At 33.8% G+C, this 72,089-nt stretch overlaps 6 protein-coding genes across 8 annotated transcripts; 5 read left to right on the plus strand and 1 right to left on the minus strand.

Moving 5' to 3' along the window:
- Positions 1-21,436: 21,436 nt before the first annotated feature.
- LOC145015338 (auxin transporter-like protein 4) lies at positions 21,437-25,150 on the plus strand. Its single transcript, XM_078973804.1, has 8 exons — positions 21,437-21,565; positions 21,681-21,866; positions 22,592-22,704; positions 22,831-23,014; positions 23,806-23,903; positions 24,005-24,212; positions 24,291-24,548; positions 24,920-25,150. Exons 1-8 carry the CDS (start codon positions 21,455-21,457, stop codon positions 25,148-25,150), a joined length of 1,389 nt encoding a protein of 462 aa, XP_078829930.1. The 5' UTR covers positions 21,437-21,454.
- A 2,126-nt stretch (positions 25,151-27,276) lies between these two features.
- On the plus strand, positions 27,277-37,954 carry LOC145015723 (thylakoid lumenal 17.4 kDa protein, chloroplastic-like). 2 transcript variants are annotated; one of them, XM_078974196.1, is made up of 4 exons: positions 27,277-27,363; positions 37,081-37,218; positions 37,312-37,558; positions 37,644-37,954. In XM_078974196.1, exons 1-4 carry the CDS (start codon positions 27,313-27,315, stop codon positions 37,868-37,870), a joined length of 663 nt encoding a protein of 220 aa, XP_078830322.1. In that variant the 5' UTR covers positions 27,277-27,312; the 3' UTR covers positions 37,871-37,954. The 2 variants fall into 2 exon arrangements, with proteins under 2 accessions (XP_078830322.1, XP_078830323.1); XM_078974197.1 differs by having other exon boundaries at positions 27,277-27,358; positions 37,088-37,218.
- A 3,546-nt stretch (positions 37,955-41,500) lies between these two features.
- On the plus strand, positions 41,501-47,311 carry LOC145014134 (thylakoid lumenal 17.4 kDa protein, chloroplastic-like). 2 transcript variants are annotated; one of them, XM_078972509.1, is made up of 8 exons: positions 41,501-41,722; positions 41,808-41,872; positions 43,844-44,084; positions 44,155-44,219; positions 44,384-44,476; positions 46,354-46,491; positions 46,584-46,830; positions 46,905-47,311. In XM_078972509.1, exons 1-8 carry the CDS (start codon positions 41,581-41,583, stop codon positions 47,129-47,131), a joined length of 1,218 nt encoding a protein of 405 aa, XP_078828635.1. In that variant the 5' UTR covers positions 41,501-41,580; the 3' UTR covers positions 47,132-47,311. The 2 variants fall into 2 exon arrangements, with proteins under 2 accessions (XP_078828635.1, XP_078828636.1); XM_078972510.1 differs by lacking the exon at positions 43,844-44,084 and having other exon boundaries at positions 41,502-41,722; positions 44,384-44,471.
- Positions 47,312-51,776: 4,465 nt separating this feature from the next.
- PSRP4 (plastid-specific ribosomal protein 4) lies at positions 51,777-52,560 on the plus strand. The gene is made up of 3 exons (XM_078972412.1): positions 51,777-52,002; positions 52,088-52,152; positions 52,313-52,560. Exons 1-3 carry the CDS (start codon positions 51,861-51,863, stop codon positions 52,445-52,447), a joined length of 342 nt encoding a protein of 113 aa, XP_078828538.1. The 5' UTR covers positions 51,777-51,860; the 3' UTR covers positions 52,448-52,560.
- A 1,409-nt stretch (positions 52,561-53,969) lies between these two features.
- LOC145016979 (glucan endo-1,3-beta-glucosidase 12-like) lies at positions 53,970-56,630 on the plus strand. Its single transcript, XM_078975112.1, has one exon. It carries the CDS (start codon positions 55,107-55,109, stop codon positions 56,241-56,243), a length of 1,137 nt encoding a protein of 378 aa, XP_078831238.1. The 5' UTR covers positions 53,970-55,106; the 3' UTR covers positions 56,244-56,630.
- Positions 56,631-56,728: 98 nt separating this feature from the next.
- LOC145016977 (ARM repeat superfamily protein) lies at positions 56,729-58,829 on the minus strand. The gene is made up of 8 exons (XM_078975111.1): positions 58,723-58,829; positions 58,172-58,637; positions 57,987-58,073; positions 57,703-57,893; positions 57,416-57,611; positions 57,255-57,319; positions 57,064-57,165; positions 56,729-56,967 (listed from the first exon to the last, which is right to left on the minus strand). The coding sequence occupies exons 1-8, from the start codon at positions 58,761-58,763 to the stop codon at positions 56,850-56,852; spliced, it is 1,266 nt and encodes a 421-aa protein (XP_078831237.1). The 5' UTR covers positions 58,764-58,829; the 3' UTR covers positions 56,729-56,849.
- Between the last annotated feature and the right edge of the window lie 13,260 nt (positions 58,830-72,089).

Below are 72,089 nucleotides of genomic sequence, written 5' to 3' on the forward strand. Positions count from 1 at the left end.
GGGTATCACCAGTTACGGGTACTAGAGGAGGATGTTCCAAAGACAGCCTTCCAAACTCGTTACGGACACTACGAGTTCGTGGTGATGCCATTCGGATTGACCAATGCGCCAACAGTTTTCATGGACCTGATGAACAAAGTATGCCGACCTTACTTGGATCAGTTCGTCATCATTTTCATTGACGACATCCTGATCTACTCCCGAAGTAAGGAAGAGCATGGCGATCACCTACGACAAGTTTTAGGAACTTTACGAACGGAGAAACTTTATGCGAAGTTCTCGAAATGTGAATTTTGGATCCGAAGAGTCGAATTCTTAGGACACGTGGTAAGCGAAGAGGGAATCCACGTGGACCCGTCCAAAATTAAAGCCATTGAGAACTGGTCAACACCCAAGACGCCGACAAAAATTCGTCAATTTCTAGGTCTCGCTGGCTACTACCGCAGATTCATCCAGAACTTCTCCCGAATAGCGAAACCTCTTACAACCCTGACCCAGAAAGGCGTAGACTTTGACTGGGAAGAGAAACAAGAGAGAGCGTTCCAAACGCTCAAGCGAGCCTTGTGCACCGCGCCAATACTATCTCTCCCCGAAGGGATAGAAGACTTCGTAGTCTATTGTGATGCATCGAACCAAGGGCTCGGGTGTGTTTTGATGCAGCGAGGTAAGGTCATCGCCTACGCCTCCAGACAGTTGAAGACACACGAAGTTAACTATACGACCCACGATCTTGAACTAGGAGCAGTGGTGTTTGCTCTGAAGATCTGGAGACATTACTTGTATGGAACGAAAAGCACTATCTTTACCGACCACAAGAGTTTACAACACATATTCGATCAGAAGGAGCTTAACATGAGATAACGACGGTGGGTCGAGCTACTCAGTGATTATGAATGCGATATTCGTTATCATCCGGGTAAAGCCAATGTAGTAGCAGACGCCCTAAGTCGGAAGGAATATTCTGGTTGCAGAGTCAAGTCATTGTCAATAACCATCCATTCACACTTGTCTAATCAAATTTAGGCGGCCCAACTTGAAGCCATGAAACCTGAAAATGTGACGAGTGAATCCCTTAGAGGAATGGATAAGAATTTAGAAGCCAAGGGTGACGGAGCCTTATACTTCATGGACCGGATCTGGACACCGAAACACGGTGGTTTCCGAGACTTGGTCATGACCAAGGCGCACAACACTCGGTATTCCGTCCACCCAGGTTCAAATAAGATGTATATGGATCTTAGAAAGCTATACTGGTGGCCTAATATGAAAGCAGAGATTGCTACCTTCGTAAGTAAATGCCTTACTTGCGCAAAGCTTAAGGTCGAGTACCAGAAGCCCTCCGGTTTACTGCAGCAACCAGAGATTCCAGAATGGAAGTGGGAGCGAATTACTATGGATTTCATAACCAAGTTTTCCAAGACAACGGGTGGACTTGATACCATATGGGTCATCGTTGATAGATTGACCAAGTCTGCACACTTCCTGCCTATCAAAGAAACCGACAAGATGGAGAAACTTACGAGAACATACATTAGGGAAATCGTACGGCTACATGGTGTGCCTATATCCATTATCTCCGATAGAGATAGTAGGTTCACCTCAAGATTCTGGCAATCTGTGCAACATTCCCGAGGAACAAGGCTGGACATGAGCACAGCCTACCATCCACAGACCGACGGACAGAGTGAGAGGACGATCTAGACTTTAGAAGATATGTTGCGTGCTTGTGTAATTGACTTTGGAAAAGCGTGGGATACCCATTTACCCCTCGTCGAATTTTCTAACAACAACAATTATCACACGAGCATAAAGGCAGCACCGTTTGAAGCCCTCTACGGCCGAAAGTGCAGATCCCCTCTGTGTTGGGCTGAGGTGGGTGATACCCAATTAGCTAGGGGGCAAGCTTCTGACAGTACTCTCACCGGTCCGAAAATCATTCGGGAAACGACAGAGAAGATCGTTCAGATCCGTGAACGATTGAAGGCCTCTAGAGACCGAAAAAAGAGCTACGCTGATAAACGAAGAAAACCTTTGGATTTTCAGGTAGGAGACCGAGTCCTTCTCAAAGTCTCACCCTGGAAGGGCTTGATACGCTTCGGTAAGCGTGGGAAGCTTAATCCTAGGTACATAGGGCCTTTCGAGATTCTCGCAAGAGTCGGCCCCGTAACTTACAAACTCGATCTACCTGATACACTTCGTAACGTACATTCTACATTCCACATATCTAACTTGAAAAAGTGTCTGTCCGACGAGACTCTCGTAATCCCACTCGACGAGATCGAGATCAACGAGAGCCTCAACTTCGTGGAAGAACCTGTAGAGATCATAGACCGTGAGGTCAAGCAGACGAAACAAAGCCATATCCCTATCGTGAAGGTTCGCTGGAACGCCAAGCGAGGACCAGAATTCACTTGGGAACGCGAGGATCAGATGAAACTGAAATATCCTCATCTTTTCGCTTAGTTATTTGTAACTTCTTATTTGCTTAAATTCTAATTTCGGGACGAAATTCCTTCTAACGGGGGGATGATGTGACAACCCGAAATTTCCATTTGTACGAACATTATCTATTCAATAGAAGCTAGTTCAGTTTCAGTGATCTTCAGACTTGTCCGAACAAGTTTGTGTACATTAAGGTTTACGTTTCTGGATATATCAGGAGAGTGGATACTCCTGTATTTGTGAAACTTGAACATTCCAAGTTTCATAATGTTATAGTCCAACTTCCGGAATAAAAATATTTTCTGTCAAAATATTTCAGGACTATAAATAGATTTCTGAATTTAGTTAATTCATTATTCACAATTCCAACTAGAGAAAAGTCATTTGTCTCTAACGAATCTTCGGGTTTTCATCCCGGATTGCGAGTCTACTTTCCTAAATGTGTTTTAATGCTTGTTATATGCTTTATAACATTGTTTACATGTCTAAAATACAAGATCCGGGAGCTTACGGCCCAAGAACGTTCTCGGGGTGTAAACTCCGAAACGGAGCCTAAAGGCTTCCTAGTCCCGATTCCTTGTTAGACAACTTGTTTAGGACTTATTGTATGATCTCTTGAGGCTAGAAATCCTCCAAGATCATAAGACTTTTGGAGTTTACGGCCCAAGAGTTTCTTGGACCGTAAACACCATTTCCAAGGGCCAAAGTGTGCCCTAATCACCCCTAAAACTTAAGGACCTTTACCCTCTAATGTTTGTAGTTAATTTGGACACCAAAACACTTCAAAATCATAGGGTTTTAGGAGTTGACGGCCAAGGAAAGATCTTGGGCCGTAAACCCCTTTTTCAAAGGCAAAGTGTGCCCTAAACACCCTTAAAGCCTTAAGACCATTACCCTTTAAATACTTGGGACTTGAATGGGGAACAAACTACATCAAAATCACCCCTTAAAGGGAGTTTACGGCCAAGGAACATCTCTTGGGCCGTAAAGTCCAAGTAAAGGCACAAATGTGTGCCTAATGTCCCCTTTAGCCTTAGACAAAAACATGGAAGCTATCCTACATGTGCAAGTGACTTAAAAGAATTAAAACCAACACCCCATAGGAGTTTACGGCTGTAAACTCTAGGGGATATGGTCCTTTGGCCGTAAACTCCCCAAAGGAGCATTCCAAGGCCTTAAACTACTTCAAGGATTATTCTAACAAGGCTAGGCTTATTCTAGGATCAAAATAGCACTTCAAAACACCCAAAACCACCAAGTGAGGAGTTCACGGCCGTAAACTCATGGGTTCACGGCCGTAAACTCCAAAGTGTGGGGTTTTTTGGGTGGTGAACTCATATACAAGGTCATTGGTGCATTAAACCCCTTTTGCCTTGTCTCGTATCAACTTAGATGCAACCATTAGGACCTATAACACTTATATAAAGTGTTTACATGTTCCTAAGTGTCTCAACTTACTTTGTTAAGTTATTATATGGCTAATTAGTTATATATATGCTCATTATATGATAACTAGGCTCGAACGTGTGAACAAGTCTCCGTTTGCCACCTAGCACGGTACCCGATACATCAATCCAATCTACTCACCACAAGTGAGTTTCATACCCCTTTAATCAACCTTTGAAATACTTTTAAATGTTTTAAATACTTTATGGGGGGATACAAGTTAAATACTTATAGTTATTACATCAATCACATGTGATTGCATTAATCACATGTGATTAATAACTAGAAAACCAATGATTTCATCACTGTTCAAACTGTTTATCAAACTGTTTTACTTCAAAATGTTTTACAAACGCTTTTACATATCAAATACTTTTATTAAACTTTGTTTTACTTCTTATAAATTGCATGCCCATATATGTATAGATATATAAGTAATGTTTAAAGGGCTTAGGAAGACCATCCGCCCTATTTCCTTTTCGCGCATTGAGATGTGGTCTGGTGGGACTTCAGGTGACCATCCGAGGGTCGTTTTAATATTAGTTATATATCATATATACATGTATAGACATAAAAGTACTTCCATATTCATACTTATCAGTACATCAATAGCTAGTTACCATCAGGGTAACACAGTACATATATAACTATACTAGAAACAGTACATATACAACTATACTAGAAACAGTACATATACAACTATACTAGAAACAGTACATATACAACTATACTAGAAATAGTACATATACAACTATACTAGAAACGGCACATATACAACTATACTAGAAACAGTACATATAAAACTATACTAGAACGAGAAACATTACATATACATGAACACGTTAACAATTGTGATCCACTGTGTCGGAGCATGCCTTAAATGTCATGGCCCGAGTTGTAGCCAAAATTCTCCTGGAGGGAGAGCGTGAGTTTGCGTATAGATCTATACTGGATTGACTATCCTACACCTTGCTGCTAGCTACAGCCGGACCTGCAGGTCTGCAGGTGCCAAACGTCATTCCGTTATTACGACCATTCATTATGTCGTTGTTACCAGTCGATAGCGTGGTGCAATTTATCACATTATACCTTAATATAAATCCGGATTAAGGTAGTTAGTACAGCAGTAGTTCTTATAATACAAAACTACAGTACTACAATGATTTACCCATTACATATTTTAGTGATAACCTCACTTAAACGTTAATGTATAAACTATATTTTGTTAAATGATAGTTACACTTGGGAAATTTCACACTTTTACATCAAACGAGCATACAGAACAGTTAAGCCTTGGTAGAAGGTTACTTTAATAGAAAATATAGGTTTTTCTGAGAGATTCAAACTTTTACAAACACTTTCAAACACTTACTTACATTTTTACAAACTTATACATTGAGACAAGTTCAAACGTTTTGACAACAAACATTGACACTAAAATACTTATGAACTCACCAGCTTAATGCTGATAAACTCTTTCAAAATAACTTGTATTCTCAGGTCATCAGTAGACAGGTACCGAGGCCAGCTTTTGAGAAGATGGAGCGCATTCAAGACTCATCTTATTATTTTGAGATACATTATTTTTGGTGTCTATACTGTACAGAACACACTTGTATTAAAATTATATATTTAATGCAATGGATGATGTTGTTTGCTTATTTACATTTACTGTGTTGTGATACTTTACATGACGTCGTCCGCCCCAGAACGTTTCCGCCGTTCTTGGTTTTGGGGTGTGACATCGTATCGTCCAACCAACTAACACCCATGGCAATCTTAAATTTCAATACTCACTCCCGAGATTACGCCCAACTGTAGAGTTTTGAACATAATTAAACATTTTGTAAGTGGGTTCAAAACATGAAAAACTGAAACGTAGTAATATATAACACATATTTGATAACAATAAATGCTCTTTATTAAGTCTCTACGAAATAAACATCAAACGGTTACAAATCGTACTGTTGTACATCCATATCCATATTCTAATAAAAGAATAAGTTTAATCAATACTCACTCTTAAATTTCAATACTCACTCCCGAGAGTACGTCCAACTGTAGAGTTTTGAACATAATTAAACATTTTGTAAGTGGATTCAAAACATGAAAAAGTGAAACGTAATAGTATACAACACATTTGATAACAATAAATGCTCTTTATTAAGTCTCTATGAAATAAACATCAAACGATTACAATTCGTACTGTTATACATCCATATCCATATTCTAATAAAAGAACAAGTGTCATACAATTATAACTACTCGTTAATGTTATATATCACCTATCATACCACTTTTCAATCTATTAACTCTCCATTTCAAATTTTATATTTTTAAATTTCCACTGTAATTACATTAAATTAATAATTGATTCCTCATTTTAAATTTCAAAATTTTAATTTTCTCACTTTAATTATATTAAATTAATAACATTAGATTGAAAAATAAAATAAAATTAATATAGATTATAAGGTGATATAACTTCACATGTTTATTCAAATCATTAGTTATAATTCCCTTTATATAACTAAAAAATATTTCTTAAGTAATAATTTATTTAAAATAATTGATTAATAAATTTAATTTTTTAATATAAAATTTTAATTAGTTTTATAATAGTGGTTCTCAGGGGTTATAAACTAGTTTTTTAATTGAGTTAAACAAATGCAAGTGTGTCCAAGCCAATTAACTTGTAGATCAAATGTCTCAAGACTTTGTCTAACTAACAAACTTAGTCGGTGACATTGGCTTAGTGAATGGATCAACAAGATTATCTTTCGATATGATCCTATTAAACATACTTGTTTTTTATTTGATGATTCTTTCCGAATTTGATTTGATCAGACTTGTCATGCTCGAGGTATAAAAGTCATCACGTCTACTACAATCCATAACATGCATGATCGACCCTATAAGTAGAATCATGTGCGATATGACTCATTTCTTCTAACTCAATAGCAAAACTAGTACATTATCATTGCTCAATGTCATGCCATACTTAATATGCATGAACTCTCTTGGAGTTCAATATCTCGAGTTTCCACGAGATTCATTTTTTGTCTTGATCTAACGAATCAATTAGATCTTACTTCATAGATCCTAACATTCATATGTGTGTTGTTCTCTTATATGATTGAAGGAAAGATAATTCCCAATCTAAGTCAAGTTATTACACTCGCTAAGTTGGAACATTGTTTACTACAAATTTTATATTATCCAAATATATTACAAAAGGTAAAAATAGTACTCCCACTAGCACTCATATGCCTCATCTTTGTTTCTCGAGATTCAAACCTTTTGATTACTCTTATTGAGACAAGGATTCCAATTACTCTCACTGTCTTTGGCATATGTATGGTCCACTTTTGTTTCTCGAAATTCAAAACCCCTTGAATTATGTCATTAAAACAAGGATTCCATTATGTGAGATGCTTGACTTAATTCATAAATGAACTTAATAAGATTACACATTCTTCGCAACATGTCTTGGTTTGAATATGCGTCCGTTTCACATCCATATTTGTCACTTTTTGAAGATCCACACACATTTAATAATTAAGTCTAACTGATTGATCAACTAAGTTTCAAACCTATATGGATTGAATCTCGCACTCCATGTCATTCTTCGATCATGCAGTCTTTTAGGGTCCGTCATGGCTTCCAAAATATTGTCCAACTAGATCTTTGGTAATGCAATCCTTATTCAAGAAGATGATTTAACATTATTACACCGTATTCAAGTATTTAAATTTGGTTTTGAATCATTGTTCCTATACTAGATTCATAGATTTCATGACTTTTCCTTTTAAATAGAAAACATATAAAATGTTCTATATATAATCAAGTCAGAACAATCTTATAAAATTTGTATAAACAATTTCAATCATAAACCATAGACTTAAACATTTGGGAGAATGATTGTCTTTTGATCCCATGAATAGTAGCAAAGGCTCGATATTCATGATCAAACTTTATTCTTTATATTTTAGTCCATTTACTTTCATTCACTGCACACTCTTGCGAATGTTAGTACTTTATCCTTGGTATAATACTCAAGGACTGGAATTAATGTTCCAATAGTATTATGAATTTGCATATCTGATTATAAACTAAACATTCATGAGAACTAGATGTCGCTTGATCATATGGATAATAGCATGGGCTCGTAATTCATGATAAAAATGATTGTTTATGTTTTAGTCTTATTTATCAGACATATTGGACATTTATGCTTTATTGGTCCTTCTTATTTTGGAAATGATTATCTTATCATAACATGTCTTAGAACAAGCCTTCATATTGTCTTTGGCGTTTGGGCCTAGATTAGGTGTATCATCACTAATCGCCTTATACCTATGGATAACTGACTATTTTGCTTTTTGACATTTCAATCCATGATAACGGATGTAGCTGTCTTTAAATTTGGAGCTTCTATTATTGTCCATGTTAGCTCCAAAGGACACTCAATCATGACATGCAACTCCGTTATGGACATTTAAAGGTTCTTCATATCAAAATCATAATAAACTGATTATATGTACATGTCAGCTAGTTGATCATGATGACCATAATCAACTTCTAATTAAATGAAATTTCATTTATCTTCAAAAATATGTTTGATAACTATGCATATAGTTTTCTTATGGAGTGGGGGAATCTTCAGGATGAGATTTATTATGGGAAATCTTCAAAAAAATCCCAATATTTACGGAAAAGTTACACTTTAGTCCCAATATTTTTTTTTGAACGAAAAAGTCCTGAAAACCATCAAAAATTTACAGTTTGACCCTTTTTGACCGGTTGAAACCGGTACCAAATTAATTTGGGACTATTTGATAACTAATCCAAAATATTGGGACTTTTCTGTAAACAAAAAATATTAGGACTTTTCTATAAACAAAAATATTAGGACTTTTCTACAAACAAAACCCTTATTATTATTATTATTATTATTATTATTATTATTATTATTATTATTATTATTATTATTATTATTATTAAAGATACGAATATTGATTTCTAGAAGTCCAGCTGAGTTTGAAAAGCCTAGATAAAGTTATTATTATAAGCTCTTAAATTGTTTTGACACATATGAGAGCTATCTAAGGAAAGGTGTATGAGTTTGAAAAACCTAGATAAAGTCTTATCAAAGCATCTCATGTTAGAAATCTGAACTTTGGTAATGAAAGTCAATGAAATATTAATTTATAGAAGTCCAGCTGATTTCTGAGTACATGTCAATGCTAGTGGGAGCATAAGTATTATGCTAGTAAGATAATAATTATCATGTTAATGGGAGCATAATCAATTATGGTATATATTGCAAGTTAACAATGTTAATTATAGAAAACAAAAGTTTTAACTTGCAAGTTGCAAAGTTGGAATAATTGTTTTGCTATAATTAAGGAGAGAAAATTATACTTCATTTCAATTCTAAAAGCTTAGATTGAGATTTTAATCACATTTAGTCATATATATATATATATATATATATATATATATATATATATATATATATATATATATATATATATATATATATATATGAATGTTATGTTGGAATGGTTCAACATAAGGAAATTATGAATATTGAAATGTTAATTGCATTCTTAAAATTTGATTATGATTATGACATCCCTCTTCATAATCAAAATTATGAGAACATGGCAAATAGAAATATTATAGCAAAAGACTGATCAAGTATCATGTCTTTATGTTTGACATTATAAATCGTGTCTCATATGCTTCGGGTATAGGATTGATTGTATGTGCTATAATATTCTCGTGTTTTAAATTTTCCAAATGCCTAGGGCATTAAGACAGTAAAAAGGACTAGAACCGGTTATAACTAAAGTGGTTGAGCAACTGTTAAAGGACAATCTAAGGTTCACCAAGGATTGGTCGGTTAAGGACAATTGGAAGTATAGTAATGGACGGACCATATTGACATTATTATGAATAGACAGGAGTCTATTAACAATGAATTTTCGTATTGCAAATACAGAATGTTTCTACATTCGGAGTTGGAGAATAGATGAGAAAGTTAGAAACTTTTATGCAAGAAGGATGTTCAAAGGAATGTACTTTGAATTTGAGACTTCATTTACATGGAATTGTCTTGTAACAATCTCCAAAGGAATATTTTGTAATATCATCGGTCAAGTCTCTGTGACTTTTGGTACCTAGACATTACAAAAGAATCATCGCATGATAGTTTAGAATCTAACACTTTCTAGCAGTGAAAAGAATTTGGAATTCTTACACTTGCAATAAGGATTTGGAATTGCGAAGTGAGCATCATTGAAATGTTTTTCAATTGATCTATTTCACAAAGTAAGGACCATATACAAACATAGTGTGCATGCTTGGAGCATGGCATAACTATTGTTTAGACAAACATAGTGTGCATGCTTGGAGCATGGCATCACTATTGTTTTGATTTAAGTATTAAGTTGATTATTCGAAACATTATACAATGAATAATGAGTAATCAATATGACTCAAAAGTTTTTGGGCCATATAGGATTAGTATTATTCTTGTGTTTCACTTTGCATGTTTTAAATTCCCGAATAGGAGAGTTAGAATGCTCAAAACCCTTTAACCACAACTGCAATGAGCTCCAAAACCCTATAAAATATCTCATGCTAAATAGAAACCCCCGGTATGATCCATGATATAGAAAATAAATAAAATACAATGAAATATTGATAAAAAGACCTAAAAATCTAAAATAAACTAATAAAAAAAGGAAATAAAATAAACTATCAGGTATCCAGGAACAGAAGTCGATGAAAAACTAGGATGAGTTTGCATTACCGTTGGGGAGGAAGATGGCCCAAGTGGTTGTTTGGGTCGAGGAGTGTGTGAGTTGGGAGTTTGGGAAACTTCCCAACGTTGGGTTCGCGTCTTCTTGGTGTTTAATAGTTGGTGTTGGGGAATCAGATTAAGAGTTCCCGTTAGGACGCGAGTTCAGTCAGGATGCTAGAACGCGTGAGTGCTTGCCTTTGGGCGTGTTCGGATTGGTAATCAGTTGTAAGACCATGGTCAACGGTTGAGTTAGCGTGGGAAGTGTTGTAAGACTGCAGGATAGTCGTAGCATTCACCAATAGCCAGATAGCATGAAAGGTATAGTACGACTGTGGGGCAGCCATAACATTCTTCATGAGGTCAAATAGTGTGGGGGAGTGTTATTAGACTACAAAATAAGTCGTAACATTCACATATTCATTCAGTTAAGTTAGGCCAGGGTGGGATAGTTCGTAGGATCGTGGAAAGGCCACATCAGGATCAGAATCAGGAAATGATAGGTTGCTGGGATTCGGGGTAGAGTTGGGTTTATGTAGCCCTAGATAAGTGAGACATGTGGGCAAGGCCGCTTCGTGATATGGTTTGGGTGAGACCCGTGGGCGAGGCCCATGTGCTTATAGAAATGCAGGTGGGACCTGGCAGAGAACGTTGGGTCAAAGTATAGGATCGGGGATCCCAGGATTTATAGAGCCAAGAGTGGCAATGTGGATAAGGCAATTTCGATAGCCGAAGTTTTCTTCGGAAGTCGCAGGGAGCGACTAAAAGGGTCTTCGTTGGCTCAACAATCAGGAAGAAATCTAATATTTCAAATGACAGGCAGACGAACTGAGACCAAGGAGGTCTCGACAGATTTTGGAAAGCAGCCAGGAGGCAACATGCTATTTCGGACAGTTCCAATGTTTCGGACAATATCCGATCGGGTTAGAACGAAGGGGTAGTTCGAGCACCCAGATATGCTCGGCGAAATCCAGTTGAAATAAACCGATGGGGTAGGTCGGGCACCCATATATGCTCGGCAGCATCTGATTGAAATAAACCTAAGGACAAGCATATGATCTGGGACTTCTCTAAATTTCAAGAACTTCAAATACAAGAACCACAAGGGGCCAAACTCTTTTCCCTAGACTAGACCTATGCAAGAACACAAATAAAATAGGGAGCTTTATGACTTACAAAGCACATTTAAGGTCTAGAAGGTTTCAACTTCAGCTGGAGCACACACCTTTAAGCACCATCAACTTCTATTCTTCTCAATATCATCCAACAACACCAAGAATCACCAAAGAACACAAGGCATTCATACTTGGAGGCCATGGTTTCGGTCATAGAGATGAAGGCTGATGAATGCATGCAACCCTAAAAAATAACACCCTTATATAGGGCCCAAAACTCGAGATCTAGGGTTTTGAACCCAACCGCCACCATCAACCTAAAAGATAATACCCTTATATAGGCTGATGAATGCATGCAACCCTAAAAGGTAACCACATGTGATGGTGGTTGCTTTGTGTTAAGAATATGACTATGTGACCTGCTACCCACATGTGACCTCATAAAAAACCATAAGTGACAAATTTATCCAAATGTGGACTTAGTACATAGCTATAGATTCTATGTAAATATAAGAGTTTTTATGGCAATAACCTTATTAATAAATGGTGACGACGGTGATTAGTGGAGGCAGTGTCGACAATCGATGATGGTTGGTAGAGACTAAGGGGGTGTTTGGTATCATACATACTTATAAAGCTAGCATTTTTTCTTGAATCTCATGCATTTGAAACCCCTATAAAAATTTGCCAACACCTCATGCATTTGAAACCCCCACACCCTTTCACCACCTAATGCATTTGAAACCCCCACACCCTTTCACCTTCAAAGTAATTAATCACATATAATCCCATTATAAGAAAATCACACACTGTATAAGTTCAACACCTCATGCATTTCAAACCACCACACCCTTTCACATTCATTATATATGTAGTTATATTAGTACATTTTTCTTACAAAAGGTCGTCATTTGGTTGAAGATACTATGATTCAAAAGTTTTCATATAGTTGAAACATTCACGATCCAAATACGATGATTTGAAGAATTGGGTTATGTCGCATCAATGTTGTAATATGATTTTTTTTTCTTTCAACCAAAACAAATGAAGCTTTTCTATTCTTTCTTTATATTCAATTTCTCATTTGACCTTTATATGCGATTTGTATGTATTACTCAATCTTTAATGTGACTCTCCAAACATCAATGTTTTGCTTGGAATATCTTTTTATTCTTCTTTTTCAAGAAAAACATTTTGATTGCAGGTTAGTGAAGAATTGTCATCAATTTTCTATGGATAAATGGTGTTCATTAAAGAAAGAAGATTAAAAAAACAGATATATGTTTTTTTTGTTTGTTTGAGCAAATTAAACGAATATTAGTTTTTTCTTTTGATTTAAACATATATTTATGTAGCGTTCTTATTTATATATTCAACCACCCAATTTTCTTATTTATTTGATTGTAGTTTTTCTATTTTGATTATGCTTATTCTCTATTATTTTTTTGTTGAGTTATCCTACACAACATATTTACAAGACAATATTTAAAATATAACATAATTTTTAACATTTGATATGTAATTATGATGACTTATCATGACATGTTCTTCATATGAAAGCAATTTATCCATATTACTACGACAATAATTACATATAACATTTACGAAAATATATCATATGTGATTTGCTTAGCATATATATGCACCTATGTATGTTATAAATTTATAATTAGATATCTTTATGTTTAATAATTGAAGAGATTAAAATGATACATCAAAACCAATTATTTAGACTAATAATAATAATAATAATAATAATAATAAAATACACATTTCCAAGTACTATATTCATTTGAGACTCACACTACAACTTAAGAGTTTTCTAATTTATATATATTTATTAGTTACAACTCAAGAGTTTTTAACTTATGATTATTAATTAGTAATTACTAATAACTTTTTATTTTCCTTTCTTTTATAATATTGTAAAGTTTTGCTCATTAAAAACATTAATATATTTAAAAATACTTGTGATTTAAATATGAAAAGTTAATATAAATGTTATAATAAATGTTTTAGTGTTTTTATGTCATTAAAAGTTGTAGTGTTTATTTTTCATATTTTTTTATTATTCGTTGTATATATATATATATATATATATATATATATATATATATATATATATATATATATATATATATATAATACAAATGTTATAATAGATGTTTTTGTATTTTTATGTTACTAAAAGTTGTAGTTAATATATTTTTTTTATACATTTGTGTACCCGCTATATATAGATTATCATACGTTTGATATATAATTTACACAATTTTAAACGCTTTATAAAATTTTCAAATAATTGTATATATCACAATGACTTAAAAATTAAAACTATAATCATCATATCATATTATATTATAAAGGAAACATTTTTTCTTTCACCACATTCATTTAAAACTCCTAACTTTTCATATTTTCATACAATATACTTAATTTATTAACTTAAATATGCTATTAGTTGTAAACATTATCATAAATGGAAGAATTTGTGACTTATCAATATTATATACTTAATTTGTTAACTTCAATATATAGTTAAATAAATAATCTACATTAATATATCAAATAAGCTTAAAAATTCAGTGTAAAATTTAAAACCTAAAATAAAATATCAAATAGTGTTTACAAAAAGTTCAATATATATATATATATATATATATATATATATATATATATATATATATATATATATATATATATTAACATAGTTAAAAGGAAAACATTAAATATAATAATAATAAAAAAACCTAAATTGATGAATCAAATTAACTAAAAGGTGTTTGAAAACTATATTCTAACAATATATTTTTAATCTGTGCCACGCAACACGCGGGAAATAAAATAATAATAATAATAATAATAATAATAATAATAATAATAATAATAATAATAATAAATACACATTTCCAAGTAATGTATTTATTTGAAACTCACACTACAACTCAAGAGCTTTCTAATTTATGTATATTTATTAGTTACAACTCAAGAGTTTTTAACTTATGATTATTAATTAGTAATCACTAATAACTTTTTATTTTTCTTTCTTTTATAAGAGGTTGTAAAGTTTTGCTCATTAATAACATTAACGTATTTGAAAACATTAATGTATTTGGAGAGATTTGTGATTTAAATATGAAAAGTTAATATAAATGTTATAATAAATGTTTTAGTGTTTCTAAGTTATTAGAAGTTGTAGTGTTTATTTTTCATATTTTTTATTATTCGTTATATATATATATATATATATATATATATATATATATATATATATATATATATATATATATATATATAACGAATAATAAAAAATATGAAAAATAAACACTACAACTGTTATAGTAGATGTTTTTGTATTTTTATGTTACTAAAAGTTGTAGTTCATACATTTTGTTACCCGTTATATATAGATTATCATACGTTTGATATATAATTTACAAAATTTTAAACGGTTTATAAAATTATCAAATAACTGTATATATCACAATGATTTAAAAATTAAAACTATAATCATCATATCATATTGTATTATAAAGTAAATATTTTTTCTTTCACCATATTCATTTGAAATTCCAAACTTTTCATTTTTCCATACAATATACTTAATTTATTAACTTAAATATGTTTTTAGTTGTAAACATTATCATAAATGGAAGAATTTATGGCTTATCAATATGATATATTTAATTTGTTAATTTCAATATATAGTTAAATAAATAACCTACATTAATATATCAAATAAGCTTAAAAATCTAGTGTATAATTTAAAATCTAAAGTAAAATATCAAATAATGTTTTAAAAAATTCAATATATATTTTTAACATAGTTAAAAGGAAAACATTAAATATAATAATAATAATAAAAAAAACCTAAATTAATGAATCAAATTAACTAAAAGGTGTCTGAAAACTATATTCTAACAATATATTTTTAACCCGCCCACGCAACGCGCGGAAATTCGTCTAGTAGAGAAATAAAACCAAGGAAAAAGAATTGATTCATTTTCTCTTGTTTGGTTGATATAAAAAATAAGGAATTGAGAAATAAATCAATTCAATTTCTATCAAAACAATTCCTTATTAAAAATAGAGAAAATAAGAGAAAACAAACATCACGTTGGGTCGAGAATCAGAAAAAAAAAAAAAAAAAAGTTGAGAATTCAATTACAGCTCCATTCGAGCCCCTTTGCGTGCAAAATTAAACCATTGTTCCAGAAAAAAAAATCGATTGTGTATGGGATTTCATGCAATCGGCCTTTCTTCATTTGCCCTACTTCCGTACGCATCACAATCGATTCTTTTTGCGATCATAGACTCACGATTTCACAATTTTGGGTTGCTCTTGTTTTTCGATTTTGTCACCAATATCTTCCAATTCAAGGTATGTCTATCAATCTTCCAAGATGTAAAATCAATTCATGATGTTCCAGTTATGTTTTTGTGTTGTTTGAAGGTCAATTGTGACCATATTATACGCGGTTATAGTTATTTTTAAATTCTTGTTGTCACCAAAATTGTAGATAATGACGAATGATGATCAATAGTTGTTTGTACCTGGTTAGTGTTTGTATAAAAGCAACTTTTTTTTTTTTTTTTTTTTTTACAATTTCAATTTTTTTAAAATTTTTTTCTTCAATTTGAACCGCCATTAGATCTTCATACGAAGTCGGAATGAGTAGATTGTTAATCTAGATTGTAGTCTTCTATATTGACTATGTTTTAGCCTAAAAAACAGCTTAATTGATTAAGATATGATTGAGATATATAGCTCTAAACATGGGCTGTCACACCCCAAAACCGGAACGACGGAAACGTTATGGGGTGGATGACGTCATGTCAGGTATCACAATATATGCAGTATAGTAATCAAAGTACAACAACCATTGCATTAATAGTAATAGTTTTACATAGTTTACATTTGATAGCAACATCAAAGTAATACAATAGATAATATAGATGCAACTCGGTACTAGGTTGTCTCTGCAATTGCTCCCGGGATGTACCTGTCTATCGATAACCTGAGAATACAAGTTATTTTGAGAGCGAGTATCAACATTTTTATAATGCTGGTGAGTTCATAAGTATTTAGTGTCATTTGTATAAGTACACATTTTTATTCAAAATAACTTTATGAAAGATAGTAGTTTAGAATCTATGGTGTATTAGTGTCCTTTCCAGAAAATCCTATATTTTCTAAGTAAAAGAAGTCTTCTACCAAGACTTAACAGGTTTTATGATTTAAAGTGAAATTTTCCCCAAAATACTATCCTTATTAAAATACAGTATTGACTTTAAAGGAAAAATAAGTAAAACACAAGTAAAAATACTAGGGGAAAATAACATATACTTCAGCAGTAATACTGCTAACTAAAAGCAATTGAAAACATAGACTCCATGAGAGTATCGAATAACTGATACGCCTGGCTCAGTCTAATAAAGGAAGCACAAAAAATCCAGACATCATCGAGGGAACGATACCGCTTGCAAAATCTAAAACAAAAGGGTGAATGTGAACTCAAATGTAACCATGCTGATCGACGATAGAGTATCCAATGACCCTCTAGGTCATGCATAGAGGTAGTGGCAGTAGAGGTAGTGGCATTATGTTACCCATGGGCCTTACCGGCGTGGACTGTATCTAGTAGTCTGGGTGTGGGAGTGTCAGACCCGTATAGATCTATACACATGATGTTCGCTCTCCTTCCCAGAGACTCTGGTTACACGGCATTGACGCAATGAAGCGTCGTAGAGGGAAATAGTGTGTCACATTCTAAAGCAAAAGAGACAGAGATAGAGATAGAGATAGAGATAGAGATAGAGATAGAGATAAAGATGGAGATAGAGATAGAGATAGAGATAGAGACTCCTAACTATTCCTATAATAGTTACTAGGGTTCTAGAAACATGAACAATAGAAGAATGCCTGTACTAATCAAGACGATGGATCAACTGAGAGAGAGAGAGAGAGCTTTTATGTCCATATATGTATACTTAATATATAATTAATGTTTAAACGACCTTCGGACGGATATCTGATACCCACCAGACCACATCCCAACGAGGAAAAGGAAATAAGGCGAACTAGCCTTCCTAAGTCCTTTAAACATTATTTATATAATTATACAAATATAGGCATGCATTTAACGAAATAAATACATAGAAGAAACTTTAGTAAAACCTTTATACATAAGAAATCTACGACTTGATGTCATTTTGAAAAGCAAGCTTTAAAAAGGGTTTTTATAAAACAGTTTTAGTAAAGAAAACCTTTGATAAGTTATTACAACTGGATGTCTCTTTAACAAACACATTTTGGAAAACTTTGGATAATCTTTTATGATCTAAAAAGAGATATTCATACTTTAACGAGATTTGAAAATCTAAATTTGATTGAAACAGTTAACATGCAAAAGTCTAGTTTGCTATACAGTTATTAATCACATGCGATTTATCTAATAACTGTACAGTTCAACTTGTATTCCCCCCCTATAAAAGCAGTTAAAATTTCACTTTTTGGATGCTAAAAGGTCTTATTTCACTTGTAGAATTAGGCTAGGTTCAAATCTAGGGCTTAAGAAGGGTTTAAGGCTCCAAATAGACCATTTAAGGGAGTTCACGGCTGTAAACCTAGAGTTTATGGCCGTAAACTCTCACTTGGCCATTTCCTTCATGAATTAAGGTCTTAAATGATAGAGAATAAAGTTCTATGCATTATTCCAAGCCATATGGGGGGTTAGGGCATCATTTGGACTCATTATGGGAGTTTACGGCCCATGGACCAATTCTTGGGGGGTTTACGGCCGTAAACTCCTAGGTCCTTGGTTTCTTTGATGTTTAAAGCCCCGACTTCATTTGTGGTTGATTCTAGACATTTTCCTAGGCCATAGGAGGTGTTTAAGGGCAAGTTTAACACCTTAAAAGGTGTTTACGGCCCATGAAGATGGGTTTACGGTCCAAGAGTGTTCTTGGGCCGTAAACTCATGTTTACTCCTCAAAATGCAAGGTTTTGGTGCTCTAAGCTCGTATGTGTAAGTCCACAAGTCATATCTAAGCCCTAAGAGTGATTTAGAAGGGTTTTGGGGCTTCAAAACCCCACTTATGGGTGTTTACGGTCCAAGAGTGTTCTTGGGCCGTAAACACATGATTTGGCCCCTATTGGATGTCTTAAACACGAATTTGCATGTTAAATAAGCTACACAACAAGTTAGGATAGATTACCTACGATTTTGGAGCTCGAAATGGGCGTTTTTGCATCGAAAGCAACCTGTAGAGAGAGAGTGAAAGGGTGTAAATGAGGTTAACTCACCCTTATATAGGGGTTTGAGTTTGTGGCTCGGTGAAAATCTACCCGACACTGACGTTAAACAGGTCTTTTGGTCGCACCCGATTAAATGACCGTAATTTGACTTGGTTGAAACTAATTATTTTTTCAAGGGAATACTGAGGGTGTTTCTAATTTTGTTCCAACCCTTACGAAGTCATAATAAAGTCCCTATTTAATTAACATAATCCAAAAGTTTAACGGACGATTAATAAAGCGGGTTTTATTAACGGATGATGAGGTTAAAAAAATGACGGGATAAATTTCGGGGTGTCACATGGGCTGTTATGATTGTTCTAAACTGTTTCGGTATTTTTTAGCTTTTTTGTCCAACTTTGAACCATCATAAAATCTTCATACCAACTCGGAATGACATGATTTTTTTTTCAGATTGTAGTCCTCTGTTTTGTTTACATTTTAGGCTTAAGAAATAGCTTATTTGGTTTAGTTTTGGCTGAATTATGCAGCCGCAAACAAGGGCTGTTAGGATTTTTGTACACTGTTTCAACAATTTTTTAGCTTTTTTGTCTAACTTTGAACCATCATAAAGTCTTCATACGAGCTCGGAATAAGGTGACATTTTTTTTCAAATTGTAGTCCTCTGTTTTGTCTACATTTTAGGCTAAAGAAATAGTTTATTTGATTTATTTTTGGCTAAGTTATGTAGCTCTAAACAGTGGATGTTATGATTTTTCTTTCAATAGTTCTTGCATTTTTTTTGCTTTTTTTGTCCTAACTCTTCCTTGTTTGTATATACGTAGATGACACACACACACCTTTGCAACAACGGATTGTACAAAATAGACAAATCACACCCAATTTTGAGACGAACATGACAACATTATTTCTACCGTGGAGACATCGCAAGGATGGACGGACCGTCGAGATCTTCTTGCTAATACTATGTTTACTGATTGGAGGCGTGCAAACAATTAATTTATTCCATGTTTTTATGTAAACTTCATTATTCATTATGTGGTGTTTATATATTGTATTCATTATGTGATGTGATAATATTTCTTTAGTTTGAATCTATTTGTAAATTATTCATTTATATTAGAAATATGTTTTTCAATACAAGATATATATTAAACAATATTAATTAACTAGAAAATAAATTATTTGGTAAAATGTGATGTTGGAATAAAAAATTATAAACATAAAATATGCTTATTTTGGCAAACTAAGATGTGAATCATAATGCATTTTTATAAAAACAATGTTGTTTGAAAATGAATAAACAAAGTAAAAAAACGCATTTCCATTTCACTGTTTAATACTACCAAACAAGAGAAATGATTCTCAAACAAATTTCTCTAGTGGGTTCTAAGGTCTACCAAACAGTGGAGTCAATTCTCTTTCTCCAGCTTAATTCTTTTTCTCTGTATTTCCATTCTCTGCTGCAATTCCATTTCTTTGTACCAAACGCACCCTAATGGAGTAGTGATGGGTGGGGGTCTTATAAGAAATAATTATTAAAAATAAAAATAAAAAAGACAATTTCATCTTTTCACTCCTACATAGGGAGAGATATTAGTGGTTACAACCTCACGGATAGACCATTCGTATTAATTTTTCAAAATTTAGACTAAAGATAGGAAGAAGAGCAAACCAAATGCACCAAATCTATAATTTTTATAATCAGAGTAAAAAAAAAGTCACTCACACTCAAATAAATAAAAAAGATAGAGCCTTCTCACTTTTCCCTACAAAAAAGCCCCTCACATTTTCCTCATCAATGGCTGCTACAAGCTTTTCAGAGACATAGAGAGGTTAAAATCGAAAACAAGCGAAACTCTATCAATGCCACTTTCATCATCAACCTCTTTGTTTCACTGTTATTCCCTAAAAAAAGAACTTTTATTGTTTTTTACAAATGGGTTTATGATAATAACTCCTAAATTCCTTTCTTTATTCTTTTTTCCAAATGGGGTTTCTACTTTTTAGGTATTTGTTGGGAGTTTCATGATTTTAAGGAATTTGCAAGCGGTTGCCAACAAATTCAACAAATACATTTAATATCAGCAAGAGTTATAAATGTAAAAATCCTCTTTCACACTCCCTCACTTAATTTTATAACAAATTACAAAAAAAGTCTACTATTTTCTTTATGTCTTTTTTGGATGTATATCCATGTGTCAGTAAATGCGTATATACATGTATCAGTTAATATCGATTTAAAAAATGTACCAAATAAATGCACTTTTCTGCTCTTTTTAATGTGTGTTGTTGTTGTTGTTTCAGTTTCATAATAACTCATTAACAAAAAAAATGGCTATTGGAAACAACATTCAAGGTGAAGGTGAAGAAGCCATTGTAGCAATGGAACAAGAGGAGAGCCAAGGGGTAGATCAGTCAATGTCTGGTTTCAAGAACTTTCTTTGGCATGGTGGGTCTGTTTATGATGCGTGGTTTAGTTGTGCTTCGAACCAGGTAATTTAAGAAAATACCCATCAACGACAACACTTGTTTCTTTCATTTTCTTGATTTCTTGTTTCTGTTTTTTACATGATAAAGATCGAATTTTTTTTATTGATTTATTTTGAAGGTGGCTCAAGTTTTGTTAACTTTGCCATACTCTTTTTCGCAATTGGGGATGCTTTCGGGGATTATATTTCAAGTGTTTTATGGTTTGCTTGGGAGTTGGACTGCTTATCTTATAAGTGTTCTCTATGTGGAGTATAGAACAAGGAAGGAGAAAGAGAATGTTAGCTTCAAGAATCATGTTATACAGGTTAATTAGTTTTTCCTTTTTTTAAGAACAAATAATTAAACAGAAAAAAATGAATTTTGAAAGTTTACCCATTGTTTTTGCCACATAAAAGCTACCCATTTTCTTTTATATTTATGTAAGAGTCTTTATTTTTAGAGTGTACTTCTGCAAAGAATCTATTTTCATTGATTATGCTATATTTATGTAAGAATATTTATTTTTAGTGCACTTCTGCAAAGAATCTATTTTCCTCTACTTTATGAAGATTTCTGTTTGGCTAAAAAGACATCACATATTACAATATGAACACCCTAGTGAATTTTTAAATGTTTTTATTCGCTGAAATTGCATTGTTTTCCGAAAAAACTGATTATAAAAAGTTAAATATTGGTTGACTTTTTATAGAAGTGTCAATAGGGTGTTTAAAGGATGTCCTATTAGCAACACCCACATATATATATATATATATATATATATATATATATATATATATATATATATATATTATGTTGGGAACTGAAATCTTGAAAATGAGAGACTTTAATGATTAGGAATTGGTTACACAATGGGTAATTGAATTTACTTTTTGTTATTATGGTATTACATTTTTCCTAACTTGTTTTTGTATATGTGAGAAAGACTCTTTCAAATAAAGAAAAAGTTGGAATCTACTATAGTCATTTAATCATTTATTAATATTTCTTGAAAAATAATAAAAATCTTTATATATTATATTTATATCACAGTGGTTTGAAGTATTAGATGGGCTATTGGGACCACACTGGAAAGCCATTGGGTTAGCCTTTAATTGCACATTTCTTCTATTTGGCTCGGTTATACAACTTATAGCTTGTGCAAGGTTAGCTTAAAATTCCATCTCATTATTATCCTTCACCGCTTCCAATTTATCCTTTAAAAGAGGGGTGAGTATATTTGACATTTCGTAAGTTGTTATTATATTATATTATATATATTATATTTACAGCAATATATATTACATAAATGATCATCTTGACAAGAGGACATGGACATACATATTTGGAGCTTGTTGTGCTACAACAGTGTTTGTACCCTCTTTCCATAACTATAGAATTTGGTCTTTTATTGGGCTTGGAATGACCACTTACACAGCTTGGTACATAACAATTGCAGCCTTCATCCATGGCCAGGTATAATCACCAAAAATTAAAATGAATTTTTTATATGATTAAATAAAATATAGTAAGTTTATTTTTGGTCCCTTGAGTATAGCTGATTTTTATCAAATTTGGTTCTCAAATGAGATTCTCATATATTTTTGGTTCTTTGTGCACATAAAATGACTAATTTTGTCCCCAAGTATAACCGACTTTTGCAATTTTGATCGAAAAACTTGTCTTTTTCTGGAACAAGGACAAAAAAACATTACAAAAAACTCGGATAAGAACCAAAATTGCAATAGAAAACTTTTGAGACAAAAAAAAAAATACAAAAACCAACTATACTTATGGACCAAAAATGTAATTTACTCTAACAATCAAGGGATATTTACCCAAATAACTACAAGTCCTTAAAAGATAAAACAAACTTTTTAACAAAAAAAAAAAAAAAAAAAACACACACAAATATCTACCAATTTCGAACATTGCAGTTTTTACTCTTCTTCCTCACAAAAACAGTTCCAAAATTTGCTTTTTTCTATTTATGAAGTTGTTTTTAGCTCTAAAAAGCAATTTTCGAAATTGTTTTTTGTCAGAAAAAAACGAGTTCATAAACTCATATCTATTTTGAAAATTGTAATTTTCGAACTTGGGGGTTATTTGTGTGTGTGCTTTATTTTATTTTTGTGGTTGTTGTTAAAAACTTAGTTATTTCCTAATATCTTTTTAGAAAATGTGGTAATTTCGTGAATATCCCAAAAATCAATATATCATAGGGATTAGAAACGTAATTTACTCCGTGATTATTTTTTGTTATGTAGGATGAAGGGGTTGTTCACTCGGGCCCTAAAAAGATGGTTTTGTACTTCACTGGAGCAACGAATATACTTTATACTTTTGGTGGACATGCTGTCACAGTGTTAGTATTCATTTAATTATTTTTTTTTAAATTTAAATGTGTTTATGATACATTTTATTTATATAATAAATAATGATTTGAGGTTTATATACTTTTTATAGGGAGATAATGCATGCTATGTGGAGACCTCAAAAGTTCAAGTACATTTATTTATTTGCAACATTTTATGTGTTCACACTTACACTTCCATCGGCTATTGCCATGTATTGGGCTTTTGGTGATAAACTCCTTAGCCATTCCAATGCCCTCTCTCTCCTACCCCGGAATGGATTTCGTGATGTCGCCGTTGTCCTCATGCTCATACACCAGGTTTTTTTTTTCTTTTTATAATTGGTGGTTAATTCACATAATAAATCGTTTAAATATTCTTATTTCATTTTCTTGTAGTTCATAACTTTTGGTTTTGCTTGTACACCACTTTACTTTGTGTGGGAAAAAGTGGTGGGAATGCATGACACAAAAAGCATATGTTTAAGGGCATTAGCAAGGTTGCCCGTTGTCATACCAATATGGTTTTTGGCCATTATCTTTCCTTTCTTTGGTCCAATCAATTCGGCTGTCGGGGCTCTCTTGGTTAGCTTCACTGTCTACATCATCCCCGCTCTTGCTCATATGCTCACTTATCGAAAGGCTTCTGCTCGCCAGGTATTCTTGATAATCTTGGACTGTGTTTGATATGCATTGCACTAGGATCAATACTGATGTCAACGAGACAAAAGTCACAACTTTTTGTCCATAATAAAAAGGTGGAATAGCGACTTAGTGGCTTGGTATTCATGACACCTTTGTACTATGTTTAGTGTGTATTGAACCGTATGTCAATGAGATAAAAATTGTAATTTTAATTGTCCTCGAAACTTGTACTCATGACAATGTTAGACTGATTGACTGATACTAATGTCAATAAGACAAAAAATGCAACAAAAACTTGGGAAAGAGGTTTGATCCCAAAATTTTGGTTGGTGTAAAAGACATTAATGCCCTTAAGCTATTGTTGTAAAACTTTTTGGTTGTAGAATGCGGTGGAGAAACCACCATTTTTTCTTCCAAGCTGGACGGCTATGTACATGGTGAACATTTTCATTGTGGTGTGGATTATGGTGGTAGGATTTGGATTTGGAGGGTGGGCAAGTATGACAAACTTTATCAAACAAGTTGATACCTTTGGGCTCTTTGCCAAGTGTTACCAGTGCAAGGCGGCACCACCATCACCACCAGTTTCGCCATCATCAACACTACGTCACTGAGATTGCAAACCTTCTTTTTTTGCACCAAGTATGTTCTAGTTTGGTATAATGTGTAAATGGCTGGATGAATGATGTTAAGTAACTTGAACCATGAAAAAAAGGATAATTAGTTTTGGTGTTATTTTGTTAAACATGCTTAATGCTTAATAGAAAGGTGCTTTATATAATGAGGTTAACAAATACGTTCTCACTTTTCATACATATGAAGGAGTTGCTTTCAATTAACTCTCTAATTCAAGAGTCAAACCAAAGTTTTTTTTTTCTACATATAAGAGTTCTTACTTTATTTTACATGAAACCCTTACTAATTCTTAACATTCAAGTTATTATATTTCTTAATAACACGTAAGTAACAAAATGCTATAACTACACGTCACAGATTTCATGAAATTAACTTAGATCACTTGATATGGAACTATAAGAGACAAAATTAACTTGGGCGATATCCTTTGATATCGAGCTCACACTCTTCACAAAACTTGCTCCCGTGATACTAAACTTTGATCAATCGAATTTGCATTGCATTATCCTTTTCTTGGATGGATTTAATCTCTACTTCAACACTCGCGATTACTAAAAAATATGCATAAACCAGAGAAAAGTGAATTGATTTGAACTTTCAAGGATGCCTTTATAAGTTTTTAGGAAATAAATGAACTTCAATCTAATATGTATGAATTGCAATAATTCATGTGTTATGATATTAGGAAATAGAATGAAATTCAATCATGTAAAAAAAATTATGTTAAAAAGAAATGTGTTTACCTTTTAATGGATTTATGAGTACACTTTGGTATAAAAAGAATGGAATATCATGAAGGCTTCTTAAGGAATATAATCATGTGGGTTTCACAACCAAACATGCCCATACTCTTGATTTAATAATTTCTAAAACTAATTTAGTTTATCGTATACTTAGGGGTGTTTGGATTAACTTATTAGCTTATTTGTAGTAGGAATAAGCAATAACCAATAAACAAGGAGAGATATGCTTATTAAAATTAGCTTATTTAGCCTATTTTTAACACAGTAACCTGATTTTTAAGGATTTTATCCAAACACTTAAATGTAGCTTATTGTGGTGTGAATAAGCAATAAGCAATAAACACCCTTTTTTTTCTATCAAAACACCCCCCTTAACTAGTTAACGAAAAAATCATATACCCAGAATCGTTTTCCAAACAGAAATTCCTACCAAAATTGATTAACTAAAAACAATGATATTTTGGTGGAACATAATAATGTGGATGACTTGGTTTATCATTAGATAAATCAAATAAACTTTTATGTTTTGTTCATACTTATATTCATATTCATTAGATCATTGATAAATATCAAAATCAAGTGAGAAAGATTAAGAAAAAGAATTAATAGATTCCACATATCATTATAGACAATATGTTTAATTCCTTCACCTTTATAATAACAAGATACTTATATTTTCATTTTACATATAATAATATAATAATGAATGTTTATTTTTAATTATAATAGTGATATGCATGGATCTTGTAAAATATACCTTATATTTTTACTAGTAATAACAATACCTATTCATAATCATAAAAATTTGTAGGAAAATGGAACTAAAGTTATACGACGTGGTATTGGTCATATCTTGTTACCAAAAAAATCAACGTTCTCAAAAGAGCTACCCTTATCCTCCCAACAAAGGACACAACACTCGCCAATGGCGTCAATGGCACTTTCAATTGCTTCTTCTTCTTCTCTCTCTTGCTCTCGTTCATGTTCCCCAACTGCCATTCCCCTCGCTTCACCCTCTTCCTCCATCTCTCTCACCTCATCAATTCAACCACTCAGTACGTAAACTCTAAATTCCTTTCTTGTTTTAACTTATGCAATTTTAAGCTTGACTGAGTTTCGTTTCAGTTTATTGCGGAAGAGGAGACAAGAAGACTGCTCAAGGAAAGCGATTCAATCACTCATTTGGGAATGTGAGTTTTCCTGTTTTTCTCAATTTTAGGGTTTCGAATTTCAGTCTATTAATTGCTTGCGTAATTAGCAGAAACGTTCGACAGTTTCCTATTTTCAGCAATCCATAGTAGTAAAATCATGCTCAAATTATCACATAAAATTTTAGCATTTATATGATTGAACAGGCAAGGCCATGGAACAACACCAAGGGCGGAGGACCACCGAGGATGCCGGTGCCACCAGCTTCACCACGGAAAGACCGCTTCGACGACGGTGAGGTTGTTAAGATAGAGATCGATGAGTCTATCTTCTCTAACTAATCTAATCCAAACATTTGTTTAATCTTCTTGTTTCATGATTTTGGGATCAAACTATTTCGATTAAATCCTATGCTTTCAGTTCCAAATCCAATGAGAATCATCAAATTTCTCTTCGGTTACATCATCTGAACACTCTTAAATCTTACTATCGTCCATAATTATTATGGTTAATGTTTATTTATACTTTATATTCAGTTATTTTATTACATATAATATTATTAAACTTATATATTTTATATATAATATATGATATGATATTGTTAAACTGATAGTGAAAGTGGAGTTTATAAGAGTGATTTGATTTAAGTTTTACTACTTTTATATTTTATGAAAATATCATAAGTAATATTTGTTGGGTTATGAGCATTCTAACACTCCTAAGTGTACATGCAACCCTAAATACCTTGGATCTATGTTTTCTCTATTATACATGCAAATATGAACATCCAAGGTATTATCCTAATCTAGCATACAAAATAATGGATATAACAAGATAGAATACATACCTCTTTGATAGTGCTTATCTTCATGAAGCTTGAGTGCTTAGTGCGCCAAGTGTGACACCTCAAATGGTTCACACAACACCATAAGCACTTGGAATAACTTAGAGAGAAATTAGCACACTTCATGAAATCGTGTAGCCCTCATACATACACATAGTGTTAGTCACCACTTCTTGAGCCATGGGTTTCTTTTATATGGTGGCTATTAGGGTTACACCATGTAACTCATGACTTTACCCATTCCTTATGCTCCATGGATTTTAACCTCCATGGAGTATCTATGGGTCACCCCATGGACTTAGTCCAACATAAGGAATCTTGGATCACAAGCCCACATATATAAGAATGAATGATTTACACAATCAACCCATATATTTAATTAGTCTTCTTTTGATCACTTAATTAATTCTAGATTAATTCTTTGATCAATACTAATTAAATAATCTCATTATTCTTATTATTAATATACTAGAACTTATAATATATTAATAACCGTAAGTGTCTTATTTCTCTCATTATAGTCTATCCAAGTGCATGATGCCATGCAACCCAAATGGACCATGCCGGGTCGGGTCAAGTCTTACCAATTATAGTTATGGACTTAGACATTAATCCAACAGTCTCCCACTTGGATAAGTCTAAAACTATTATTGCGTATGACTTCAGGAACCAACTAGCAATCGTAGCTCTCAAAAGCTTCTGTCGAACTCTGACCTTGTAGATGAACTCTGATCTGGTCAATGACTTGTCCATTAGATAAGGGATCATATATTCCTCCATTCTAGATATCATATGGACCGAGACATGGATTATAATCATTCTCTCTGTCCATTAGTTGTTTCCCGATTTCCGATTTATGACGACTGACTAATTGAACAAATCAAATCAGTCCTGGCCCGGCCGAGCACTTCCATTTGTCATCATCAAATCATCGAGGGGCCCACAGATATCGCTTTCATCCCGAAGGTAAAAGGAATGGATAAACTTCGACTCATATGGCTTGTTCTACTACTTGTTGAATCATACACAAAGACACGTTTTATAACATCGAGTTACCAATGCGTTTCGTGTAATCAATGTACTATCAACTCATAGTAACAACTCATATCTCTAGGTTTGAAGAATATAAGATATTATCGTCTCATGATCACTCGTGATAAAATCCATGAAGTGATTCCAATGAGCGCGGGTTGAATCCAATACTCAGAACTTATGAGCACTCATGAGTGTTGTAGCCCTTTGTCCAACATCTTAGACCTCTACAAGCCAACCCATGACAGTCTTAATTCATATCTACTTCCAACATATGACCGACTGTGGATGGTTTGAATAACTTAGTCATTCCGGAAGAATAACCTAGTTTATTCGGGAAGTCAAAACATGCAAAGTGAAACACAATAATAATTGAATCCAATATGGTCTCAGAACTTATGAATATAAATAAAACTCCTTTTATTTATCACCATATGATTACACATTATTTATTGTATATTGTTTCAGCTATCAACATTATTCTTGAATTTAAAACAATAGTTGTCCCATGCTCCAAGCATGCACACTATGTTTTCTAAACAATAGTCATGCCATACACCAAGTATGCATAATATGTTTGTCTATGATCTTTATTTTGTGAACTAGATCAAATGAACATAACTTCAATGATTCTCTTTTCACACTCCCAAATCCTTACTGCAAATGCAAGAATTCCAAATTCATGTCATTTACTGAAATCTGTTAGATTCTAAACTGATATGCATCGATCCTCTTATAATGATTATGCACAAAGTCAAAAAAGACTTAACAACAATCATTACAGAGCATTCCAAAGGAGATCAACTCCTTGGAACCATCCTTCTTGCATTAAGTTTCCTTAATCTTACACAGATTGAAAATTCTAACTTTGAAACATTTCCAGATTCCATTTCGACTATCACTTCTGAACAAGAGTTGCCTCCTTACAGATTATGTCAATATGGTCCTTCCAGAATTATCACTATACTTCCAACTGTCCTTGAGCAACCAATCTTTGGTAAACCTTAGATTGTCCTCGACAATTGTTTAATCCTTTTAGTCATATCCAGTTCTAAACCTTTTCCATTCTTAATGCCCCAGGCATTTGGAAATTTTTAGAAAGGATGAATATAGCACATGTAATCGATCCTATATCCGAAGCATATGGGACACGATTCATGATGTCTCACATAAAGACTAAACCAGTCTTTTGCTATAACATTTCCATTTCAATTTGCCAAGTTCTCATAATTCAGATTATGAAAAGGGATGCCGTAATCATAATCGAATTTAAGAACGCAAATAATGGACCCATATACAGAATTTCCTTATGTTGAGCCATTCCAACATGAAATTCATATATATCCTTGACTAAATGATTAAAACCTCACGATCTAAGCTTATAGATTTGAGATGAAGTATAATTTCCTCTCCCTTAATTATAGCAAAACAACTTTTTCCCAATTGAAACCTTTTGTTTTCTATAATTAACATTGCTAACTTGCAATCTTTATCATAATTATCATGCTCCCACTAACATGATGATTTATGCTCCCACTAGCTTTGACATGTACTCAAAAAACAGCTGGACTTCTAGAAATCAATACTTTATTGACTTTCTTACCAAAGTTCAGATTTATGATACTAGATTGTTTTGATAAGACTTTATCAAAAAACATACACCTTCCCTTAGATAGCTCATGGTTGTGTCAAAACAATTTTAAGAACTATGAATAGGGATGCCGTAATCATAGTCTTGATCGTTTTGACCTTTGCCATTTCTCACAAGTCCAAGTTAGTGTGCCGGTAAACCACATACGCTCCACTAACGACTTTGAGAATGCAAAATATCACATTTGCTATCTAGCTAAATTCTACTTAGTGAAAGTGTTTCCTCACCATCATTTTCATGAATCGGAGAGAAACTTTATGACACTTAGATTTAATAGTGTATGTGTTCTTATCCATGTGAATTGTCAAAACCATAGTCACAAGACAAGGTTAATGACAAATCCAAACTCATATGGACTGAACTCAATCTTAATTTCTTGCCACCTGGTAGCTCAAGGGCCTACCATTGCTTCCAAGTTGTTGTGCAACACATTGAGAACTCTAAGAACTCATATGCAAAGCCAACTTTAACTGGAATGGGCATAGAATATGTCAACACGATAGGTTATAAACCTTAAGTCGTGTGCTAGTGAAGAACTTTAGGTTTCATTCTTGATTAGTTCTTGAGACTTTCAAAACCTTTAAGACTCCCACTGTCCTCTTGACCTATAAGACTCCCTTGTCAAACATCCAAGAGATAGTGCGGATTCTAATCAAGACAAACACTTCACACAATTGGCCTTAGTTGGTCTTTGTTTTATCCAAAACATCACAACTTACCAATTTCAAATGTACAAGAGTAGAAAACTTTTACTCTTACATTTGTCAAGTGTTTTAAACCTTCTTTAAGACATGTCACTCAAATTACAATCTTGGAGTATGACTCTAAGACTTGTATTGGAACGAAGTATGACTCATCTTCTTGATTTAACATTTTCAACAATTCAAGATCCCTTCTTCTTAGTCATAAGAATGCACTAAGACTTCCTTAGAGAACTAATTTTGATATGGTTTCTTAATCATTAAGATGATCACAAAACTGATACTAAAGTACTCTCCCATCTTTTCAGATATGAGAAACTTTTATTCTTTTGCCTAACTTGATTCTCCTTATTCGCTCTGCTATGCATTGGAACCTTTTCCAATGTCTCAGAGTTACACTTAAGCTTGTAAGTATAATCATATTTACTGAACTCTAGTAAAATATGACGAATAGCCTTATATCTTTTGTGGTGGACTTAATCAGTGTACATGACTATGTACTCGATCCCTTAGTCCATTACTTGACTCACACATCCATGTGAACAAGTAATTAGTCTTAATTTTTTTCCAATACTTGAAAGTTCTCATTCATCATGCTATACAACTTGCATGATTCCAAGTCCCGGTCCAATTGAGACTTTGGATGATGAGAGTCTTTCCTTATTTGGTAAATTTAGACATTACCACAAATGAAGGAATCAATTTCATATTTCCACTCTTGCTATTAATGGAATCATATAAGCAACAATTTTTCCTCAAATGCCATTGTAAGGATATTTTAAAATAAATAAAACCAAAATTTTTCTTTTATTTTAAAACTATGCGGAAAAACTTATCCTTACAATCCATATGAAAACTTGTTGTTATCTATTCCTTAGCAATATCTCATAACTCCTAAGAATTAGCTCAAGAATCAAATCTTCAAACTATGCAATAGAAATCCATCTACGCGATCAGATTCAGCATATTCTTTCTTTAAGTTCCTTTACTTTTCTTTGATTCTTAAAACATTACCATGTGACCCAGTCACATCATGTATCAGGAATCTAAAAATAGAAACTTAACAGAGTTAGATTAGTGGTCTTTTACCTGAAGTAGAGTCAATCTTATTGACTTTAACATCCTTAGGTAAATTAGGCAGCTTCGCAACTAATGACCCTTACTTTGGCAATATAAACATATGGACCCTTTGATAATGGTACACGAGACTATCACAGACTTAGACTTTTCTCTTTACCATTTGGTCAACCGAGTTGACTATGGCCGATCCCTTTCCATTGGGAAGAGAATGCTTTTTCTGTATTTCCAGTGTCACCATTGTCAATGTCCATAAAGTTTCAGGAAGTTGATCTTAACAATAGATAAGATCATTAAGGGTCTTGTCATAGTCTATTTCATAGGTGTCCCAAAGGAACTCACTATGTGACTTAGAAAGTGATTGAACCACCAACTTTCTCAAGACTTTGACACCCAACTCTCCCGGCTTGTCAATATGTGACTACATCTCCAAGATGTGATCACACCTAGACCTTGCCTTGCCATTAGGGCTTGAGTGATCTTAAACTTTTCAAGAACTTGTGGGTTAGGGAGAATAATTGGAGGAGGAGAAAGAAGTATGATATCCATGGGACATCATCTTCATTAGGAATGCTTGTTTCAAGAGATTTGGGAAGATCATAAATGTCTAAACCAGACATGTTTTGGGAGATATTCAAGATAGTTGATCTTAAAGTCCTTAATATGACACCCAATATGAAATATTAAGGCTAGGACCCAACAAACTATTTTATAACTTGGAAGAGGTATGCCGTAATCCAAGCTATAAAACAATTTGAAGGTAGGTGAATGACGATTCACCAATTTCCACCAAGATAAACGAAATGTATTATTAGGTTTTAATTGGTTTTTGAAACTCCTAGATCTTTTGAGATTCATTGAACTGTTCAATGGCATGTTTCAATCGCGAGTGTGCCCTTCAGGTTTTGTGACTGGGATGCCGAGGATCACAAAACAAGGTGTGAAGTAACCATGCAAATTATTGGGTACCCTTAAGTGTTTATCCCTCAATCGATGTGCCGGTTAACCACACACGCTCCATCGATACTATGATAAACATTAAGTTACCCTTTGCCTACCTTGTTAAATACGAGTTAGTGTGCCGGTTAACCACACACGCTCCACTAACCGACTTAAACAAAGTGCAAAGTGTAATTTCATGGATTAGCACCTTATTCACATTTTTTTCTAAGTAACTAAGATTGGGTATTTATAAGAGTTTAGTTACTTAGTATTTATCATTAATACTTTTAATGAAGGAAGAATTATAGTCCTGTCAAACTCGTTCGGACTAACGACCCTCCACCAGTCAAGCAAGCGGTGGGTGAGAGTGGACACCCATTAAGTTGCCATTTTATAGGCAACAACCTTATACCCACCTTATAGACCGGCTTCGTGAATGAGGCGTACTAGCGGTAAGACCGACTTTACTCTTATACATATAAATATTATTAACTTATAATATTATAAAGTATAAGGGTTGAATTTTAACTTTTAAAATTCTAAGGGCTAACTTGGAATTAAAGTATTCATAAGAGAAAACTTTACAACTTCCAAAACTTGAGGGCAAGTTTTGAAACTATTCAAAACTAATTAATTCCATAACTTATGTATTTAAAGTAGTTTTAATCCAAAAACTCTTCAAGTTCCATAACTTGTGGACAAATTATGAAAGACTTTAAACTAATAAAGAATTAACCTTTTCTTTATTTTATAACTTATGGAATTAATTAAGGTTACACTTTTTTTTTATTAATTATTTAATGAAGAGACTCTTGAACCTCCATAACTTGAGGACAAGTTATGGAGTCATAAAACAATTTAATGAGGAAAAAGACTCTTCATTTTGTAACCTATTACAACTTTTATGAGTTTTAAGAAACTTAAATGTGACTTTTCAAGTAACTTGAGGATAAGTTACAAAAACACATTTTAGAATCAACTCTTAGATTAAAATGGATTGAAAACATATTATCACATAATTTTCTATTAATCTAAATCAACTCATAAGATCCAAATAATTCAAAAAAAAACTTTTGGATCCCATAACTTATGGAGTTTAATGTTTGTTTAATGATGAAACTTTTCATGTTCCATAACTTAAGAACAAATTATGGAATTCTTTAAAACATTAACACCAATTTTTGTAACTCCATAAAAAACCTTGAATCAATTTTTTTAAACCTTTTGATATCCATAACTTATGGAGGTTTCAAAAAACTCTTTAGATCAAACTTTTAAAACTAATAAAATAATCATATCATTTTATCTTTTACTAAATTTGAACTAATTTAACTCATATAACAAATGATTCAAATTTTACAAATAATTAGTTTTTCACAAAAACAAGTAGTTATCTTAAAATTTGACAAACGTCAATTTTTTTTCCATTTTCCTTTTTTTTTCCTTTAACCTGGAAAAAAACATTTGCATCAAATATAATAGAAAACAACTCATGGCTCTGATACCACTGTTGGGTTATGAGCATTCTAACACTCCTAAGTGTACATGCAACCCTAAATACCTTGGATCTATGTTTTCTCTATTATACATGCAAATATGAACATCCAAGGTATTATCCTAATCTAGCATACAAAATAATGGATATAACAAGATAGAATACATACCTCTTTGATAGTGCTTGTCTTCATGAAGCTTGAGTGCTTAGTGCCCCAAGTGTGACACCTCAAATGGTTCACACAACACCATAAGCACTTGGAATAACTTAGAGAGAAATTAGCACACTTCATGAAATCGTGTAGCCCTCATACATACACATAGTGTTAGTCACCATTTCTTGAGCCATGGGTTTCTTTTATATGGTGGCTATTAGGGTTACACCATGTAACTCATGACTTTACCCATTCCTTATGCTCCATGGATTTTAACCTCCATGGAGTATCCATGGGTCACCCCATGGACTTAGTCCAACATAAGGAATCTTGGATCACAAGCCCACATATATAAGAATGAATGATTTACACAATCAACCCATATATTTAATTAGTCTTCTTTTGATCACTTAATTAATTCTAGATTAATTCTTTGATCAATACTAATTAAATAATCTCATTATTCTTATTATTAATATACTAGAACTTATAATATATTAATAACCGTAAGTGTCTTATTTCTCTCATTATAGTCTATCCAAGTGCATGATGCCATGCAACCTAAATGGACCATGCCGGGTCGGGTCAAGTCTTACCAATTATAGTTATGGACTTAGACATTAATCCAACAATATTTTCTTTTGCCAGCAGGAGACTCTTACAAGGAAACACCTAACATGAAAATAAGATCCCCTATCAATACAATACACCAAAGCCCATAAGGCTAGAGGGAGTCAATTTGTAAAGGGTTTGGTAGTGGTGACGTGGACTTGGCAAACTTACCCTGCAGGTATTGGTTGGCAGTGTTAGGATCGTTACTAGCCTAACCATGCTTAACATAGAAGAACAATTGTTCTAAGGTTTCATTTTCTAAAGAAAATAAATTGGTGATATGCTAACACTAGCTATGATACCATTTGTTAAAATGGCTATTAGCTTAACCATGTTGAACATAGAAGAACAATGAGGTTTCATTTTCTAAAACCAATTGGTCATAGAAGGGGTTACCCAATACCCATTGGCTTATGTGCTAGCATATAGTTTCTCTTTTTACCGATGTGAGATTGAGTTTGCATCTACTCGACAAAAAATAATTTTATGCTCAACATAAAATAATTAAATGGTAATTATAATTCCTTTTATACCTTGGCCCTCTAACACTAGCTAAAGTGTCATAAAAACCTAGTTTCTTTTTTATATATTTTTTCCATAATATATCATTACACAGTAATACCAATATATTACACAAAGCTATCATTATACCTTGTAAATTTATAAAATTTATATGTTTTATTATACAAATATATTAATAGATATGTAACTTAGGAGCAATATACTTTGTGCTTTTCAAATTTTGGCCGAGTAGTTTCTTGAGGTTGCCAATTTTAGTCCTTGCCTCCTCACGCTTCCAATCAGGTTTTTACGTCTGGTCTCCACCGCCTTCTCTCCCTCGATTACATTAGCCGACTGTTTCAAATCTACACAAGTACGCATATGCACGAGTGATCGATTTTATTCTCCCAAAACCCGTTCCACCTCCGACTTCTCACGAACGTCGTCGCCGCCACCACCGTTCTCAATCACTACAATTGCTTACTGTGTCTGCACGATCGCTCTATACTCGAAGATGAGTATGAGAAACTGCGAGAGAGTTGATAAAAAGAGGGGGAACGACGATTGAGGGAAGAAATTATGGAAATGAGAAAGAGAGAGAGACATTGATTATTTGTCAAAGAAAGAAGCAAAAGTACGCAACACTAACACATCCGTCTACCCCTCCGTTTTCACCTTTATACATCAATCTGCGTTAACTGCTCCAGTAAGAATATGAAATTTTTTGGATATTGTAGCCTGAATTAAGTGCATATATGATTTCCCTTTATCCTCTCGTGTAATTACGACTTTTTCCAGATTGATACCTATGCATATTACAATTTCGAATGAAGTTTGCTCGAGTTTCTCCATTGCACCCTGTTTTGAAAAAGAAATCGAACATATTAGTTTGATTAAATCAATGTTTACAATGAATAGCGATATGCCACTAACAATTTGCGTCATATTCCATATTAATATGTTTGGAACAAATTGATCTCTAATATGGTATTTCCATTTCAATTCAGGTATCAGCTAATCCAAATGATTCTATCTCCACATCTAAAGAAAATTCATCTCATTTCAAGGAACTAAGGAATATCGCTTGTGGCGTCCTTGCTGTCTTGACTCTCACTACCACCTCTCCTGTAATCGCTGCTAATCAGGTTCGACTAATTTCTACCTTCCTGTTACATAAACATTATATCGAATACAAATAGTATCAGATTTTGATTTCGGTTTGGATTTTTGATTTTCAGAGATTACCTCCATTGTCGATAGATCCTGAGAGATGTGAGCGAGCATTTGTTGGAAACACAATAGGTCAAGCAAATGGTGTATATGACAAAGCGATTGATCTCCGGTTTTGTGACTACACAAATGATAAAACAAATCTAAAAGGAAAATCTCTTGCAGCTGCACTTATGTCTGATGCTAAATTTGATGGAGCAGATATGACTGAAGTCATCATGTCTAAAGCTTATGCTGTTGGTGCTAGCTTTAAAGGTAACACCGTTTGTTTGATCTGATTGATTTAGCTTCTTGATTTCTTGATAATACATTAATTTTTTTGTTTTTTGTAAAAATGTAGGTACGGATTTTACGAATGCGGTTCTTGATAGGGTTAATTTTGGGAAGGCTAATCTTCAAGGGGCTTCGTTTAAGAACACTGTGTTATCTGGTTCGACATTTGAAGGTGCTCAATTGCAAGATGTTGTGTTTGAAGACACGATTATTGGGTATATTGATCTTCAAAAGCTGTGTGTAAATAATACTATCAATGAGGATTCAAGACTTGAATTGGGATGTAGGAATTAGAAGAGTGATGATGTCTCTTTGTGTTCTGGAATCTTCTTGTATTTTGTGTAAACAGTTTTGTTGTTTGGGATTACTTTGCCTTAATTTTCTCCAAATGTAAATCATTATATAATGTTTTGCTTGCTTTGTATGCACATAATCTAAAAACACAAGTATAAAGCTCTTTGATTTTATCAGTTGACAAGTGCATTGTTTGTTGTTTGACTTGCTTATGGTAGTTTTTATAAACAACATGTTTCTCACAGTAGACAACACTTGGTATGATTATATCATTATACTTTCAAATAGGTGGAATTGGATTGTACTTTATAATTACATGATGAAAATATAATGGGTTGAATGTAAGGAATAACTGTCTTTTTTTTTTCTCTTTCCTATTATGGTATTATGTTTTTAGATTTTCTTATTACAATATTGTACTTCCAAATTATTTTCTTAACAATGGTGTAATGAAAAGGGACGAGTGTACAATGCTATTATAAGAATATTTTAGAAAGTACATTGCCACTATATAACATTGTATTTTCAAAGGGATGAATGTAGAATGGTTTCATAAGATAAGTTTAGAAAGTACATTGCTATTATAATATTGTATTTTTTTCCTTTTCTTATTAGAGTAATATACTTTTGTGTTATTTCTTATTAGAGCATTGTACTACGAAAAATCGATGATTGTAGCAATAGGATCACATATTACCTATTCCTATAATCTAGTGATTTTTTTTGAAATTATAATGTTGTAAAAAAAATGAAACTACAAAGCTATAATAAGATAAATTTAGAAAGTATGTTGTTGTTTCTTGCGTTGTAGTTCATTGCAGTGAAATCTTTTTTTATTAATAACCAATCGTTCATTATTCCTGGTTTTAGGGTGAACATCAAAGTCGATCCATTCCTACATATAGAAAACCAAAAAGCTCAAGGGTATTAGATTAAATACATAAGCTGCCTATAGGTCAATTGAAGTCAACAGTGACTTGAGTTTGTTGTGGGGGATAACGCACTCCCACGATTTAAGTTCATCACAAACTGAGTTTTTCGTTCTGATTTATTTTGCTTCAAATAATGTTCAGACCTACATAAATAAAACGGAAACCAATCTCTAATATATAAAGGGATCGCTCACCGAGATGTTTGTTATGTAATGAACCATGGTCATGAAATAAAATGTTTTTAGTTAATCACTTTCCACTGCTAACATGAATATTCATATCAACTAACCCGAGTTTCTACATCAAACATTTACCAATAAAGCCAACTTCAAAAAAGAGACCCTCCCCCCCCCCTCCAAAAAAAAACCTCATGTAACACCCCATATTTACTATAACCGTAGATTGTAATTATTATAAAATACAAAATAAAATATATTACTCTTGAGCCAAAATAATCATCATAGATATGAAGGAGACGTCAATACAATTTTCGTAGATATATAGAACGCCTGTAACATTCCGAGAATTCAAGTATTTCTAAATTCATCTTTTGGTTTTTAATATATGTTACTTTGGTCTTGGATTGGATAGAAGTAGTCATGGGAAGCCCTAGTGGAAAATTTTTAATTTTGGGTCCAAGAAGAGTATGCTAAGGGTACATGTGGGTATGCTGAGCGTACTAAGGTGCGCCCTGGTAAGCTGGGTGTACTCGTGTATGAAGGAAACCCTAAGTTTTAGGGTTTGTAGGGTATTTAAGCATCCTTATGGCTCATTTATCCCCACCTTTGCAGCCTCCAAAGTCTTAGAGTTGTTCTTGCAAAACCCTAGCCTCCTAGAGTGAGATTGAGAGCCCTAAAGTGTGTTCTTGGTGTTTTAGAGGAAGGAGAAGTGCATGAAGAAGCTTGGAAGCTTGAAGCAAGGATTGGATCTGGAAGTTTGGCTCTCTTCTCAACAATCTAAAGGTATAAAGTTCATACCTTTATGGTTTGTTTGATAGATCTTATGTTTGGGTCTTTTTATGTTTCCTTTTGGTTCTAAATGTTCCATCTTGAGCATGACATGCCCTGGATGTTTTGAGCCATCCTTTCAGACCCTTAGAGGGGTCCTTAGTCATAAAAATGAGGTCCCAATGGCTAGAAGTGTCCAATGCATTTGGAAAATGGGTTTTAATGGATTAAGACCTTATATTAAGAACTTTTGGACGTGTAAAGTCATAAAGTTGGAAACATCATGACTCTAGGGTGCATTTATGTAACATCTCATTTAAAATAAGATAATTAAATAATGAAACTTGAACTCGAGAAGCAATTTGTATTATTATTATTATATGTTATTATAGCCCAAAAATCAAATAATAATTAGTGGGGTGTTGATTTCGGGAAAGCTACATGACAAGATTGGAGTCTCTAGGGGTTAAAGTGTAATTGTGGGACTTAAATTGTAAAGATTTTTATAAGTCAAAGAGTGTGTATGTGTAGCACCTGGTTCCTGGTATGTATTTTTTTCTAAGTATTTTTGCATCTTTAGCTGGAACTCGGCGAGTTGTAGGCCCGACTCGCCGAGTAGAGACGAGATATTGAGCACGTTTAAGTTGGCGACTCGGCGAGTCCATATCCTGGACTCGGCGAGTCCGCCTGTCTGGATGAAACCCTAATTTCAAAGGTTTGCACCCTATTTAAACATCTTTTTGTGCCCCATAACGGCCCCATTGCATCCACAACACTCCCTCACGAATCCCTAACCATTCTTCTTGTAATTTGAGCGCTTTTGGTGCATTTCCTTGAAGTTTTGGAGAAAAGAGAAAGGTAGATCAAGAGGAAAGGAAGAAGATCCATAATCTTGTGCCATTTCAGAGCTTCTAGAGGTATTAGACTCGAAACCCTCTCTGTTGCTTCATTATTATCTCCTTAAGAGCTTCAGATAGTCATTTTAAGGCCTCTTTTAGTCTTGATCTTTGAGTAATGAGCTTATAATGTTAAGGTACTTCAGATCTAGGCATGATTGAGCTCAAGGAGCTCGGATCTATTGCCTTTATGAGCCTAACTTGTGTATAAAGTCCTAAATCTACTCTTCTAGTCCTTGTTAAGCCTCTTATTTCCCTTTTGGTGCATGAATACACGTAAAGTTGGAAACTTTACGTATAAAACCTACCCTAAGAACCCAGATCTATGAATGGAATGCATTGGATTCAAGTAGAATCGAGTATATAATAATTGCATGCATGCGACTCGGCGAGTCGTTCTTCACAAATTCACAGATGGGAATCAGAGTAAATCGCAGATGGGGCTATTCCATCTGCGATTTTACCCTACATTTTCAATATATATAGAGAAAAAAAAACCCTGTGAATGTACAAGCAGCTAAAGCACAACTGTGCTTTAACTGCTTGTACATTTGCAGATGGAAAGCCCATTTCCATCTGCGAAATTCATGGTTATTTTTGCAACTTCGATTTTTTTTTTTTTTGACTATTTTTGTAATGTAATTAGTGTAAATTGCTATTTTTGTCATTTTTTCTTGTTAAAAAATTTATTTAAAAAAAATAATTTAAGACTTGATAAAAAAATTTCTAAATTATTAGGATTTTGTATAGAAAAATAGTGCTAAAGGAATAAAATCCTAAAACGAAAGTTTGTATTTTACACCTATGCTTGCCGATGGATAAAGATTGAAAGTCATACGACGTCGTGTTGAGTCATATCTTGTTACCAAAAAATCATTGTTGTCAAAAGAGCTACACTTATCCTCACAGACCAAGAAAGCACACAGCTCTTGCCAATGGCGTCCATGGCACTTTCAATCGCTGCTCTTCCAATTGCTTCTTCTTCTCTCTCTTTCTCTCGTTCATGTTCTCCAACTGCCATTCCCCTCGCTTCATCCTCTTCCTCCATCTCTCTCACCTCCTCAGTTCAACCACTCAGTACGCAAACTCTACATTCCTTTCTCGTATACATTTTTGCAAATTTAAGCTTGACTAAGTTTCTTTTCGATTGCTTGAATTTCAGTTTACTGCGGAAGAGGAGACAAGAAGACTGCTAAAGGAAAGCGATTCAATCACTCGTTTGGGAATGTGAGTTTTCCTGTTTTTCTCAAATTTTAGGGTTTCTAATTTCAGTCTATTACTTGCGTAATTAGCAGAACTTTCGACATTTTCCGATTTGCAGCAATCCATAGTAGTAAAATCATCTCAAATTATCACATGAAATTTAAGAATTTATACGATTAAAAAGGCAAGACCACGGAACAAGACGAAGGGCAGAGGACCACCGAGGGTGCCGGTGCCACCAGCTCCACCACGGAAAGACCGCTTCGACGACGGTGAGGTTGTTAAGATAGAGATCGACGAGTCTATCTTCTCTAACTAATCTAATCCAAACATTTGTTTAAGCTTCTTGTTTCATGATTTTGGGATCAAACGCTTTCAATTAAATCCTATGCTTTCAATTCCAAATTCATTATCTGAACACTATTTAAATCATACTATCTTCCACAAAATTTTTTTGTCATCGTTCCCACATCGGCTTCTGTATAATCTGAACTTCTGTTGATAAACCCGGTGGGGCCCGAAAAGCTTCAAATTGGGGTGCGTGGGTGCTTTGAGTCCTCACACGCAAATACTTAACCCTAAACAAGGAAAACCCGAAGTCTTGTCGTGTGCCTCATGAAGGAGTTGCTTTCAATTAACTCTCTAATTCAAGAGTCAAACCAAAGTTTTCTTTTTTCTACATATAAGAGTTCTTACTTTATTTTACATGAAACTCTTACTAATTCTTAACATTCAAGTTATTATATTTCTTAATAACACGTAAGTAACAAAATGCTATAACTACACTTCACAGATTTCATGAAATTAACTTAGATCACTTGATATGGAACTATAAGAGTCAAAATTAACTTGGGCGATATCCTTCGATATCAAGCTCACACTCTTCACAAAACTTGTTCCCGTGATACTAAACTTTGATCAATCAAATTTGCATTGCATTATCCTTTTCTTGGATGGATTTAATCTCTACTTCAACACTCGCGATTGCTAAAAAACATGCATAAACCAGAGAAAAGTGAATTGATTTGAACTTTCAAGGATGCCTCTATAAGTTTTTAGGAAATAAATGAACTTCAATCTAATATGTATGAATTGCAATAATTCATGTGTTATGATATTAGGAAATAGAATGAAATTCAATCATGTAAAAAAAAATTATTTTAAAAATAAATGTGTTTACCTTTTAATGGATTTATGAGTACACTTTGGTATAAAAAGAATGGAATATCATGAAGGCTTCTTAAGGAATCCAATCATGTGGGTTTCACAACCAAACATGCCCATACTCTTGATTTAATAATTTCTAAAACTAATTTAGTTTATCGTATACTTAGGGGTGTTTGGATTAGCTTATTAGCTTATTTGTGGTAGGAATAAGCAATAAACAATAAACAAGGAGAGATATGCTTATTAAAATTAGCTTATTTAGCCTATTTTTAACACAGTAACCTGATTTTTAAGGATTTTATCCAAACACTTAAATGTAGTTTATTGTGGTGTGAATAAACAATAAGCAATAAACACCCTCTTTTTTTTCCTATCCAAACACCTCCCTTAACTAGTTAGCGAAAAAAATCATATACCCAGAATCGTTTTCCGAACAGAAATTCCTACCAAAAATGATTAACTAAAAACAATGATATTTTGGTGGAACATAATAATGTGGATGACTTGGTTTATCATTAGATAAATCAAATAAACTTTTATGTTTTGTTCATATTTATATTCATATTCATTAGATCATTGATAAATATCAAAATCAAGTGAGAAAGATTAAGAAAAAGAATTAATAGATTCCACATATCGTTATAGACAATATGTTTAATTCCTTCAGCTTTATAATAACAAGATACTTATATTTTCATTTTACATATAATAATATAATAATGAATGTTTATTTTTAATTATAATAGTGATATGCATGGATCTTGTAAAAGATACCTTATATTTTTACTAGTAATAACAATACCTATTCATAATCATAAAAATTTGTAGGAAAATGGAACTAAAGTTATACGACGTGGTATTGGTCATATCTTGTTACCAAAAAAATCAACGTTCTCAAAAGAGCTACCCTTATCCTCCCAACAAAGCACACAGCACTCGCCAATGGCGTCAATGGCACTTTCAATTGCTTCTTCTTCTCTCTCTTGCTCTTGTTCATGTTCCCCAACTGCCATTCCCCTCGCTTCACCCTCTTCCTCCATCTCTCTCACCTCCTCAATTCAACCACTCAGTACGTAAACTCTAAATTCCTTTCTTGTTTTAACTTATGCAATTTTAAGCTTGACTGAGTTTCGTTTCAGTTTATTGCGGAAGAGGAGACAAGAAGACTGCTAAAGGCAAGCGATTCAATCACTCATTTGGGAATGTGAGTTTTCCTGTTTTTCTCAATTTTAGGGTTTCGAATTTCAGTCTATTAATTACTTGCGTAATTAGCAGAGCGTTCAACAGTTTCCTATTTTCAGCAATCCATAGTAGTAAAATCATGCTCAAATTATTACATGAAATTTAAGAATTTATATGATTCAACAGGCAAGGCCACGGAACAACACCAATGGCCGAGGACCACCGAAGATGCCGGTGCCACCAGCTTCACCACGGAAAGACCGCTTCGACGACGGTGAGGTTGTTAAGATAGAGATCGATGAGTCTATCTTCTCTAACTAATCTAATCAAATATTTGTCTAATTTTCTTGTTTCATGATTTTGGGATCAAACTATTCGATTAAATCCTATGCTTTCAGTTCCAAATCCAATGAGAATCATCAAATTTCTCTTCGGTTACATCATCTGAACACTCTTAAAGATCGTCCATAATTATTATGGTTAATGTTTATTTATACTTTATATTCAGTTATTTTATTACATATAATATTATTAAACTTATATATTTTATATATAATATATGATATGATATTGTTAAACTGATAGTGAAAGTGGAGTTTATAAGAGTGATTTGATTTAAGTTTTACTACTTTTATATTTTATGAAAATATCAGAAGTAATATTTTCTTTTGCCAGCAGGAGACTCTTACAAGGAAACACCTAACATGAAAATAAGATCCCCTATCAATACACCAAAGCCCATAAGGCTAGAGGGAGTAAATCTGTAAAGGGTTTGGTAGTGGTGACGTGGACTTGGCAAACGTATGCTGCAGGTATTGGTCAGCAGTGTTAGGATCGTTACTAGCCCAACCATGCTTAACATAGAAGAACAATAAGGTTTCATTTTCTAAAATAAATTGGTGATATGCTAACACTAGCTATGATACCATTTGTTAAAATGGCTAATAGCTCAACCATGCTCAACATAGAAGAAGAACAATGAGGTTTCATTTTCTAAAACCAATTGGTCATTGAAGGGGTTACCCATTGCCTTATATGCTAGCATATATTTTCTTTTTTTACCGATGTGAGATTGGGTTTGCATCCCAACAGGCAGCCCTACTCGACATAAAATAATTTTATGCTCAACATAAAATAATTAAATGGTAATTATAATTCCTTTTATACCTTGGCCCTCTAACACTAGCTAAAATGTCATAATAACCTAGTGTTTTTTTTTATATATATTTTTCCAGAAAATATCATTATTACACAGTAATATCAATATATTATACAAAGCTATCATCATACTTTGTAAATTTATGAATTTTATATGTTTTATTATATACTTCAATCAAATCTTCTTAAATCGTCTTCCTACATCATATGCATACATTCTCAAGGGTGGAATTATATATTATATAAATATATTAATAGACATGTAACTTAGGACAGTATACTTTGTGCTTTTTAGATTTTGGCCATAGTTGTTTATTGAGGTTGCCAATTTTAGTCCCTGCCTTCCAATTAGGCTTTTACGTCTGGTTTCCACCGCCTTCTCTCCCTGGATTACATTAGCCGATTGTTTCAAATCTACGCATATGCACAAGCGATCGATTTTATTCTCCCAAAACCCGTTCCACCTCCGACTTCTCACGAACGCCATCGCCGCCACCACCGTTCTCAACCACTACAACTGGTTACCGTGTCTGCACGATCGCTCTATACTCAAAGACGGGTATGAGAAACTGCGAGAGAGTTGATGGAAAGAGGGGGAGAGACGCATGACACAACACTAACACAACCGTCTCCCCGTTCGTTTTCACCTTTATACATCGATCCGCGTTAACTGCTCCAGTAAGAATATGAAATTTTTTGAATATTGTAGCCTGAATTAAGTGCATATATGATTTCCCTTTATCCTCTCGTGTAATTAAGACTTTTTCCAGATTGATACCTATACATATTACAATTCCGAATCAAGTTTGCTCGCTTCCAGTGTTCCAATTAAGTGTTTCTCCATTGCACCTGTTTTGAAAAAGAAATCGAACATATTAGTTTGATTAAATTAATGTTTACAATGAATAATGATATGCCACTAACAATTTGCGTCATATTACATATTAATATGTTTGGAACAAATTGATCTCTAATATGGTATTTCCATTTCAATTCAGGTATCAGCTAATCCAAATGATTCTATCTCCACATCTAAAGAAAATTCATCTCATTTCAAGAAACTAAGGAACATAGCTTGTGGCGTCCTTGCTGTCTTGGCTCTCACTACCACCTCTCCTGTAATCGCTGCTAATCAGGTTAGTCTAATTTCTACCTTCCCCTACATAAACATTACACTGAATACAAACAGTATCAAATTTTGATTTATATCTGGATGCTTGATTTGCAGAGATTACCTCCATTGTCAACAGATCCTGAAAGATGTGAGCGAGCATTTGTTGGAAACACAATAGGTCAAGCAAATGGTGTATATGACAAGGCGATTGATCTTCGGTTTTGTGACTACACAAATGATAAAACAAATCTAAAAGGAAAATCTCTTGCAGCTGCACTTATGTCTGATGCTAAATTTGATGGAGCAGATATGACTGAAGTTATCATGTCTAAAGCTTATGCTGTTGGTGCTAGCTTTAAAGGTAACACCTTTTGTTTTATTCGATTGATTGCTTTTCTTGATAATACATTAAATTTTTGTTTTGTAAAAATGTAGGTACGGATTTTACGAATGCGGTTCTTGATAGGGTTAATTTTGGGAAGGCTAATCTTCAAGGGGCTTCGTTTAAGAACACTGTGTTATCTGGTTCGACATTTGAAGGTGCTCAATTGCAAGATGTTGTGTTTGAAGACACGATTATTGGGTATATTGATCTTCAAAAGCTGTGTGTAAATAAAACTATCAATGAGGATTCAAGACTTGAATTGGGATGTAGGAATTAGAAGAGTGATGATGTCTCTTTGTGTTCTGGAATCTTCTTGTATTTTGTGTAAACAGTTTTGTTGTTTGGGATTACTTTGCCTTAATTTGCTCCAAATGTAAATCATTATATAGTGTTTTGCTTGCTTTGTATGCACATAATCTAAAAACACAAGTATAAAGCTCTTTGATTTGATGGTTGACATGTGCATTGTTTGTTGTTTGACTTGCTTATGGTAGTTTTTATAATCCAAATTTCTTTTGTTTTCATTATTATTTGTTAGTATTTACGTGAATTCATTGACATGGACGAAAGTCAAATGATGAAAGTCAAGAAAAAGGGATACTAGTAAAGTAAAATTGCGACAAGTGTTGGTTAATTCTAGAAGGGTGTCATTTATGTTGTATACTCTCAAGGATTTGTCAATAGTAACCAACATGTTTCTCAAAGCAGACAACACTTGGTATGATTATATCATTATACTTTCAAATAGGGTGGAATTGGATTGTACTTTATAATTACATGATGAAAATATAATGGGTTGAATGTAAGGATTAATTGTCTTTTTTTTTCTCTTTCCTATTATGGTATTATGTTTTTAAATTTTCTTATTACAACATTGTACTTCCAAATTATTTTCTTAACAATGGTGTAATGAAAAGGGATGAGTGTACAATGCTATTATAAGAATATTTTAGAAAGTACATTGCCACTATGTAACATTGTATTTTCAAAGGGATGAATGTAGAATGGTTTCATAACATAAGTTTAGAAAGTACATTGCTATTATAATATTGTATTTTTTTTCCTTTTCTAATTAGAGTAATATACTTTTGTGTTATTTCTTATTAGAGCATTGTACTACGAAAAATCAATGATTGTAGCAATAGGATCACATATTACCTATTCCTATAATCTAGTGATTTTTTTTGAAATTATAATGTTGTAAAAAAATGAAAGTACAAAGCTATAATAAGATAAATTTAGAAAGTATGTTATTGTTTCTTGCGTTGTAGTTCATTGCAGTGAAATCTTTTTTTATTAATAACCAATCATTCATTATTCCTGGTTTTAGGGTGAACATCAAAGTCGATGCATTCCTACATATGGATAACCGAAAAGCTCAAGGGTATTGGATTAAATACATAAGCTGCCTATAGGTCAATTGAAGTCAACAGTGACTTGAGTTTGTTGTGGGGGATAATGCACTCCCACGATTTAAGTTCATCACAAAGTGAGTTTTTCGTTCTGATTTATTTTGCTTCAAATAATGTTCAGACCTACATAAATAAAACGGAAACCAATCTCTAATATATAAAGGGATCGCTCACCGAGATGTTTGTTATGTAATGAACCATGGTCATGAAATAAAATGTTTTTAGTTAATCACTTTCCACTGCTAACATGAATATTCATATCAACTAACCCGAGTTTCTACATCAAACATTTACCAATAAAGCCAACTTTAACAAAGAGACCCTCCCTCCCTCCCCCCCCCCCCCCCCCCCCCCCTCCACCCCCCACCACCCAAAAAAAAAAACCTCATGTAACACCCCATTTTTACTATAACCGTAGATTGTAATTATTATAAAATACAAAATAAAATATATTACTCTTGAGCCAAAATAATCATCATAGATATGAAGGAGACGTCAATACAATTTTCGTAGATATATAGAACGCCCGTAACATTCCGAGAATTCAAGTATTTCTAAATTCATCTTTTGGTTTTTAATATATGTTACTTTGGTCTTGGATTGGATAGAAGTAGTCATGGGAAGCCCTAGTGGAAAATTTTTAATTTTGGGTCCAAGAAGAGTATGCTAAGGGTCCATGTGGGTATGCTGAGCGTACTAGGGTGCGCCCTTGTAAGCCGGGTGTACTCGTGTATGAAGGAAACCCTAAGTTTTAGGGTTTGTAGCGTATTTAAGCATCCTTATGGCTCATTTATCCCCACCTTTTCAGCCTCCAAAGTCTTAGAGTTGTTCTTGCAAAACCCTAGCCTCCTAGAGTGAGATTGAGAGCCCTAAAGTGTGTTATTGGTGTTTTAGAGGAAGGAGAAGTGCATGAAGAAGCTTGGAAGCTTGAAGCAAGGATTGGATCTAGAAGTTTGGCTCTCTTCTCCACAATCTAAAGGTATAAAGCTCATACCTTTATGGTTTGTTTGATAGATCTTATGTTTGGGTCTTTTTATGTTTCCTTTTGGTTCTAAATGTTCCATCTTGAGCATGACATGCCCTGGATGTTTTGAGCCATCCTTTTAGATCCTTGGAGGGGTCCTTAGTCATAAAAATGAGGTCCCAATGGCTAGAAGTGTCCAATGCATTTGGGAAATGGGTTTTAATGGATTAAGACCTTATATTAAGAACTTTTGGACGTGTAAAGTCATAAAGTTGGAAACTTCATGACTCTAGGGTGCATTTATGTAACATCCCGTTTAAAATAAGATAATTAAATAATGAAACTTGAACTCGAGAAGCAATTTGTATTATTATTATTATATGTTATTATAGCCCAAAAATCAAATAATAATTAGTGGGGTGTTGATTTCGGGAAAGCTACATGACAAGATTGGAGTCTCTAGGGGTTAAAGTGTAATTGTGGGACTTAAATTGTAAAGATTTTTATAAGTCAAAGGGTGTGTATGTGTAGCACCTGGTTCCTGGTATGTATTTTAATCTAAGTATTTTTGCATCTTTAGCTGGAACTCGGCGAGTTGTAGGCCCGACTCGCCGAGTAGAGACGAGATATTGAGCACGTTTAAGTTGGTGACTCGGCGAGTCCATATCCTGGACTCGGCGAGTCCGCCTGTCTGGATGAAACCCTAATTCCAAAGGTTTGCACCCTATTTAAACATCTTTTTGTGCCCCATAACGGCCCCATTGCGTCCAGAACACTCCCTCACGAATCCCTAACCATTCTTCTTGTATTTTGAGTACTTTTGGTGCATTTCCTTGAAGTTTTGGAGAAAAGAGAAAGGTAGTTCAAGAGGAAAGGAAGAAGATCCATAATCTTGTGCCATTTCAGAGCTTCTAGAGGTATTAGACTCGAAACCCTCTCTGTTCCTTCATTATTATCTCCTTAAGAGCTTCAGATAGTCATTTTAAGGCCTCTTTTAGTCTTGATCTTTGAGTAATGAAGCTTATAATGTTAAGGTACTTCAGATCTAGGCATGATTGAGCTCAAGGAGCTCAGATCTATTGCCTTTATGAGCCTAACTTGTGTATAAAGTCCTAGATCTACTCTTATAGTCCTTGTTAAGCCTCTTATTTCCCTTTTGGTGCATGAATACACGTAAAGTTGGAAACTTTACGTATAAAACCTACCCTAAGAACCCAGATCTATGAATGGAATGTTGGATTAGTGTCTAAGTCCATAACTATTTTGGTATGTACTTGACCCGATGGTGCATGGTCCTTTTGGGTTGCCTTCACCAAAGCAACTTGATTGGAGAAATGAATAAAGAGAGAGAGGATAATATGATTTATTAATATGTTATAAGAATAATATATTAAAGGAGAAATCATATTTGTTTAATTAATATTGGTTAATAATTAATTAAGAATTAGTTTTGTGATCAAATGTAATTAATTAAACTAGAGGGGCTGATTTGTAATTATGTGATAGTTACAAAATAAGGTAAGGATTATCTTATTTATATGGTGGACGAATTTAAGGTTGGAAAGCCTTAGAATTAGAGTATGATAAGGATTCAAGGATTATCTTATTGGTTGCTTAATGGATAATCAACTAGATAAGGATAATGACTGAAACCCTATCTCTACACCTATATAAACACCCCTAGGGTCATGAATTCGTGTATCCCTTCCCAAGAGGTCCTAGATACGAATTCTAACCTCTTACCTCTTTCTTTATACCTTCTCCATTTGCTTATGGTGTTTGTGAGCCATTAGAGGAGTGACACTTGTGACTCTAAGCCTTCCAAAGTCAATACAAGGAGATTTAGGATTGTTATTGCTACATAACAATTAAGGTAACATTATAAACTCATTCTTATGTTAATATGATTACTTGTATGCTAGAATTAGGGTTTGTAGTCTTGGATTCAAAGCATGTACAATAGAGAAACCTAAATCCAAGCATTAGGGTTTGTATGAGCACATAGGATGTCTTATGACCAAAACCCATCATGGAATGCATTGGATTCAAGCAGAATCGAGTATATAGTAATTGCATGCATGCGGCTCGGCGAGTCGTTCTTCACAAATTCACAGATGGAATCAGAATAAATCGCAGATGGGGCTATTCCATCTGCGATTTTACCATACATTTTCAATGTATATAAAGAAAAAAAAACTGCGAATGTACAAGCAGCTAAAACACAACTGTGCTTTAACTGCTTGTACATTTGCAGATGGAAAGCCCATTTCCATCTGTGAAATTCATGGTTATTTTTGCAACTTCGATTTTTTTTTTTTAGCTATTTTTGTAATGTAATTAGTGTAAATTGTTATTTTTATCATTTTTTCTTGTTAAAAATTTTATTTAAAAAAAATAATTTAAGACTTGATAAAAAAATTTCTAAATTATTAGGATTTTGTATAGAAAAATAGTGCTAAAGGAATAAAATCCTAAAACGAAAGTTTGTATTTTACACCTATGCTTGCCGATGGAAAAAGATTGAAAGTCATACGACGTCGTGTTGAGTCATATCTTGTTACCAAAAAATCATTGTTGTCAAAAGAGCTACACTTATCCTCACAGACCAAGAAAGCACACAGCTCTCGCCAATGGCGTCCATGGCACTTTCAATCGCTGCTCTTCCAATTGCTTCTTCTTCTCTCTCTTTCTCTCGTTCATGTTCTCCAACTGCCATTCCCCTCGCTTCATCCTATTCCTCCATCTCTCTCACCTCCTCAGTTCAACCACTCAGTACGCAAACTCTAAATTCCTTTCTCGTATACATTTTTGCAAATTTAAGCTTGACTAAGTTTCTTTTCGATTGCTTGAGTTTCAGTTTACTGCGGAAGAGGAGACAAGAAGACTGCTAAAGGAAAGCGATTCAATCACTCGTTTGGGAATGTGAGTTTTCCTGTTTTTCTCAAATTTTAGGGTTTCTAATTTCAGTCTATTGCTTGCGTAATTAGCAGAACGTTCGACATTTTCCGATTTGCAGCAATCCATAGTAGTAAAATCATCTCAAATTATCACATGAAATTTAAGAATTTATACGATTAAACAGGCAAGACCACGGAACAAGACGAAGGGCAGAGGACCACCGAGGGTGCCGGTGCCACCAGCTCCACCACGGAAAGATCGCTTCGACGACGGCGAGGTTGTTAAGATAGAGATCGATGAGTCTATCTTCTCTAACTAATCTAACCCAAACATTTGTTTAATTTTCTTGTTTCATGATTTTGGGATCAAACTGTTTCAATTCAATCCTATGCTTTCAATTCCAAATCCATTATCTGAACACTATTTAAATCATACTATCTTCCATAATTTTTTTTGTCATCCTTCCCACATCGACTTCTGTATAATATGAACTTCTGTTGATAAACCTGGTGGGGCCCGATTAGCATCAAATCGGGGTGCGTGGGTGCTTTGAGTCCGCATACGCAATACTTAACCCTAAACCACTCTGTTTCGCAGCAGAGGCGTTTTACTGTGTATCCATGGGTCTGCTTTACCCGGGTTTTACTTGACCCGGAAAAGGAAAACCCGAAGTCTAGTCGTGTGCCTCATTGCGCGTTGCATAGCCCAGAGTAACAAGGCGGGGACGTCTGACGTCAGTCATCTGGTTGATGTCTTACGGGGGTAGCATTTCCCGCTCACTCAGCGCACCCATTTTGTTAAAAAAGAGGCATATTTTTTATACAATTTTTTTTATGAAGTTACTTATAACCAGATAAATATTAGAAGATACATAAATTCACAATTACTATGATGCTAGGAATAGGAATAAAAATTATTTGCTTATAGATGATATAATATTTTAAATTAGACTTGAAAATGGTTGTTCAAGATGAATCAACTAATTATTAGGAAGCCATGTCATGTTACAATTATGATATATGGTTTGTTTCGATGGAACTCGATATCAAATCTAAAACACCCATCATAAGGAATGTTTGAAATATGATTTAAACGACCAATAATAACCTTTTAAAAATAGTTCATCAAATCGGAAGTCCAATATATAATTATTTTTTCAAATTCAATTGGAAGGATACACACATTATCCCGATTCGCAAATGAAACCAACTAAAAGTATTCGTGGTCTAAACACGTTTCAAACAAGTATCTTCCAACTAATATAAACTAATTTTCACATCCAAACACTTCTATTATCATTACTACTAACTTGAGAACATGTAAAAATAATTTTAATACATTAAATTTATGAAAGGCCTTGTAAGTTGCATAAAGTTGACATTATATAGTAAAAGTTTACAAATTTATGTATATAAAGTAAACATAAGCACCAAAATGTACAATGTATGAATAGCTTAAATTATCTATTCTCATAACTCATATCTATAATGATGTATATTTCCCATCTTTAAGAAAGTTCTTCAGTGATCTCTCAACGGAAGATTAACTAGTCGCAAAAGTCCTGATATATTAAAGAGTTCCCTTGATCTCTCTAAAGGTGAACTCACAAAATGGATATCCAAATTAAGTATCTTTGACACACCATAAGCAATCGTTGAAACACGATAACTCATAATAACTTTCACCTATAATAGTCTTTGAAAAAAAAAAATACTTCTATATTAAATATGATTAAATTAAACATATATAAACTCAAATACATCAAAAATATCATCATTCAAAAACACACATAAGTTGAAAGTACACGCTAAAATAGAATATGTGCTTACATGGCTATGTACTCACCTCAAACATGTAAGTAATCTCCCAAAAGCTTCTACAAGTGTAATATTAAAATAAAACACATAAATGAATAATCAAACCAAATTAAAATTGCCGATTAACCTCAAAATTTCTAATTAATATTCCTTAATCTCAGTTAACCTTTTTATCCCATAGATACTTTTAACATGTTCATAAGGAAGCATTAGAACAACCCGAATAACCACTAGACCTCAATTGACTTGATCTTCGAATTGCTTTAAACCAAGAATTCCCTTCCCACTAACTCAACCTCTCTCTTCTTCTATTCTAAATTTGTTTCCCGAAAATAAGAGCTTGAAGCCCTAGAAGCTTAAGATCACACCATTTTCCAACTTGTCACATTTGGTTCCCCAACCTTAGTAATGTCTTAAAAGTACCAATATTGGACCTAACATCAAGTTTCGCTCCATAATCTTACCATTTAACCCTTAGCCTTCTATGTTTATACATTTGTAGTCATTACTGAATGTTAAGTATAACAAAGATGTCACGTACCTTTTTTTCCCACTTGGAACATAACCATCGACTTGGTTTTCGAACATCACCTCCAAAATATATCCCAAACTAATATTGAATTTAATTTCAATTATTTTTAGTTAGCAAAACATTTAACCCATTTTATAAAATCCATGCACAGCAACCAATTACGTGACTTAGCTTGATGCCCGATAATATCGAGACTATTGGATGGAAGTGAGTCTTCAAAAGAAATAACAAGAAAATCTGGACACCCATATTATCATTATTACTAGAAGCATTATATATATTGAATTAGTTTTGACATTTTTCAAATCTGAATCAATAATTACTTAAGACAAGTAAAATTAAGTTTTTATAATTTGATAGAAACGTTTTTATTAAAGAAAAAAAAAGGTTTTAGACTTTTAGTATAGTTTTACTACCCAATATTATTGTCATATGGACAAATATCCGCCAATTCCATCGTGTTAAGCCTCTGCGTAGCAGCAGATCATTTCCTCCCACAGCATCTATCAAATAACAACAAACGAACTGCTACATGCTATAATGCGCAGCAGGTGCTTTTCCCATACCCCTCCTTCTTCCTCCAACACTCCCTAAACCCACTCAACCCCATTAATCTAAAACTTTCAACTATGTCCCACTCCCTCCCTCTCCTCCTCCTCCTCCTCTCCGTCGTCTCCACCGCCTCCGCCACTACAATTGGCGTAACCTACGTACCAGCTCCATCTCAACCACCACCGGAAGAAGTCGCCAGTACACTCAGATCTCTAAAAATCACCGCCGTCCGCCTCCCTGTCGCTGAACCTTCTGTAATCCGAGCCTTCTTCTACACTAATATATCACTCTTCCTTTCCATTCCAAACTCTCTCATCCATTCCATATCAACCAATCGCTCCATCGCCTCCCTCTGGCTCTACAACCACGTCGTCCCTTTCTACCCACGCGCTCTCATCACCGCCATCTCCGTCGGGACTAACGTCCTAGCTGACGGAAACGCTTCCTCCGCAGATGTTCTCCTCCGCGCCGTACGTAACGTCCATCAATCACTTGTGGATCTCGGGATACGGAAAATCACTGTCTCAACGACTTTCTCGTTTGTTAACATCATGATGACGTCGTTTCCGCCTTCCTCAGCTGAATTCGAAGAACCGACTAACAATGTCATCCTTAAACCCTTGCTCCAGTTTCTAAGTGAAACGAATTCGTCATTCTTTGTGAATTTATACCCTTACTTCGTATACAAATTGCGACCTGAGATCCCAATCGGTTTTGCTCTGTTTCAAGAAGAGACTTATAACTTCAGAGACGATGCCATCACCGGCGTTAGGTACCGTAATTTGTTTGATCTTATGGTGGATGCTGTTATCGCTGCATTAACCATCTCTGGACATGAGAATATTCCGGTGGTAGTGACGGAGACAGGGTGGCCGAGCTGTGATTCAGCAAATGACGTAGAAGCACGTCCAATATACGCTGAAATGTACCTACGTGGTTTGGTTTATCATCTCCAATCTGGTAGAGGTACACCATTGAGGAAAGAAGGAGTAGCTGAAGCTTACATTTATGAGGTATTCGATACAAACACTACATTCACGAACCTACCAGCTATGAGAGTTGGAACAGGACAGAACTGGGGGTTTTTGCACCCCAACATGTCCATGAAATTTGAAATTGATTTCTCTGGATGTTTCTCCACTACCATTGGAGCACTGACAGAGATCACTGTTCTTGGATTTCTATTACTGGTAAGTGGTTTATTGCTGTTCTAGTGGTATGTTGATATGCTTTAATTTTTTAATGACACGATTAGGTTACTATAAACATACTTGATTAGGGGTACACCATTCATAATCTCTGTTGTTGACTGAGGTAATTAGTGGATTACTGATTTGATTAGGTAAATATATTTGGGAGGGAAGATTGATAGTATTTTATGATCGTTATGTTAGTATCAATGAAAGGCATGAGTATTACTATTTTATTGTTCTTGTAAATGATGGTAGCCATAGTAGTTTAACTTTTCTTCCCAGATTAAATAGCAACTTGTTTGATGAAGCAGATACAGCAGATGCTAAAAATGGATTTAGTAGATATTCTTCTTGTTACAAGTCCAATAATAATCTTGTTGTATTTAAAACATAATTAAGATGGGATAATGTCACTCCAAAACAAGATTTCACCACAAAAAAAGCAATTATAAAAAATTGGTCACTAGTTAATGCATTGTCCAACACAATTTCACCACAAAAAACAATTATAAATATTTGTTACTAGTTAATGCATTTCCATTTTTAATGTGTCAACACTGACAATATTTTAACACAACTAAAATTAGTCAGTCATCTACTCATCTACATTCTTCAGCTGTCATCAAGTTAAGTTGAAATTGGGTGTGATACAACAGTTTCAGGATTTAATGATGTGCAAAGTTTTGACAAATTTGGATCCTCTTTGTACTTTACCCATGCTGCTTCAAATTGCTCCCCTTTGCATCTGAAAAAAAAATAATAATAATACAAATTAATACCATTTTTTGTCCCATTTACTCATATCATGTGTAACAATCGATAAGTAGGCTCAGAATTTTACTTTTGTAGAAGGGTGAGTATCTGAACAATACGAGCACGTATTTCTTCTTTTTCAACTTTGAGCGATGCATCTTTGTATAAAATCACCAATTCATCTATCAATCTGGGGTCAAAGAAAAAATATCAAATCAAACCAAAAAAAAAAAAAAAAACCTTTTAACTCCAAATCACTTGTGCATTTAAGGACTATACCTTTCATAAAATGGTGAATACCTTATCCACGTGAACTTTATAACTGTTTTAACACTGTCAAGAACCTGTAAGTTTCAAGAAATAATAAAAGGTCTTTCGGTTTCCTCTATGAAGAAATGAGTCTATACTCTATAGTGTATTATATATTTATATAATGTTACCAGTAGAACACTTTGATCATCATCAGCATGCATCCACTTGAAGAAAAGAGGGAACATGCGTCTGAAATGACCCAACAATACAAGTCCCATGCCAATAAAAAGTGGCTCAATGTGTTTAAGAAATGCGATACGCCTCTCCTTTGATCTTGGTTGTCTCCATAAATGGCTTAACATCTCATTCAACACCTTCTCAAACCTACAAAAACTCTCACATATATATGCTTTTTGATGAACAATGAGTAGTTAAAATCAGCTAAAAAGGGTAGAAGAGATAAAAAGATAAATACCATGAGCTACGAGGATTGTTTTGTTGGGTACTAGTCACAAGGAGCACAGACATCTCAACTACATGTTCCCAGATTTCATCACTTGAAGCAATGTTTTGACAACAAGCATCCAGAATCACATCTTCATACACACTAAACTCGGAAGAATTCACATGTTTTGCTAGATGTATGAACGTCATCATTCCTTGACGCTGAAAGAAATTCAATCCAGAATTGGAGCAATAAGAAGTAGAAATGAGAGTCTATGAGATTGAACATTGAAGAACCCAAGTTTTGATACCTACTTTCACTTCTGGAGACCAATGATCAAGAGCTGTGAGTGCACATGGGATAATCAACGAACACACTTTTCCTAATTGCGATGAATCAACCTGTCATAAGTCATAGCGATGATGATTCATGATCGTTTTACATAAAACCCTAACCCTAGCTTTATTTGCGTTTTTTAACGAAGAGAACGAGACGAAACCTGTGTGACAAGCCATTTAAATTGATGAGCAGCGACAATGGCGTAAGCAACCGGAACCCTAGCCGAGGCGGCAGAGACCTCGTCGCCATCGGCATCCTCCTTATCGATTGAACTCTCCTTTATACTCGTTTTAAGCAAAGGCAAAACTCTAGGTATCAATTCGATCGTTATGTCTTTCCCCTGATCATCGGAAAAAGCTTTATGTAATTCTCGGAAAGCGGAATCCGCGGAATTTGAGAGAGAAAGTGGAATCCATGAGAGCTGATCATACGTCGAGGTTTGAGAAGAAGCTAAAGCGGCACATAGTAAGGTGAAGCTCGTCAAGTGGGATTGAAGATCGGATTCTTCGTTGATGTTAATCGGAAAGGGGGGTAGAAGGGATTGAAGGAGAGATTTGATTGAAATGTCGGATTCTGGTTGTTTGTAGGAAGTTTTCGATAGTGATTCTCGGATTGGTTGGGACAATCTGCGTGAAGAGGGAAATTTTAGAGTGTAAAAGACAAGACGATGACACAGATAACAGATGATTTGTGGCGGGAGTATCTACTTACCGAGTGAGGAGGTCACGAAGATTGGAGAAGGAAGTCGCCATTTTTGCTGGTCTGAGAGTCTTGAGTTCTTCCTCAACAGTTTCTTCACAAGCGGGATAGAACTAGAAAGCATATATTACATTTTATCTCAGGGTCTATTCTGTAAATATTTAGATTCATGAAGGTTAGATCCGTAAATATATAGAGGTTGTTAAAACAGATTTAATTAGACGTAAATTTCATTCTGTTGGTTTTACTCTGTAATTAGCTTTCAGAGCTTCATTATGTAAATCAATGGAGTCTTCTTCAATTACTTCTTTTTCTTATCATATTACTCATATTGAAATGGTATCAGAGCATACGATCCTTTGATCTTTGTTGTTTTTTTCTTATCCTCGTTATAGATCTGAGTTCATCAAAATGGATTCAATTCCGATTCAAAACTCGAATGTACACAGTGCTTCTTCATCTGTTCTTAATCCAAAAGGAAATGACAACACGATGTTTCTTGTTTCAAATCTCCTCACTGGAAATGAAAACTATATGTAGTGGAAATTCTCGATCAAATTAGCTCTCGGAGCTAAGAAGAAAACCGGATTTGTTGATGGAACCTCGAAACAACCAGAATCTGCTGGTACTGAACAAGATGAATGGATAAGTAATGATTGTATGGTCAGATCTTGGATTCTGAACGCAATTTCAAAAGATCGTCGGAGCCTTCATTTTCTCGACGATTGCAAGAGAATTGTGGCTTGAATTAGAAGAACACTTCGGTGAGAGCAATGGTCCATTGATTTATCAATTGCAACGACAAATTGCTTCAATCAGTCAAGGTGATTCATCACTTTCAAAATATTATACCAATCTTAAACAGTTATGGGATCAATTGAATTCTCTTGTTCAAATTCCTTCATGTACCTGTAGCTCTGCAAAATCTATTTCTGATCATAACTCTTCTACACGATTGATGCAATTTCTTATGGGATTGAACGACACGTATGATAGTTTAAGAAACCAAATCTTGGTTCTAGATCCTCTTCCTAGTGTGTATAAAGCATATTCCATGGCACTCAGTGTTGAAAAACAACGAGAAGTACAAATTAACTTTGCAAATCCTACTGAAGTTTCCGCAATGCTTGCTAGAACACCAAAATATAGCAACAATACCAAGAAGTCCTTCCAGATAAAGAACAAATTTGAGCAAAAAGGAAAAATTAATTCTGATAAGTACTGTGATCATTGCAAATCTGGTGGTCATACTAAGGATGTATGTTTCAAACTACATGGTTATCCTGATTGGTATAAAGAGTTGAAAGAGAAAAAGAAGTTTGGGTCAAATTCTGCTCACATGGCCAATACATCATTTTATGCACAAAGTGAAAATCCTTTACATGAAGTCGGAGAAAATGTTCAAACAACATCAGCAAATCCCAACAATGACGAGTCGTTGAACAATTTGTTTCAGCAATTTACCCAGTTCTTGAAGAACAACCAACATCCTGATACTCACTTTGCAAATTTGTCCCATTTTGGTGACTTTGCAGGTATAAATATTTCCTTATTCAATTCCATCAAAACTAGTCATTTTGATGTTGACACATGGATTCTGGATACTGGAGCAACTGCTCACATGTGTGCTCAACTTTCTTCTATTGGTCATCCAATTCCTGTTTCCAATTATACCCCTATCTTTTTACCTGATGGTTCTATTAAATCTGTTACTCATACAGGTTTAATAACTCTTAACTCTAGAGTTGTACTAAAAAATGTATTATATGTGCCTTAATTCACATGTAATCTTCTTTCAATGAAAGCAATAGCAAAATCTGCTAACATTGCATTCACTTTTCTGCCTGTTTATTGTGTTTTACAGGACCTTCAAACTGCTAAAATCATTGGCATTGGAAAGGTCATGGGCAATCTCTATGTTCTAAACAAGTTTAGTTTAGAGTCTGCAAACATAGAGTCCATTCTTAATTCTTGTAATCTTTCAAAGAATTTGAAATTCAATTTTTGTAATGTTGCTCATTTCAAGAATAAGGAATGTTATTCCATATGACATAATAGATTAGGCCATAGTTCTAAGTCTGTATTAAGTCATTTGACTTTTATTCCTAAGAAATCTATTGATGAGTCACTTCCTTGTATTCCATGTCATCTTGCAAAACAACAAAGAATTCCATTTCATGTTAGTGACTCTTGTGTTGATTCTTTTTTTAAATTGATTCACGTGGATCTTTGGGGACCATATAGATCAAAAACTATCACAGGAGCATCATATTTCCTAACAATAGTTGACGATTTTTCTAGATCAACATGGACTTCTTACTCATTGACAAAACTCAAGTCTTATTGACTTTGTCTAATTTCTTTGTATATGTCAAAAATCAATTCCTCACAACTGTCAAAATTATCAGAACTGATAATGGAAGTGAGTTCATCAATCACAATTGTCAAAATTTATTTTCTTCATTAGGAATAGTTCATCAAAGAACTGCTCCTTATTCACCTCAACAGAATGGAAGAGTTGAGAGAAAACACCAACATTTGTTACAAGTGGCAAGATCTTTAATGTTTTCTTCAAAATTACCAATCCATTTTTGGGGACATGCTATTTTGATGGCTACCTATATCATCAACATTACTCCCACACAAGTTTTAAATTGGTCAACTCCATATAAGAAGCTATACAATAAAGATCCTACATATGATAATCTTAAGGTATTTGGGTGTCTCTGCTTTGCAACAAATACCATACCTCACAAAACAAAGTTTGAAAAAAGAGCTACAATGTGCTGTTTTATTGGTTACAATCATGGACAGAAGGCATACAAACTCTATGATTTACAAGACAAAAAGATAATTATGTCCAGAGATGTCATCTTTTATGAGTCATTGTTTCCTTACAAGAGCATAAAAGAAAATTCAAGTGGTGAAAAATTAGTCATTTTGAATGAAATTGAAGATTTTGAAGTGTGTGCAAATGATTTCATTCCAGCAAATGATTACAATCCAGATGAGTTTGATATTATCAATGAAGATGAACACTTCAACTTTCCAAAACAACAAGAAGGCGAAGAAGACATGTATGCTGAAGAAAATGATATTGATAATGAAAATCACCAAAATGTTCCTGTAGCAGACAATCTTCGTCTTGGTTTAAGAGAAAGAAAGAAACCCTCTTGGCATAATGATTATATTATGCATTGTAACACTATTGATGCTACAACCTTAAATACCAAGCAATTCACATCTCCTCATTTTTCTCCTACATACCCTTATTACCATTCAACTTTATTAACCCAAACACATAAAAGCCTTTTATCCACCATTTCTCAAATTCAAGAACCCACAAGTTATAATGAAGCCTGCAGAAATGAAGAATGGGTCAAAGCAATGAATAAAGAGTTAGATGCACTTGAAAACAATCAGACATGGACAGTTATGCCCTTGCCACAAAACAAGAAAGCGATCGGTTCAAAATGGGTTTACAAAGTTAAACTTAATCCAGATGGGTCAGTTGAAAGGTATAAAGCAAGACTAGTTGCAAAGGGGTATAATCAAATTTATGGAATTGATTACCTTGACAGTTTTTCTCCTGTAGCTAAAGTGGTTACAGTTAGAATTTTATTGGCTTTATCTACATCAAGAGGCTGGTTATTAAATCAATTGGACATCAATAATGCTTTCTTGCATGGATTTCTAGATGAAGAGGTGTATCTACAACCTCCTCAAGGGTATGGAAAAGCAAAAAAAGGAGAGTTTTGCAAGCTCAACAAATCTCTCTATGGCCTGAAACAAGCTAGTAGATAATGGCATTTGGAATTCTGCAATAAGTTGTTGGAAATTGATTTTAAACAATCTTCACATGATCATTGTTTGTTCACAAAAGGTAAAGGCGAAACATTTGTGGCATTAGTCATTTATGTTGATGATGTTCTAATCACTGGACCAAATAAGGAAGAAATTCACAAGGTCAAAGATCATTTACATGCAGCATTCACAATTAAAGATTTGGGAGATGCAAGCTATTTTTTGGGTATTGAATTACTCAGAACTGAAAAAGGGCTATATGTAAATCAAAGAAAATATGTATTGGGCATATTATCTGACATAGGATTAACAGGGGCAAAACCGGTATCAAGTCCAACAATCAAAAACATAAAACTGAGTACAGAAGGTGGGGAGACTTTGAAAGATCCAGAGAGATATAGGAAGTTAGTTGGAAAACTTTTGTATCTCAATTTCACAAGGCCAGACATAAGTCATGCTGTACAACAATTGAGCCAGTTTTTACATACTCCAACCATGGTACATTGGAAGGCTGCAATACATGTGTTAAAGTATTTGAAAAGTTGTCCATCAAAGGGGTTGTTTTTTGAAGCAAATTCATCAATAAATAACATAACTGCATTTAGTGACTCAGATTGGGCAAGTTGCAGTGATACAAGAAGATCATTAACAGGTTTTTGTATCTTCATTGGAAGTTCATTGGTGTCCTGGAAAACTAAAAAGCAGAAAACTGTATCAAAATCGTCTTGTGAAGCAAAATATAGAAGCTTAGCTGCAACCGTATGTGAACTCTTATGGATTAGTTACATTTTAAAGGATTTGAAGATTGAGTTGAAAATTCTGGTGGATTTATGGTGTGACAACAAAGCAGCAATACACATTACTAAAAATCCAATATTTCACGAAAGAACCAAGCACTTAGACATTGATTGTCACATTGTTCGTGATCAATTCAAACTTGGATTTGTTCTCCCAAAACATGTTTCAACAAAACAACAAACAACGGATATTTTCACAAAAGGACTATGTGGGCCACAGTTTCAGTATCTGTTATCCAAGTTGAACCTCCAAGACATTCATGGAGGTACAACTTGAGGGGAGGATATTACATTTTATCTCAGGGTCTATTCTGTAAATATTTAGATTCATGAAGGTTAGATCTGTAAATATGTAGAGGTTGTTAAAACAGATTTAATTAGACGTAAATTTCATTCTGTTGGTTGTACTCTGTAATTAGCTTTCAGAGCTTCATTATATAAATTTTGGTTCCTCGAGGTTAATCGAAAAAAAAAATTAATTAATTAATTGTTACAATTGTTTTCCAAATTACATATTTCGTCCATATAGATTTGCCGAGAGTTATATACCTAAGATGTCAAAAAGTTTTGTAGGATCCTGTATTTGTGGGTCCTGTTCCGTTTGGGGGAATTTTCAAAATAATCAGGAGCGGGGTAATATTAACCACCGTTTTAATTTCAGGGGCGGGGGTAAACAATTCCGTCCTGAAACACTTATGAGGATCCGTTAATAAATTACACATATATTAATTATATTATATAAATATAATAAACAATAACAAGATTTTGAGCTTATAAAATTCATCAAAAACATGTTTTAAGTTATTAGTATAATGTTTTTAAGATGTCATAACTTTTTTATTTTTAACATATAAAATTTTGCTATAAATAATTATTTGTTACTTAAAAAATAGCTTATTTTAACTTAAATAACTTCTTTTAACAAAAAAAAAAAAACAACCCAAATTAAATCGGGGGCGGGGGCGGTGGCGGTGTATAAAGGGGATCCGGGAGCAGAGGTGGAGACGAGGGTACGGGGAAATTTCGGGAGCAAGGTTGGGGGATGCACTCCCCGTCTCATTTGCCCTCGTTGACATCCCTATATATACCTTGTCTTCGGAACTATGAGTCTATTCGGTATGGAACTTTTAAGAAAAATTTTGAAAAAGAAATGTTCGGTTAAGAGCTTTTTCATTTTTATTTTAATCAAAAAACTATTTCAAATAATTTTTAGTTTTTGATTTTCTCTAATTTTATATATTTAATAACTAAGATATATCAAACATAGCTATAATTTCCGGCAAACATGTTCCAACTAGTTTTGCCAACATCTTATATTTTAACTCGGACCGTATATTTTGTTTCCAATTTTATCACATGTGATCACGTTGGATATTGTTTGTTTTTTTTCCCGTTAAGTGCCCTCATGTATGTTGCTCGAGAGCATATTTTTGTCTTTTTACCGCACCCCTATTTAATGTTCCAGAATTCAAATCAAAATTTTCATTTTTAAAATATCAATTTTGTAACGTCTTGATTTTCAGAATAAATTTTTTATTTTTAAAACATATATAGAATAACTCCAAAATCCCATTTTCATGAAAAAAATCTTAGTCATACATTTATTAGACATAAAAGATTGTGACAATCGTCAAATTCTGGTCAAGTCAAAGTCGACAAAAGTCAACAAGTCAAACCGATAAACTCATGTAGTGCTTGTATGATAGGATATATTGTATGTCTTCTTATGTACATTTTTTTTATTATAATGCAAAGTATCACTCAGAAGCTTCTAAAGTTCGAAAATTCTAAACCTTAATCAGGATGAGTGATGTAACAACTCGATAAAACATTATTACATACCTTCTGGGGGCGTATAACACTCATAACGAGGCTTACTGGGGTTTACAAACATTGCATTGCGAAGCTAAACACTTACAAAGGTCACAAACATGGTCTCTCTCAATCTCTCCATCTACCTATCTCTCTCTCTCTCTCTATCTATCTATCTCTCTCTCTCTCTATATATATATATATATATATATATATATATATATATATATATATATATATATATATATATATATATATATATATATATATATCTCAAATCTCTCTCAAAATCCCTTTTAGCTTTTTATAATCACTCGGGGCATCCCAACCCTTAACTTAGTCAAAAACCACTCCAAACGGGAAGCCTCTCTTAGAGCCGAAACTACATTAAGGGGCGAAGCCACTCTCAGAGCAAAAACTACCTTAAGGACCGAAACTGCTGAAGACCGAACCTTCGGGCCTCGGTTCCATCCCACCTTCGGCTCTCGGTTTATTTCGCCTTCGCTTCCCACTCGACACCTTCGCCTGCGAGCTCTCGGACCGAACCTACCTTCGGTTCTCAAGCTTCTTGGACCGAACCTCGCATCAAACTACTAAGCCTTGCAAATTCGATTATTTCTTCCTGGTTTTCGACCACTTTCGTGTTTTAAACCCATTTTTGATGATTTTGATGGAGGATTTTCACCCAAACTCATATTTTGACATATAAGACCCCATATATTTATATTTGAGTCATAATTTGGGGAAATCTTTACCATATATAATATCTTTTGTACAAGACATTATCTAAGGGTTGGTTGACTTTTCCAAGAAGTTATAACACCATACCCACTTTATGTCACTATTCACTCCTTACCATATCAAATCACAGTCCTTTTATGGATCTTCCAACACTCCATTTGACTTACTTACAACAAATCCACCGAAAAGATCTATATCTCACTCACTCCCCAAAAGAGTCATTCATCACATTCTTAGAACAAATACTCTCTCTCTCTCTCTCTCTCTCTCTCTCTCTCTCTTTCTTTCTTTCTTTCTTAATTTTCCTCTCTAAAGCTCGAAATTCCCAGGAAGTTCTTGAACTTCACATCCACTATTGGTAAGTAACTTCATCCCACTCTTGAATATTCTACACTCCTTCACTCACATCATGAAATTCTTATACAAATATCATCATATTTGTTCTTAGGATCTTCAAATCCTCAAGCATTCTCCAAGTGTTCTTGACTTGGAAACCCCCTCTCTTCAACATCCATCTCAAGGAATCACTCAATGTAAGTTCATATCCCATTCTTTTCACGTTTTTAACTAGTTTTATGGGGGGAGAATACAAGTCATCACATCAAAAACATGCTTAAACTCAAATGATAACTTTCATCAGAAAAGTTATGGTTCAATCACGAACTGTTTTGACCATCTTAACTCCATAAATTTCAAAAATATTCAATATGCAAATAGTTCAGGTTTATACCTTTAAAATAACTACTTGCACATATTCATACGATTTTTCTACAATTTATGGTGATTTTTACAAAACTATCTATCACTGTAGCTAAGGTTTCATACTAGTCAGTGAAAATGGTCATTTAAAGACACTAGTTAGAGATCATTGAAAATCATAATAAAAATTGTGAGTATACTAGACATATTTTTTGAACTTCCGGAGTTTACCGATTTAGATTTCGACTCACGATGATTTTTTTGTGATTTTTACAAAAACACGGATAGAAAAGTAAAAAATTTTAACTAACAGTTTACATGCTATTCACACTTTGTAATATGTTGAGCAAAGTGTTTATCTATGATGACTACATATTTTGCATGTGTTTTCTGTTAAGTTATATTTAAATAACAGAAATTACTCATGTATTGTAAGGGTTCTTAGTCATTACAAACATACAAGATGAAACATAATAAGTATAGTTTATGTTTTGCTAAACTACTAATCACTATGAAAAGGTTCAACTCTCACTACAAACGGGTTTTCATCACTACATGATAAACTATAATAGGTATAATTTATGGTTCCTTACACTACAAATACACTACAAAAAAGGGTTCAATTTCACTACAGAAAAGGATTTTCATTCACTTTACACGTACACTCGTTAACATAAATTGTGATACACTACTTCATTATACTCTTAGAGTACTGGTTAAAATTCCTAAAAGTTATAACCAGAGTCTCTTGTAGGGAGAGTGTGATAGGTGTATATTGATCTATATTGGGATTGACAACCCACACCCAAGTTTCTTGCAATAGCCGGGCCGGCCGGTCGGGGGTGACAAATGTCATAACAATTTCTGACGCCTGAAGAACTGTTGGATTAGTGTCTAAGTCCATAACTATTTTGGTATGTACTTGACCCGATGGTGCATGGTCCTTTTGGGTTGCCTTCACCAAAGCAACTTGATTGGAGAAATAAATAAAGAGAGAGAGGTTATTATGATTTATTAATATGTTATAAGAATAATATATTAAAGGAGAAATAATATTTGTTTAATTAATATTGGTCAATAATTAATTAAGAATTAATTTTGTGATCAAGTGTAATTAATTAAACTAGAGGGGTTGAATTGTAATTATGTGATAGTTACAAAATAAGGTAAGGATTATCTTATTAATGGGTTGGACGAATCTAAGGTGATAAGGCCTTAGAATTCGACTAGGATAAGGGTTTCTAAGACTTATCTTATGGTTACTTGGTGGGCAAGCAACTAGATAAGGATAAGGACTAAAACCCTAATCTTTACACCTATATAAACCACCTAAGGCTCATGAATTCGTGTATCCCTTCCCAAGAGGTCCTAGAGACAAATTCTTATACCTCTCCTCTTTCTTTATAACTTCTCCATTTGCTCTTGGTGTTTGTAAGCCATTAAAGGAGTGATACTTGTGACTCTAAGCCTTCCAAAGTCAATACAAGGAGATTTGGGATTGTTATTGCTACATAACAATCAAGGTAACATTATAAAGTATAAACCTATTCTTATGTTAATATGATCACTTGAATGCTAGAATTAGGGTTTATAGTCTTGGATAACTTGCATGTACAATAGAGAAACCTAGATCCAAGCATTAGGGTTTGTATGAGCACATAGGATGTCTTATGACCAAAACCCATCAGTGGTATCAGAGCCTAGCTTGGTTTTAATTGTAATGATGCATTACATGTTCAAAAAAATTCGTTTTTTGGTGTTTTGGAAGCTGGACTCGTCGAGTCCATAGCTGAACTCGCCGAGTCCGTGCAGACTCGACGAGTCAACTCGTCAGATGGAGGGTATCTCGGGTTTTGTTGCTGTTTTTGCTTATGGATAGTTACCTTATCATGTTAGATCAATATTAATCTGATTATATGATATATTTGACTATAATTTTGATCTAATTGAAGATATTTATCAATTAATAAGATAATTGTTTCCTTATGTGATAATTGATTAATTATTTTGAGTAAATTGATAAATTGTTTTGCAAGAAATCATTAAATAAATCAAATATGGATAATTATGTGATTAAATGTTAATTTGAATTATTTGTTATTTGATCCTTGTTGTTATGAAAAGTTTCATATTTTCCCTTTTAGGTTTTATAGTTTAAATTTGAACCCAAAAGTTTTGTTGTTTTGAAATTTAAATAGTTGAAACCCTAATGTTTTGAAAAAGGTTTCAAAACTTGTCCTCAAGTTTTGGAATTTAAAAGTTGATTAAAAGTTTAATTAGGGATGTTAAATTCTAAAACCCTAGTAATGTTTTGAAAAGTTCAATTCACACCCTTATGGTTTTATTAATTAATTAAGGTGTATAATTAAAAGAGGTTTAATAAAAGTTTTGGTTTGCAATTTAATTGAATTAAAAGTATAATTATTAAATTTGGCCACCTAGTATTTTAAAAGGTGTAAAATACACCCTATACTATATATATAACATTAAAAGTCTAAAATTATATATATGTATGAGTAAAAGTCAGTGTTACCGTTAGTAGGCCTCATTCATGAAGCTGGTCTATAAGGGGTGTTTAAGGAAATTGCCTATAAAATGGCGATTGAATGGGTATCCACTCTTACCCACCGCACTCTTGACTAGTGGAGGGTCGTTAGCCGAACGGGTAGGATAGGACGAAACCTTCCATTATAAGTATAATGAAATACAAAGTAACTAAATGTTTTTCAAATCCCCAATCTTAGTTACTTAGGCAAAAGTGAATTGATGCAATTCCATGAAATTACACTTTGTGCCCTTGCGAAGACGTTAGTGGAGCGTGTGTGGTTTACCGACACATTAAAAGGTTCTAAGCAAAGGTAGCAAAGGGTGACTCAATGTTTGTCATAGTTCGGTGGAGCGTGTGTGGTTTACCGGCACATCGAATAGGTGACTGTAACATGTGAGGGCACCATGTAAGTTTGCATGGTTATTCACACCTGCTTTGTGATCCTCGGCATCCCAATCACAAACAAGAGGGGCATATCGAGATTTAAACATGCCATTGAAATGTTCAATGAATCTCAAAGGATCTAGGAGTTTTCATAGATTTAAAACTTAAATTTCTTTTTCGTTTTTCATGGTGGAAATTAGTGAATCGTCATTCACTTACCTTCAAATATTCTGCAACTAGATTACGGCATCCCTTTTCTAGGTTGTAGCGTGTTGTGTTGGGTCCTAGCCTTAGTATCTCATTTGGGTGATTTACTAAGGACTCAATCGATCAACTAACTTGAATTTGTTTTCTCCCGTTTTGTAGATGTCAAATTTCGACAACCATAGTCTTCCCAAATCCCGTGGAACAAGCATTCCACATGAAGATGATATTCCACGATTCGATCGAGGAACAAGAAATCATGCTTCACTTCCTCCTCCTCCTCCAATTGTTCTCCCTAACCCACAAGATCGAAGAATTGAAAGGTTCAATATCACTAAAGCCCTATTGGAAATGAAACATGAAGATGGTAAATCCGTGTGTGCCCACATTATAGGAATGAAATCACACATCGATAGGTTGATTATGTTGGGTGTGTCATTTCCCGATGAGTTAGCTGTGAACTGGGTTCTGCAATCACTCCCTGAATCATATAATGAGTTCAAAAGAAAGTATTATATGATAGATCATGACGACAACCTCATTGACCTAACTTACATGCTCATTGCTGCTGAATCAGAAATAATTTGGCGAAGTAATGGAGCGTATTTGTTGGGAAAGTCAACCGACCATGCTTCCGAGGACGTTCTAAGAGAAGAGACCTGCGTTTGCTGCCAAGAGAAAGGGCGTTGGATAGAAGTCTGCCCCAAGAGCCTGAAAATTCCAAGGATGGGAGAGTCATAGAGTATGACTGCGCTTCAGGTAAAATCCACTATCTAACTTCGTTAAGTTCCTATTCATTGTTTCAAAATACATGATGTAATAAGATTGCATTTGAGTGTTTTGTAGGATCGGTGAAAAGAAAGGAAGCTTGGTGAAAGAGCAAGATGAATCTAATCACAAGAAATGGATCTTGATCGCATGGACTTGAAGATTAGATTTTGAGCTTAGATAGTAAGGACAAATGTTTTCCGCTACTTTTATAAATAAAATAAATTTTGGTTTGATTTATTTATTTATTTGTTTACTTCCTTGCAATGAGATCGTTATGAAAATTGATGTTTGAATATTTCTACAACAAATGGATATGATTCTTATTTATGGTGTTTATGGAAAAAGTTGAGAATTTACCATATAGGGAGAGTTTCTCATCACCCAAGTTTCAATTGGATAGAAATTTGGAATCACGCAACTTGGTTGCATGATGAATGAGAAATTTCATCTTTGGAAATTAGACTAATTCATTGACAAAGTGTCAAGTGAAGGACTAGGAGATCGAGCACACAAAGTTGTGTGTTGATCAAGGTCACCATAAGAGTAACAAAGATATTCGTCATGATTTACTAAAGGTTTAGTAAATATGATTATACTTATAAGATTAAGTATAATTCTGAATTGATTGAAAAGGTTTAAATCAATAGCAAAACGAATAAGAATCAAGTAGGCAGAAAGATAAAAGTTTCTCCATTCTAAGAAGAAGGGAGAGTACCTTTTGTGCTTTATGATAGGTCTTTATGATTAAGAACCATATCTTAATTGATCCTCTAAGTGAGTCTTAGTACAATTGTATGCCTAAGTAGACAAATCAAGAATTGAAGAAATGGTTAAATCAAGAAGTCAATCATATTTCGTTCCAAAACAAGTCTTAGAGTTAAGATTGTGACAATGAGTGACAAGTATTAAAAGGTTTATAATGTTCATCAAATGTGGAAAGTTGTGATGTCTTGGATAAGACAAAGGCCAACTAGGACCAATTTATGAAGTGTTTTGATAAAAGCTACACTAACTGTTGAATATTTGGTTGTCAACAAATGTTTATTGACAAGAGAATCTTATATGTCAAGAAGTCAGTGGGAGTCTTAATGGTCTTGAAAGGTTTCAAGAACAAATCAAATAAACCTTATCGATCATCACTAGTACACGAGTTGAGGTTCACAACCTATCGTATTGACATTATTTTGTTTCTGTGCTGTTCCAATTAAGTTAATTATGCATGTGAGTCCTATGAGTTCTCATTTTGAACGCATAAAAGGCAAAGCACCTTAATCAATGAAAAGTACATTGATAGGAAATGGTGAGCTGCTTAACTACTTGGAAGACGTGGTGGGAAGCTGTGCTACCATAAGGCAAGAAATCAAGATTAAAAGAGTTCGGTCCATATGAGTTTGAATTTGTTGTAAACTTTGGTTTCGATAAATTCACATGGATAGGAACATATACACCATTAAAATCTAAGTGTCATAAGATTTCCTCCTTCATGAAAATGATTGTGAGGAAATGCTTTCACTAAGAAAGATTTTAAGAAGACAGTGATTGTAAAATTGCATTCTCGAATTCGATTATGGTTACGGTATCCCTTTCCATGATTTGAATTGTGAGGTTTGGCAATTAGT

Source organism: Lactuca saligna, chromosome 9, assembly GCF_052625555.1.
Source record: "Lactuca saligna cultivar CGN05327 chromosome 9, ASM5262555v1, whole genome shotgun sequence".
In the NCBI taxonomy this organism is placed as follows: domain Eukaryota; kingdom Viridiplantae; phylum Streptophyta; class Magnoliopsida; order Asterales; family Asteraceae; genus Lactuca; species Lactuca saligna.

What these genes read in the sequence shown, in the direction of transcription:
- LOC145015338 (XM_078973804.1), top strand. Translation starts at nt 21,455, where the DNA reads ATGGAACAAGAGGAGAGCCAAGGGGTAGATCAGTCAATGTCTGGTTTC. An exon ending in TTAGTTGTGCTTCGAACCAG is followed by an intron (nt 21,566 to 21,680) that starts GTAATTTAAGAA and finishes TTTATTTTGAAG; the next exon opens with GTGGCTCAAGTTTTGTTAAC. An exon ending in CAACTTATAGCTTGTGCAAG is followed by an intron (nt 22,705 to 22,830) that starts GTTAGCTTAAAA and finishes TTATATTTACAG; the next exon opens with CAATATATATTACATAAATG.
- LOC145015723 (XM_078974196.1), top strand. Translation starts at nt 27,313, where the DNA reads ATGCCGGTGCCACCAGCTTCACCACGGAAAGACCGCTTCGACGACGGT. An exon ending in ACCGCTTCGACGACGGTGAG is followed by an intron (nt 27,364 to 37,080) that starts GTTGTTAAGATA and finishes ATTTCAATTCAG; the next exon opens with GTATCAGCTAATCCAAATGA. An exon ending in CTGTAATCGCTGCTAATCAG is followed by an intron (nt 37,219 to 37,311) that starts GTTCGACTAATT and finishes TTTGATTTTCAG; the next exon opens with AGATTACCTCCATTGTCGAT.
- LOC145014134 (XM_078972509.1), top strand. Translation starts at nt 41,581, where the DNA reads ATGGCGTCCATGGCACTTTCAATCGCTGCTCTTCCAATTGCTTCTTCT. An exon ending in CTCCTCAGTTCAACCACTCA is followed by an intron (nt 41,723 to 41,807) that starts GTACGCAAACTC and finishes CTTGAATTTCAG; the next exon opens with TTTACTGCGGAAGAGGAGAC. An exon ending in TCAATCACTCGTTTGGGAAT is followed by an intron (nt 41,873 to 43,843) that starts GTGAGTTTTCCT and finishes AAAAATTTGTAG; the next exon opens with GAAAATGGAACTAAAGTTAT.
- PSRP4 (XM_078972412.1), top strand. Translation starts at nt 51,861, where the DNA reads ATGGCGTCCATGGCACTTTCAATCGCTGCTCTTCCAATTGCTTCTTCT. An exon ending in CTCCTCAGTTCAACCACTCA is followed by an intron (nt 52,003 to 52,087) that starts GTACGCAAACTC and finishes CTTGAGTTTCAG; the next exon opens with TTTACTGCGGAAGAGGAGAC. An exon ending in TCAATCACTCGTTTGGGAAT is followed by an intron (nt 52,153 to 52,312) that starts GTGAGTTTTCCT and finishes ACGATTAAACAG; the next exon opens with GCAAGACCACGGAACAAGAC.
- LOC145016979 (XM_078975112.1), top strand. Translation starts at nt 55,107, where the DNA reads ATGTCCCACTCCCTCCCTCTCCTCCTCCTCCTCCTCTCCGTCGTCTCC.
- LOC145016977 (XM_078975111.1), bottom strand. Translation starts at nt 58,763, where the DNA reads ATGGCGACTTCCTTCTCCAATCTTCGTGACCTCCTCACTCG. An exon ending in ATTGGTCTCCAGAAGTGAAA is followed by an intron (nt 57,894 to 57,986) that starts GTAGGTATCAAA and finishes AATTTCTTTCAG; the next exon opens with CGTCAAGGAATGATGACGTT. An exon ending in ATGATCAAAGTGTTCTACTG is followed by an intron (nt 57,320 to 57,415) that starts GTAACATTATAT and finishes TGAAACTTACAG; the next exon opens with GTTCTTGACAGTGTTAAAAC.